This window comes from Dermacentor albipictus, chromosome 2, assembly GCF_038994185.2.
Source record: "Dermacentor albipictus isolate Rhodes 1998 colony chromosome 2, USDA_Dalb.pri_finalv2, whole genome shotgun sequence".
In the NCBI taxonomy this organism is placed as follows: domain Eukaryota; kingdom Metazoa; phylum Arthropoda; class Arachnida; order Ixodida; family Ixodidae; genus Dermacentor; species Dermacentor albipictus.
Genome location: NC_091822.1, coordinates 70,428,170 through 70,500,258, shown reverse-complemented (window position 1 = coordinate 70,500,258; position 72,089 = coordinate 70,428,170). Strand labels below are relative to the sequence as shown.

Sequence of the window (72,089 nt, the reverse complement as noted above, 5' to 3'; positions counted from 1 at the left end):
AAATATTCAAAAAGTCCTCCAATACTAAAATTAGGAAACGAAAAAATCAAAACGGTTCAACAAATTAAAGTATTGGGAGTAATAATAGACGAAAAGCTTTCCTTTATACCACATTTAGATTATATAAAAGAGAAAGTAAGTGACCTAATAATTTGTCTAAATAAGTTTATAGGAAATAACAGAGGAATTAAAAATAAAAAACTTCGTGAAATATATGTAAGAGGAACTGAAAGAATAATAACTTTTGCAGCAGCACTTTGGTACAAGGACACCAATATTCTCGTTAAACGATTAAAATCAATCCAAGAAAACCCTTATTATCAATAACAAAGGCATATAAAACTGTATCTAATAATGTATTAAACGTCCTAGCAAACTTGCCACCAGTACATTTAAAAATAGAAAAAGAAATAGAAATGCACAATATCATCAACAATGGAAAAGAATCTCTTTGGAACGACAAAGTTTTCTATCTTAACAAAATAGCATACAAGATTGATAAATGGGAAACACATGCCACAAATAAATATAAATTGTTTTAATAAGGATTTAACTAAACATGCACATTATGATATTTTTACAGATGGCTCCTGCAATGAAAACGGAGCTGGATCAGCTTTTGTAATCATAAAATTACAAGAAATTATAGAAACTAAGCAATACTCCTTGCCAAATTATAGTAATAATCTTGAAGCAGAAGCAATAGCTACAACAAAAGCATTAGAATATATTATTTCCCAGAATAACTCAGCCACTTACCAAATTTTAATGGATAGTTTACCAGTACTATAAGGCGTAAATAATCCAGAAAACCTTAACCCCTATATCCATAAAATAAAGCAATTACTGCAGGAAATAACAATGAAGAACAGCTTGATTTTAACACACGTAAAAGGACACAGTGGAAATATAGGCAACGAGATCGCGGACGAACTGGCAAAAAAGAAGCCATAAAACATGGAGATGAAATAAATCTCCCTATTTCAACTAAACAAAAATTTTTTTTAGAAGTGGCATCCATTATGGGATGGTAATAAATTAGTACATAAAAGTTATATCCACAATTGGTTTAAAAACATAAATCAGATTCCACGGCAATTTATAGCCAACCATCAAATACCTCAAATTTTGACAGAACATGGACGGTTTCCGCATTATCTGTTCAGGTTCAGAATAAGGCGACATAGAACTTGTCCCTGCAATATAGAAGCACTTGATTTAGATCGTTATCTTAATAATTGGAAAATAACAGAAAAATAGCGGTCACAATTGAAAAAATATGGCGCACATCCAACACAAAAACTATATGAAATTATAAATGATGCAAAAGCCATGGCTGCTCTCGAGGAAATGGTAGACACCATAAATAGCAAAATATGAAATTGCTATTTGACCTATTGGAAAAAACTGCTCCCAGGGACGATTCCGTCCCCCTGATGGCCAAGCGACTCGTAAAATGAGCCACACCTCGATAGAAAAAAAGGAAATAAAAAGAGCAGGAAACTACCATTCTCCAGACATCTCAAAAGTCTCATAGAAATAGGAACTTCCATTCCACGACAGTGTGGTGCCCATGGGCTACCCCACATCTCCGCCCAGCAGACACGGGAACTGTCATTTCCAGGCAGAATGGTGACAATTATGACCCAAACCGATGCAATAGGCGCATCATGGATCTTCTTCATGAGTCACCTACTTAATGCGGCTGAAACATACCCAGTGGCTTGACCCACACCATTGCCCCGATAAACTCGGGAACTAAACCCGGGAGAAAGAGACTGAGATGGAGCCCCTGCTCTCACGGCCTACAGAAACGAAACTACAGGATCCAGACCTGCCCTGAACAGGGGCTTACCAGCCTCAAATAAGACCCAGTACATTTTTGGGTGCATTCAAAGGTCATCGATGAGCCGTGGCATGATGAGGGCATGTTCGCCACTGGGAGCACGAAAAAAAAAATTTAAATAATGCTTTCTTCTCGAGAGGCTATGGTAAAAACAAGAAATTAGCAAATGTATTGTAATAATTGAATTAGTAAACTGAATATCGGGGAGAAAAAGAGGAAAAAAGAAAAGAACAAGAATGAAATCAAAGAAAAAAAAGAAGGAATGAACGAAGACAAAAAAATATAAATTAAAAAGAATAAAAAACAAAAAAGAGAAAACAAGAAAATAATTGAAAAAAGAGAAAGGAAGAACAAAAAGATATATATGTATGTATATATATATATATATATATATATATATATATATATATATATATATATATATATATATATAGATAGAGAGAGAGAGGGAGAAAATTCCCTACAGTGTTATTTCATTCCTCAGTATTTATTAGATACCAATAATCTCAAGTTTACTAATAGTCGCCAAATGTAAGAGCCTGACCAGGGTGCGGAAACCGAGAAAATCAAAGAAAAAAGAAAAGAAGAAACATCAAGTCCGCCAGCCTGCAAGACACTCTCACCAATACATTCCAATGTCCCAGATGCCAGGATACCTTTTTCAGCACTTTAGCCACATAGGGTGTCGCAACTTCCGTACACCGCCGTGATGACACCTACATTGAGCTACTGAGGCTAACGTCCCTTGAAAGGCCAAGCCGCTGCCTTCCAGCTACCCCATTCATTGCACCCAAGACTCCCTGTCACCATCGAAACTCCTTGAAAATTACCCGGCACATTGTTGCTACACTACTCAAGTCATACTTTCAAGTGATGTCTTTTTGTTACTCACGCACTGATCGGTTGACCAGCTCTTCTAAAGCCAAAAAAGCATGCTTTCAATGATACCCCTCAATGCTCCCTGACCTCTCACTCCCCCAACATACTCCTATGCCCGTATTTTTCTTTTGTTTTTCCCTCTTGGTCATTTTTTGTTCTTCCCGCCGTCCCACACTTGACTCCTCGTCTTAGAAACCATGCTTACAGACATCAGGTGACAGCGCTCATTTACTTTGCAGTCTCTCCCTTTACAGCCAGATGCCACCGACAACAACCGCACGTGCCATTACTCTACTAACCCGTTAAAGCTAGCATGCCAAGGATGACAAGGCCGCCTTTGATGAAGATAGGTCCTCCTATCAAAACATTGGCCCACCTTTCTGAGGCACCTTATCCCTGTTTATAACCTTTATACCACAATGTGCTGCTCCATCTGTCAGCCCGATTCTTGATTTTGAATTTAGGTGTTACATTGTAATACTCACAATACAAAAGAAAAAAGAACTATTGCCAGAGCTGAAAAATGCATATCTCACATGTCATGCCATGGCCTCAACCCACAAGCCTACATAACAACGTGCAACAATGTAAATAATTAAAGCATAAGTTTTTGCAATAAATATTAGGACACTGAAGCACATGCTATGTATAAAGGACACGGTCTTGCCTCACAAATAGCGCTTCAATCCGCAAAAGGTCCCTATACAGCTCCTTCGGGGGGCAATGTGTAATGGCTGCAATCACCTCTAATAGAAAAAGGAAAACTTTAGGAAGCGAGTGTTGCACAATGGTGGAATACTTCATATCATAAACTCTCCTCAATGCGACCGTCCAGTACCGGTCACAACTGTCTTGCACAATGGCCGCAAACTCTGGCTCCCTTTGGCACAACTCAGCCCAACCTCCGAGAGATGCGACACCATCGCTGGCACGGGTGAGATACATCACGTCCTGGTCAAGAAATGATTCCTCCAATATTACCCTCAGCCCTGAAGAAACCGCCACTCTCTCCGAGAAGAAACGTATGGCTGGCGAAATTGCAAAGCTAGTTGCAGGCACGCTTTTAAAGGCAAGTTCCCTCTCATGCATCTCCCGAAATGACTTCTGCAAACCCTCCCTTAGTGCCTTTGTGACCATGCAACGGTCACCTGGAATGCTGTCAGGATGACGAAACAAGACACCCACGTCCCTGATGTCATCAAGATCCTCAGGCTCGAAGATGTAGCAGCTCGAACGCAGCAAAAGGACCCTGGAGCGCATGTGTTTCTCCCAGCGTGCCCACACAAACAGGTTTGCTCCGGGATGGCGGCTGGCCAACTCTTCGGTGGCTTGCGACAGCCGTTTCTCCCTGCTGCCATTTAGCCCGAAAGTAAGCTTCAGTGACAGTAGCAGGAGAGCCGCAGCTCTGACTTCGCAGACGGGAGAGAAGAGGGGCACGGAGCGTGCTGTTCGTGGGGGAGGCGCATCCCAGCGAGTTACCATGTCGGGATGGGTGCGAAGAACTTGCTCGCAGACGTTCACGAACTCCAGAGGGAGGTTGAGGTCCGCCACAAGGCGCATGACGATCGGTAGGAGTGGCGGCTGTTTCAGCTCGTGCCGGACTCCGAGGAAGTGAGCCAAATGGGCCGCCTGCACTGCAAGCTCGTCAATCGTGGGCATCGCCAGTCTCACGAAAGTTCGCCACTGCTGGCCCCACAGCTTGGCGTCCTCGGGCAGGAACTTCACAACGTGCAGGTACGGCAGGTGCCCGTCCCGGGCCCACCTCAAGATATCAGTCAGCAAGATGGGATCTCCCGTAATCAAAACGCCTAAATAGAGAACGCACAAAAGCCGCTGGAGAGTTACCACGGTCACCTCAGTTTCCCGGCCGACTTTCTTGTCGTGCACGTTGACGCCACGGCTGGACACGTGGTCGAGATACTCCTTGGCGGCTGTCGACCTAAAGTCCTCCCACTCGTCATCGGAGACCTCTTCTCCTTCCGTAGCTGCGGCGGCCTCTTCTTCCAAGATGTCCTCGCACTCCGAGTCGTGGTTGTGCGCTCGAGAGGCCGCGCAGCGGTTCCTCAGCTGCTTACGACGGCGAGACGAGCGCGGCATGAGTCGCGTCCGCACACCCGAGCCGAACAGCGCTTTCTGCAGTTTCTTACGCTTGCGTTCGTTCGTTTCGGAAGTCGCGAGGAGCTCTTCGACAGTTCGTAAGTCGCTCCACCGGTTCGCGACGCCGAGGCGGGGCGTTCGCTCGTCGTCCTCGACGCGACTCACCGCTTCTAGCTTGACGAGGTAGTCCATCCACAGCCGACACACGACCCCGCGGATCTCGGGAGAAGCGCCCAGCGATACCAGCGCGTCGACTTGGCGCACGAGGATCATGTTGAACAGTTCGTTCGTCTGGTAGTGGCGCTTGCTCTCCTGCGGCTTGTTGCCCATCTCCTTGCGCGACTGCCGCGGAGAGGCGCGACCGACGTGCGGAGGTGGTGCGGCACCTTCATCGTCCACTTGTTCGACGCGCACCTCTTGGCTTTGGGTGTTGCACTCGGAGCAGTAGTAGAGGCCCGAGACTTCTTCGAAGTCCTCGCCGCCACAGGACGCGCACACAACCATCGCAGCACTACTGACAGGCAGTTAATCACGGTGACACAGGGTGAGACTCGCCGAGGCCCAAGTATGAATCGGCAAACAGCACGGCGAGGTCGCACGCCAATGCACAGCGCACAATCACATCACAACACAGTGACAAGCCGAGCGTTGATCCGTAACAGTGCGCAGTTACTAGTGTGACTAGACTTCAAGCTATTAAATAAATGCGCCACTTGCAATAACAACAAGACTTACTACAGCCAAGCTTCCCGCTGCAACACACGTGCAAACAACAAGCGCACAATGAAGCCATGAAGCGCACAAATATATGATAGGCTATGGATTGGCTCGACTTTCACAAAGCTTTAAGTCCCTTTTTTTAAACAAACGTTTACTGCGTCTATGTTTAAAAATTGGAACAAAATTGAAACCATACTGCAGCAATTTTGTCAGAAAATATTTTTGCAATGTTCTTGTTACGAACTGCCTTACACAAAAAACTTGGGGTAACATAGCAATTGTGACGCTAATGGGGGCATAGCACATGACTTCCGAGAAACTTTTGTTACTGTCGGACATGTGCCACTGGGACTTCACTTTAAGTACGGTCCCTAAATTTTAGAGAATTTACAAGCCAGTTTTGGACATTACCTACAAGTTGTGTGCGAAACGTACTGACCATGACGTTTTTCTATCTCTTTGGCGCTAGCAAGGCACAAAAACATGGCCTTCGAGATCAACTTCTGTCACTCGTTATTACGCAGAAACCTGGCGCTGTTGTATGCATGGGAATGCCCATAGAGCTTCTCGCTATATTAATCTTACTATATTAATGTAGTGAGAAATTCTATGGGAATGCCGATATTTAGAATTGGAGTGACGTCCCCTCGCGATTGGCGTCACCGCCAGGACGCCTGCCGCTCGCTCCCGCGTCGCGCCTGCGCTCAGCTGCGCGCCACCGCCACCGTAGGCGGAAACGTGATTGAGGGGCATGTATGGGTGTTCTGTGCTAGGCACTATATCTGTGCTTTACTCGTTCCCTTCGTGCATGCTTGGGGTATTGGCGGCTCGAGCCGTACTCACAGAGGAATATTTCGGATTATTTCTGCTGCCATGCCTGAACCGCAGTTTCTTCTTCAAAACCGCGTGAATCGAGGACTTGGATATCGCAAGCTATACAGCGCTGAAGGGGTCTACTGTTCCTGCGATGCATATATGCGCTGTGTCTGTCCATAAACGTTGCTTAAAAAGAATATCTGCAAGCTCAACACGCGAAGTTATGTATGATGCTCCTATAAACACTTAACATTCTCTTAGTACTTAGCTGTGAGAGACATCGCATTTTACATTGAAGGAAACCTTGATATTTGGTGTCAACATCACAAAATCGTCTTAGAAGGAAGCTTTCATCATGATTCTGATTACTCTGGTTAATTTTAGTCAAACGTGGCAACTGTATTAAGGCCTAAACGGAAGAGTTAGGCGTGCATTTTCTGTGAAAAGGTTTGGTACTACTTTCACCGTTTTCTGAAACAGGCACCCAGAAACGCATTGGCTGTTAACACGACGGCGCATCATGTATTGTATATGTATACTTAACCAATACCATAACAGCAATCACATGAAAGAAAATTTTGTGGTTAAGATCGAGAACCAATCAACTGCAAGCGATGAAATGTGTCATAGTGGCCCTCGCTAGCTTTTATCGACGACATGGCACAAGCAACCGACTGTCCTAATGGCGAGGCACGCATTGTTCGCGAAACCGAGCCGTTCTCTACAACTTCCAATTGAAACCACGAAATAGCTCTTTACAGCGCCAATTGTAATGCCTATAGCATACTCGAGGTACTACAGCGCAGCTTAGGCTCCCCTGAAATGGAAAATTCAAACGCATTCTGCCTCACCATGTCTCGATCCTGCGTTGTTTAATTATACAAACTGAAAACTATTCGTTTCGTCAGTACGTACAAGAAAACCTCGCATACCCACCTCATAAAGAAGACACCACAAGTCTCACACAAATTCAGTTTACTTTTGACCTCGACTGGGGAACAATGATATCTTCAATATATGTGCCACACTACTAATGAATGAGGCTTCGGCTCCTTGCTGGCTACAGCGAAAAGGTACAAAAGACATATTTCACTCAAATATTTGACCCGAGACATCTGTGTCAGTTCTCCAAAGAGGTTCATCATGTCTGTTTCTCAAGCAAGAAGCACCAGTAAATTGCTCAAGTGAGCTGAACATGTAGCATGGAAAGGGAATAAATATTTGTACATTCCTTTCCGTGTGCTGCAAAGGGCTGTAAGCCTCAATCAGCTTTGCTTCAAATTACCCCCACTTAAGCGTAACCGGTGCAGAACGGGCTTTTGAGAAGCAATTAAAAACGGAAGTGGTGCTCGTAGAAACTGCAGTGTTAAGTTCTCGTGTTACTGCCGAGCGTTTCTGTGAAGAAATAGAACAATTCGATATTATACCATGAACTACTCGTCGTCAGCAAACATGTTTTAGTGGGTTAAAGTCAAGATAAATGTTGTACAAGTCATACATAGCCCACGTTTGATTGTGACAAGCATGTTGCACCATGGTGGGTATGGAATTCTCACTGGATTCTTATGTGCTGTGCTTTTGTGTCTATGCTTTTATTATTGACGTGAGCTACCGCTGCAAAGTGTAGATCCGCGCATGAAAAACACGTAATTGGCTGGTCTGAGTTCCCTCGAGTGGCACTATAAAAATATGGGGTTTTACGTGCCAAACCCACTTTCTGATTATGAGGCACGCCGTAGTGGAGGACTCCGAAAATTTTGACCACCTGGGATTTTTTAGCGTGCACCTAAGTCTAAGTACACCGGTGTTTTCGCATTTTGCCTTCATCGAAATGCGGCCGCCGTGGCCGGGATTCGATGCCGCGACCTCGTGCTCAGCAGCCCAACACCATAGCCACTGAGCACCCACGGCGGGTGAGTGGCACTGTATCATTGCCTTTGAGAAATGTATTGTCGTCTAGGAAATAAGCTCCTTGATTACACTTTCGCGAACGAAGACTTCGTAAAAGATATATCTGAGAGGCCCGTCATACGTATACAAGCACAGAGAACGAGAGCGAACAAACGGAAACACTGCAGAAGACGCCCGGGCACCTCCCGAACTGCAGCAGACGACAGGCGTGAGTCCGTGCCCTGACGTCATGCGAGCGCCGCTTGCAGCGCCCTTCTAGATCATTCTCGAGGCTAATATGGCGACTTCAGATTTGCATCGTTTTCGGAGAGCCAGGACACCTTGAAGACACACCTGGCTATCACCATTCTGTTCTCACTATATTGGATATAGGGAGAAACTATGCCTACACCCTACCTAAACTAGCTACAAGCGTGTTGCTAGTTTAGGAAGTCGCCATTTCTTTTAAATGGTACATAAAACGTGTAGCTGCGCGTACCTACACGAAGCATGAAAACTACAATTTGTACACCACAGTTTCGATGAGAGAGGTAGCAGACGCCCAAGAAACAGGCTGGCCGTTAAAGCCGTTAAATCCGTTAAAGAAATCGGTAAAAAAAGGCCGCAAAACACGAGTGCAACGCGGCTGGTCGCGCGGCACTTCACGCGTGCTTTGCGGGTTTCTTTCAGTCTTGCAAAAGCTTTTGTTGTTGTTGTTGTTGTTCAATAGTGTTTCTTTAAACTGCGTGCAGGTTACACCTCATGTGAGAGGTTGCTATATGTGCCATGGTCAACAAATTCCCGCTTACGTTCACGTGAATATAGACTATAGTGCGCCACGAATGCATTGGGTATGTCCCGCTCCTCAATGAACCTCTTCCACGCCAATATTAACTTAGGTCGCTGTGTACGTTGCAACAGGACCTTGCAACGTTTAACAACCGAACCCTCTCGAGTAAATTTAAGACAGCCTAGCAGGACTCTTTGAGAAACTATCAGGCATTTTTGGGGGATATCATTGGCCTTAGTGAGGTTAGAAGAACTGGTGAGGCTTATACAGTGCTGACAAATGGCCACGTCATCTGCTATAGAGGACTACCAGATAAGAAGCAGTTGGGAGTAGGATTTCTAATCCATAAGGACATAGCGGGCAACATTCATGAATTCTACAGCAATAATGAAAGGGTAGCAGTAGTCGTAATAAAGCTGAATATGAGGTATACAATAAAGGTAGTACAAACCTACGCTCCAACCTCCAGTCACGATGTAGAAGAAATAGAACAGTTTTATGAAGACTTAGCGATGCAAAAAGTGCTAACTCAGTATACTGCAGTCATGGGCGACTTCAGTGCAAAAGTGGGGGAAAGCAGGCCTGTGAACAAGCAATTGGCAACTAGTGCTTGCATTCTAGGAACACTCGAGGAGATATGTACTGGTAGAATTCGCGGAAAGGAATAAGCTGGAAGTAAGGAACATCTTCTTCAGGAAGCGTTGAAACAAAAAGTGGACTTGGAAAAGCCCCAATAGTGAAACAAGAAATGAAATTGATTTCATACTTTCTGCCGATGCCAGCATAGTGCAGGATGTAGAAGTGTTAGTTAGGGTAAAGCGCAGTGATCATAGGTTAGTAAGGGCTAGGATTCACCTCAATTTAAAGAGAGAACGTGTAAAATTGGTCAAGAAGAAACAGGACAACCTATACGCAGTAAAAGTCAAATCATACCAATTCAGTTTCGTACTTGCAAACAAATATGCAGCCTTAGAACAGAGAGATGATGACGACATAAAGCTCATGAATAAAACCTAACTAGGTTGGCTCCAGAGGCAGCAATTGAAGTGGGAGGCAAGGCACCAAGGCAACCAGTAGGCAAGCTCTCCCAAATAACAAAGGACCTAATAAAGAAACGACAAAGAATGAAAGTGTCCAACTCAAGAGATAAGAGAGAATTCGCGGAACTGCCAAAACTGATCAACAAGGCGAAAATAAGTGATATTCGAAACTATAACGTGAGAGAGACTGAGGAAGCAGTAAAAATGGGCGCTGCCTGAAGATAGTGAGAAGAAAACTAGGCATCGGACAAACCAAGTTGTATGCACTGAAAGATAGGCAGGGTAATATGATCAGCAATCTCGCATATATAGTAAAAGCAGCGGAAGCATTCTATACTGACCTGTACAGTACCCAAAGAAGCCACGATACCTCTATTCAAAGAAGTAATGAAAGGGTTACAGAGGCTCCTTCTATAACTAGCGATGAAGTTAGAAGGGCCATGCAAGACATGAAATGGGGAAAATCGGCAGGAGAATATGGACCCGTCGATTTAATCGAAGATGGTGGAGACATAATGCTTGGAAAACTAGCGGCTCTTTATATGAGTCTCTATCGACTGCAAAGGTCTCAGAAAACTGGAAGAATGCAAACATTATGCTAATCCACAAAAAGGGAGACGTTAAAGAATTGGAACATTATAGGCCTATTAGCTTAGTCCCAGTATTACATAAAATATTTACCAAAATAATATCCAATAGAATAAGAGCAACAGTGGACTTTAGTCAACCAAGGGAACAGGCAGATTTCAGAAAGGGATACTCTACAATGAACCACATCCATGTCATCAATCAGGTAATTGAGAAATCTGCAGAGTACAATCAACTTCTCTATATGGCTTTCATAGATTACGAAAAGGCATTTGATTCAGTCGAGATACCAGCAGTCATAGAGGTATTACGTATCTTGGAAAGTATCTACAGAGATTCCACAGCCACCTTAATTATCCACAAGAAATGTAGGAAGATACCTATAAAGAAAAGGTTCAGACTAGGAGACACAGTCTCTCCAGTGCTGTTTACTGAGTGCTTGGAAGAAATATTCAAGCTATTAAACTGGGAAGGCTTAGGAGAAAGGATCAATGGCGAATATCTCAGCAACCTTCGATTTGCAGATGACATTGTCCTGTTCAGCAACACTGGGGACAAGTTACAACAAATGACTGAGGACCTTAATAGAGAGAATATAAGTGTTGGATTGAAGATTAATATGCAGAAGGCAAAGATAACAATCAATAGCCGGGCAAGCGAACAAGAGTTCAGGATCGCCAGTCAGGCTTTAGAGTCTGTGAAGGAGTCACAGACCGGGGTCAATTACTGAAAGGGGACCCTGATCAGGAGGAGCAAACTTACAGAAGAATAAAAATGGGTTGGAGCCCATTCGGGACACTGTCAGATCTTGACTGGAAGCTTACCATTAACCTCAAAAAGAAAGGTGTACAATCAATGCATCCTATAGCGGTGCTGGCATATGTGGCAGAAACTTGGAGTCTGACAAAGAAGTTCGTAAACAAGTTAAGGACCGCGCAAAGAGCGATGTAACAAGGAATGTTAGGCATAACGTTAAGAGACAGGAAGAGAGCGGGGTGCATCAGAGAACAAACAGTGATAGCCGATATTCTAATTGACATTAAGGGAAAGAAATGTAGTTGAGCAGGTCATGTAAAGCGTAGGTTATACGGTGCACCATTAGGGTTACAGAATGGGTGCCAAGAGAAGGGAAGCGCAGTCGAGGACGGCAGAAGACTAGGTGGGGTGATGAAATTAAGAAATTCGCAGGCGCTAGTTGGAATCAGTTGGCGCAGGACAATGGTAATTGGAGATCACAGGGAGAGGCCGTCGTCCTGCAGTGGACATAAAATAGGACGACGATGATTATGATGATGTATGACGAAAAATTCTTTAAAATTTCTTCGGTCCTGGACGGAAATAAAACCGTGTCATATATCTTCAGACAGTCTTGTCTGAACATATATTCGGACACGGACCACGTGCGGACTTTGCAGCGGTGCCGCCAGATGGCGTAGCGCGTCCAAAGACAAAGTGGGGGGGGGGGGGAGTATCCAGGCTGCGGACCGAAAGTCGGCACCAGCGTAAGAGTCTTTCGCATGGAAATGGCGAAATCCGTGCCAAATTTTACGTCGATCCAAGGCCACTGCATCATGTTCGACTACCGAGGAATCAGGAAGGTGGGCTCACGGAGTGGGATAGAGGGCCACCTCGAAAACGCATGCGGTGCACTACATTGAGAAAGGTGCGAAGTCTTCGGCCACGAGGCTGCCAACTGCACGTCGCTTTGTCGCCGCTATGCCGGGATCCACGTCACAGAGGAGTGTTTCCTGCCCAGCTCTTACGCCGCTACAGCCGCAGGCTTACTAACATCCCCGCCAGCATCGAAAACATTGACGCCAAGCAAGAACACGATGAGCTCCCAGAAGAACAACTTAACGATGACCGGAACGCCGAGGTACAGGTTCCGTGAAAAGAACGCCGCTACAATAACGAACACTCCGAACCCCTATCTTCCTCGGAGGCTTCAGACAGCTCGAAAGACGAACAGTGGCCACCACTCCCCTCTTCTGAGAAGAGCACTGCCGAAGCCAGCGCAACCGAGGCAAACTCAAGCGACACGATCTCTCCTCCAGAATACGGAATCAACCAGTCAGCAGACTTCACAGCGCACGAAGCCGACATCCCAGCCAACGAGCTCACCGACAGGCTGCGTCCTCCAGTAGGCCGAGACGCCGACACTTGACACCGTGCGACGTACGGGACTGGCCCAATGCCAGTGGATGCCGTATGCCCCAGAACAACGGACTTGTAAAGAACCCAGTAAATCAAGTTGCCGACCTTCTCCTTAAGGCAGAAGCAATGGACAGTGCTAAACAAGAGATAGAGAGCACGCGAAGCACGAACGGACTCGAGCAGTTCGCAGAAAGTAAATAGAAAGCTCCCCAAAAGTTCCGCGAATCGCAAGTTGGTGGCGCTCTTCGTTTGCATCATTGCAATGGACATTTCCTCTCTCTGAATGTTCAGCGGTTCCGGTCCTTCGACAAACTGAGAGAGGTGTTGCACTTCGCACGTGCGCGAGGCGTCCAAGTGCTCTTCTTGCAAGAGTGCACTTTCAAACTTTACGACCCGTTCTTCTGTCCAAGCCTTCTTCTCCCCGACAAACGCCGTGTCTTGTGGCGTGGGAGTAGTGTTCTTAAACCCTCAGTTCGAACTCATTATCAGTGCTTCCTAAGTAACATTGCTGTTTTCTGCTATATTGTTCGCTTTCTTAGGTTTTATATTGTGCAATTCTGCCTTTTGTACACATATCTTTCTTTTTTGCTCTACCCTGCCCCTCCAGTCCGGGCCACACGGCCTGCAGTATGATGCCCATAAATGTGGACTACAAGATAGTCTCGTTAATGCTCGCGAAAAGAATGAGCGATGCTCTTCCGGACATGGTCAGCCAGACGCAGATTTGTTGTGCACCAGGGCGATCAATTTTTTTTTTCATCTTTAGCATTGACAAGGGATCATTTTACCTTCGCTTCAAGGACAAAAATCGAAGGATGTTTCGTATCGCTGGACCAAGTGAAGGCTTTTGATTGTGTTGAGTATCATTACATTGTGTTGAGTATCATTACATTACATTGGAAGCATTCGGTATTGCTGTTGAGTTTGTAAAAGGATCGGTCTCTTGTACTCGGGTGTATCTGCGAAGTAAACGGTCGTCTATAATTTATTCCTTCCCTGTCAGACGCGGCCTCTAGCAAGGGTGTCCACAGAGTCCTCAAATGGGGAGGTATTCTGTAGGAGCCCACCTAGTGGACATGTCCATTTCATCTGCTGCTGAAGAGCTGGTTGGTTTTGGCACCTCGCAGTCTCGGATGCAGAACTCAGCCCAGCCAATCAGAACTTGAATAGCAACCGAAATGGACATGTCAACTAGGTGGACGCCATTACAGAATACCTCCCCTGTTCGTTCTTTGTCTCGATCCTTTGCTGCGCCGCACTTCACTCTGTCCATCGATACGTGGCTTTCCCCAGCAAGGCCAAGAAGAAATAAAGGTGTCTGCATATGCAGGCAACGTATCCCTTTACTTAAGAAACGAGGAAAGCTGCTACGCCTTCTTACGACTATTTAGTGAATACACTGAATTACCCGGAGCCCTATATTGAACAAGGACAAAAGCAAAGAAATGGCACTTGGGAACTTTAAATCCGCCCTTGATGGAGAAGTCGTATGGGTAGTGGGAGGCTGAGTCCTGGGAGTGGCGTTCCTCACATCTGGTGAAATAGCACAGGAGACATGCTGAGACCTGCGTGAGAAGGCAGAAAAAAAGGGGGTGTCACTGGCATCAAAGTTCTCGTTGACACTGGCTGAGCGCAGCTGCAAAATAAAATTCAGTATATGCGCTGCATTGTTCTACGCGACACGCATAGCGCGCCCGCCACGCAAGACCTCGCAGAGGCTATAGCCACGGTCTGCGGTTCCTATGGGAAGATAAAACGGAATTAGTGGTCCGACCGTTCTTTCGTCTTCCAACACACCTAGGTGGGCTTAGCATCCCGTGCATTAGAACAATAAGTCCAGTCCTCGCATCGCGAGGTTTCTACGACCTAGTGAACAATCCCGAATATCCAAGCATGCAGGAAGCTTATAGAACATTTCATAGGAAGCTCCAGAAGGCTCTTATATTGGGAAAAAAGGCACAGGCCCCACGGCGGAGCAGCCACCGCCATTTTATAAACATATATGCCGCAGCCTTCAGTCCATTAGATCAGTTTTGCCCGATGTAGATTTAGTTGGCACATCGGCAACGGAGGTGCGCGAATGTTTAGCAGTTGAACGCTTGACGCATGAAGAGCTGCAGATGTGCAGAAGCGTCAGCTTTTATACAATTAAGCTAACTATACGTCGGCCGTGCCCGCTGAGGTGCGCGACTTCGGGTTGAGGCGAGATTGGCGCGTTTTGCCCACGCGGAACTGCACTGTAGCGTGGGGTATAACATCCAACAACCGCTGCCTTCAGTGCGGACAGGAAGAAACGTTGCGACATGCTCTGTTCGATTGTACGGTTGCAAAAACCTTGCTGTGGCGCGTGTTCCACGTTCGCAAAAATTCAAGAGCAAAGCCATGAGTACTCTTCGAGGTTGTTTTGTAGTGTGCGGGAGCATTTGTATTGTGGCGTCAACGATGTGCTACCGCGCCACAGGGGCCGGTATGGAGAGGTATGTACCCGCTACTACGCTGCGTGCGCAAACGCCTAGCTGTATGTTTGTGTGGACTCTAAACGAAGACCAGTTCCTGCGGAAATGGTCGGTACACTTCACAGAGCTGTTGCCGTAATAACACCTTAATTTCTGACAGATCAGAACACCTGCCAGACTTGTATGTCACCTTAATGATTGGTTTTTCTTCATAACGAGCCCTGTTGATGGTATGTGCCATTGTCGTTGGTATTTGGATGTTTTCTTGCACTTGAAACCAACTGGACGTGTATTTTTGTGAATCATTTTGTCTTGATAACCTTCTCTTTAACCGGATTTTCCGCGACACGGGGCCTCAACGCTATCGCGTTGAAATCCGGCGCAGGCGTCCCCGTGAATGAAAATCCGCGTATATATTAAGGTATGTGCGTATGCCACGCCTTACTATATGACATGCGGTATATGCGGGTTTTATTGCCGCACCAGCCTATCACTACTGTTTCTCATACGTTGTCCTACATTCTTGACAAAGTTGTTCCTCGGAATTTTGAGAATGACATCCCACAAAGAAATGTCGCGAAACAAAACACCAACACCGCACACCTTTTATGTTAGACCTTCCCGGTCTTGAATATTAAAAGTGCGAAACAATAATACAAGCCTGAAAAAGTTGTTCTACCAGAGAGCTCTCCGTGCATAGCGTTCGCTGCCAGTGTTTCCCGTTAAACCTTGCGGTTACCTGAGCTGCAGTTGCCGGGAAGCCTGAGAAACAGCCAGGGACCTTTGAATGCTATCGCGTTCCACTCTCAAAGGCGAAGCTTCAGCGTCCACAATAGTGGGCACGAGCCGTGGTTTGATGGCACATCGTCATCATAAGCAGCGGCACGGGGTTCGGGCTCGGGCGCGGCGGCACTGGAAGAAGAAGGCCGACCGAGGATCATGCCGCACCGCGAGTCGACCAAGGGTGTCCGCCAGCCCTCGGCGGCCCGCAAGTCCGCCTCCAAGGCCAGCAAGCCAGAAGAAGAGGCAGCCGTTAGCACGGTGCAGGCGGTGGGGCACATCTCACTCCTGCTCTTGTGTCTGGCAGCCCTGGGCGTGTCCTGCTACGCCTTCTACCTCTACTACGTGCTGCCCGTGCTGTGGACGCCTTCGAACGCGGCACGCTACTACCAGGTACTTACCGTAGGGATGAAGTTGTCCGGTAGAATTCAACTCCGGCTTTCAATTCGAGCGGAGTAAGTTCTACTTAGGACCTGTGTCTCGTAAAAAAAAATGCAGATCCAACGCACTTCGTGCAATCTATGTGAAGCGAAGCTTTCGTGAATTAGTTAATCAAATGCCAAATATGTTCCCATTTGGTTCCTGCGTCTTTCGCGTAAAAGTAACTGGCACGCGCGCATGTGCTTTCGCGCACCCGTACGCAAGGTGACACACGCGTAGATCTTCTCAAAGAGCTATAGCTATCGGCACAACAGGAATCTACTGTAGCGACTGTATACCCTAATGGTTAGAGCATCAGGCTGCTGCTGTGCTGGGGGCCCAAGGTTCAAACCCACCATCGGGCGCGTAATTCACTTGTTTTACGGCGAACCTGTGAAAGGTTAGTTTCCCCGGGATCCTGTCCGTGTGTTGACACAAAACTATCAGGATTGGCTCAGGTGTCGTCGTCTTCCACAGCTGGCTCGTTGGCTACCGCGCGAACGCACTCGTGCCGCTGCTCCCGCGTTCGTCGGCGGAATTAATTAATTAATTATTATTTCATTAAGAAGCAATGACGTAGAGAATTTTACAGCGACTTACAGCGAAGCTGTTATGAGCTAGTTGCCCCAGGATCGTTTCCGTGTGTAGAACAAAACTCCCCACACCTGGGCCAATCCCGAAGATAGCGCAATACCGGGCCGACCCTCGGCACAGGTGAAGCAGGTGTTAAGCACTCCCCACTTACGGGCCGATCCCGAAGTTAGTGCGATGCCGGGCCGACCCGCAGCAAAGGTGAAGCAGGCGTTAAGCACTCCCCGTAGTGTGAGCCGATCCCAAATATAGTGCAATGCCGGGTGGACCCACGGCGGAGATGCAGTTCGCCATTAAGGGGCCCACATACACACATTCGCTGGTCATCCTTTTTCACAGAGTGGAAGGGCTCTGAGTTTTTTAAGTAAAGGATCTTCGGTAAGATGGCCGCAGCACCTAGCAGCCTTGGTCAGATAAGTGCGAGAAGGTTCGCAAGGAAAGCATTGTCGCTCGTATAGCTGAAGCTGCATGGTTGTTAGACGCCGTCGCATGCACTCCCAGAAAACTGCGGGTTATATTTCCGTTCTTAAGCTCGTTTTTGAAGCGCGCTAAAAAAGAAGGTGAACAATATTTTATACCCCTTACCCGTCTTGTATATACATAATCTACTCTTTGTGAATGTCAGGAAAAAGGTGAGTGATAGGCGAGGTGTCCTTTTTAAATGGGCTGCGGTTTACTTCCGCCCGACTAAAAAAAAACACACACATTGGAATTGCTGGGTGTTCTATACATCGCGTGCAGCAAAAATAAATAAAAATAAAGAGATGAAACGAGAATTACGAAAGTGAGGTGCGTGTATCCTGCTTGTGTTTTGTCTTCATGGCCGTGATTTTCTATCTGCCAATGTTTATGTAGATTGCCGTTCTGCTTCTAGCTATATGTCACCTTATTAAGCGGACAATGCCAGAATGCGAGACCGCGGCAGTCTGTATGCGGAGCTTCACTGACCGGGCGACATTATTATTGCTCTTGAGCGGAAGAGCATGAGTGAAGTACACAGAGATTTAATTAGAAACTTTACAAAAAATGTACTCGTGACAGACAGCACACCAGGCACGTACCCAGGGGGGGAGGGGCCCGGGGGGGCCCGGCCCCCCCCCCCCCCCCCCGAAATCAAGTGGCATACCCCCCCCCCACCCCACCCACGCCACCACTCCTCACACATTCCTAAAGCGCCGCCAGATCAATGTTGAGACCTGGCAGCTATTAATCGGTCAGCATTATGCTGCCTTTTTCACTCCTTTTAGATGGCGGTAGTTCTCGGCATCTCTTGTAATGTGAAGGACACTTTTCTCATAGATTCCGCACCCGTGCGATTAACTCGATATGCGTTCGGTTGTCACCATCTATTCAACCGTCACGCGCATAGCTGTTGCTTTTGTTAGTTCAACCTTCTTTGTTTAGGCTGATCCTGGGACCAGGAAAGGGATGCGGTTGTTACTGAGCTGGTCCGTACTCTCGTGGAACGAGTTGCGGCCGGAGAATACGCCAATTGCGTTTAACTTTTCCCTTTGCTTCATTATTTCCTTGAGTTACTGCTCGCCGCGAGGCTGTCAGATGCCCGCAACCATATACACGTGATATGGGTTAGATAAGGTGGGAATCAAAATAATGCGAAAGTGCGTCTATCATGATACCTTGCAATAACTCTTAAAACCATAAGTAAGATGACTGTCACCCGTCACCTCGTCTGTTTTTCCCTAATTGTATAACACTTTTCGTGCAAAATTGGCAACTGGAAACAAAAATCGCAAGGAGTTGAGAAATGAAGCGATCTACTAAGGGAGAGAGCCAAGGAAACAACCAAACTGCAAGGAAAAGCGAATAATAAAAAAAAGTTAACCGTTGTTTATGAGAATATTTATGGATCAACATCTTTTTATTTAAAAAGGAAGTAGAGAAAACGCTGCCGGAAGTGGAGAACAATTACTTGCTTTGAATGACGCTTCTAAAGTTAACGGCCGAACCGCCTCACGTAGCCACTTCTCTGCTGTGCTTATGTGGGTGTTTTTCTAACCTTTCGCGGTGAGCGCAGTACATCTAGAATCGCAGAGTCCTGCGCTCTACGCGGTTGTGTGGGACTGGCGGCCGCACAGCGTTACGCAATTCGCGGAGCTGTCAAAACTGATCAACAAGGCGAAAATAACTGATATTCGAAACTATAACATGAGAAAGACTGAAGAAGCCGTAAGAAATGAACGCAGCCTGAAATCAGTAAAAAAGAAACCTGGCTTGGGACAAACCATGATGTACACACTAAAGGATAATATCATCAGCAATCTCGAAGATATAGTAAAAGCAGCGGAAAAAATCTAAGCTGACCTGTACACAGTACTAAGAGGAGTCACGATACCTCACTTAGAAACAGTAGTGAACAGGATACAGAAGCTCTCCTATAACTAGCGATGAGGTCAGAAGGGCCCTTCAAGAAATGAAACGATGAAGAGCGGGAGGAGAAGGTGGAATAACAGTCGATTTAATCAATGATGGAGGAAACATAATGCTTGGAAAACTGGCGGCTCTTTATACGAAGTGTCTATCGACTGCAAGGGACCCAGAAGACTGGAAGAATGCAGACATTATACTAATCCAAAAAAAGGAGACGTTAAAGAACTGAAAAATTATAGGGCCATTAGCTTGCTCCCAGTGTTATATAAAATATTTACCAAAATAAACTCCAATAGAATAAGGGCTAGAGTTGTCAACCAAGGGAACAGGCTGGCTTCAGGAAGAGATACCTTATAATAGATCACATCCATATCATCACTCAGGTTATTGCGAAATCCGCAGAGTACAATAAGCCTCTCTACGTGGCTTATATAGATTACGAAAAGGCATTTGATTCAGTAGAGATACCAGCAGTCATAGAAGCACTACGTAGTCAAGGAGTCCAGAACGCTGACGTAAAAAGCTTGGAAAATATTGCTACATGCGTGTGGTATTTGTTTGTTTTAACGAGGCGCGTGGGCGCCATCACTCCAGAAAAGAGGTGGAAGAACGAACTGGGCTCGCGCTGTGAATCTAACCGGTCAGCGCGCTGCAACCGTTCTTGTAAATATAATCTGTAAATAGTTTCTCGTCTCACTGACTTTTCCTTCGCGTAAGAATATCTACAGAGATTCTACAGCTACCTTAATTCTACATAAGAAAAGCAGGGAGATACCTATAGAGAAAGGGGTCATACAGGGAGGCACAATTTCTCCAAAGCTGTTCACTGTGTGCTTAGAAGAATTCAAGCTATTAAACTGGAAAGGCTTAGGAGTAAAGATCGACGGCAAGTATCTCAGCAACTTTCGGTTTGCCGATGACATTGTTCTATTCAACAACGGTGCAGACAAGTTACAACAATGATTGGAGACCTTAACTGAGAGAGTGTCAGAGTGGGGTTGAATATTATTATGCAGAAGGTGAAGATAATGATAAATAGTCGGGCAAAGGAACAAGAGATCAGGATCGCCAATCGGCCACTAGAGACTGTGAAGGAGTTCGTTTACCTATGTCAATTAATCACAGGGAACCCTGATCATGCGAAGGAAATTCACAGAAGAATAAAAATAGGTTGGATCGCATACGGCAGACGTTGCCAGCTCCTGACTGGAAGCTTACCATTATTATTTAAAAGTAAGGTGTGCACTCAGTGCATTTTGCCAGTGCTGACATATGGGCCAGAGACTTGAGATAAAGTTAAGAACCGCGCAAAGAGCGATCGAACGAAGATTGCTAGGCATAACGTTAAGAGAGAGAAAGAGAGCGGTTTGGATCAGAGAGCGAACGGGTATAGACGATATTCTAATTGACATCAAGAGGACAAAATGTAGCAGGGCAGGTCATGTAATGCGCCGGTTAGATAACCGTTGGACCATTAGGGTTACAGAATGGGTACCAAGAGAAGGGAAGCGTAGTAGAAGACGGCAGAAAACTATAGATGGTGCGCTGAAATTAGGAAATTCGCGGGTGCTAATTGGAATCGGTTGGCGGCAGGACAGGCGTAATTGGAGGTTGCAGGGAGAGGCCTTCGTCCTGCAGTGGACATAAAACATGATGATGATGATGATGATGATGATGATGATGATGGAGGTGGTGGGCCCCCCCCCCCCCCCGAAAAAAAATCCTGGGTACGTGCCTGCAGCACACTTTTGCTATTTGAGGTGGATTACTGGAAGAGGCGGACATCATTTGCGTCACTAGTTAACTTTCTATGCTATATCATTAGGGTACATATAGCTATTTCTGAATTAAAGTCGACTATTCCTTAAGGCATGTCCAGCTTGCAACAAAACATTAAGTTAGCATCAGTATCCATAAGCCTCGTCAAAGTTGCAGCAGACTGCAACGTCGTCCCTCCTATAGTCTTTTTTTATATACAAAACATCTATTTTATGTAAAGAAGGGCAAATTTCAGTATAGAGCATCGAGGCATTTCGCAGAACACTTTTGAAATGAACATCAAGGAGCTGGTACGTGACAGCCTCCGAATTAACGCCCTTAGAATATGTTGCCTCGGGGCTACAATTCCCCAAGCATATTTCTTCGAGCATTTCCTGAGTATCTGCCGCAATTCGGTAGTGCAATTAGTTAAAGACAGTAAGTTAGGGCACGGCCAGCTCGAATGAGCGCGCTGTGGTCTGCCAAGCTTCGAGCTCCAAGGATAAGTGATGACGGCAGATTCTCAAGGAGAACGGCCGAATGACTGGAACGATGGGCCAACTTTCGACATGCTCAGGACGCCCCGTGGCTGCCGTCCGGCGAGAGCGTCCAGGGTGCCCGCCGCGTGTGCAACTTCTCCGTGGACCTGGGCGCGCCGGCGCACATCGTGGACGAGCGCTTCGTCTCGTTCAACCTGGACGCCGCGCTCTTCCGCCGGTCGTGGGACTGGCTCGAGCTCGACCTCGAGTGAGTGGTCCCTCTCGGCGCTCCGTCCTCGCCGTCGTGGGTGTTGTGAGCTGCGCGTGACTTTTTTTTTGTCTTTACGTGTGGGTAAGACACAGCCGATTGCTCCTAACGGGAAGCTTTATAGCTCCATGCTGTTTTTACTCTGGCTTCGCGAAACAAGTAAATCGTCTTTCGTGTGCGTGCTTGCAAGTCATCGCGTTCGCTGACGTTTAGTCATCCCCCATTTATTTAGGAAGGGCCCACCGGCACTTGAGCCGCATCAAATAATTGCGAGTTTTCGGAAACTATATAACAACTTAAGTGTCGCTGCTCTTTTATCGACGGCCAACGATATTCTCGGAGTGTCCATAGCAAATCAGACAACAGAACCATCTCAGGAGGGAAAGATATCTTTAAGTCCCGTTTGTTATTTCGACACGCCACGCACGATCTCGGAATTTTACTGACATGCTTTCGGCTTCGTGCTCTAATTAACCGCGGCACACGTCTCGTACACTAAGCTCTACAGGCGATCCAAGGCCACACATAAAGGAACGCCGACGAGCTAACCTTGTACTTCGTCTTTGAAAAGCAGCAGTTCGATTGATAGCTTATTAATCGCTTGATGTTTTAGGAAAACTCAATTCCAAGCCTTTATTCTATACGCACCGGAAGCTTAAAAAAATGGTTATGGGGATGTTTCGAGTATATAGAAAGACTGTATTTACAATATACACACAAGCGGAGTCAGTGTAGCTAAGATGGCTGACCAGCAACAACACGCAGCAGCCAGCGTCTCGCGATCTTCTTGTTCCTTCCTCTTCTTTTATCCTTCCGCAGCAATATTATGGGGTTTTATATGCGAAAACCATGACCTGATTATGAAGCACGCCGTAGTGGGGGACACCGGAAAATTGGACTACCTGGGGTTCTTTAACGTGCACTTAAATCAAAGTACACGGGAGTTTTCCCATTTCGCCCCCGTCGAAATGCGACCGCCGTGGCCGGGATTCGGTGCCGCGACCTCGTGCTTAGCAGCCCAACACCATAGCCACTAAGCAATCACGGAGGGTCGCACCGTGATTTGTTTGCTGTTCTGTAGAGACACGTTTGATGACTGAGATGAAATCGAGTTTCAGAATGCTGTTGGTCTGAGCGCTGAAAATTTCTTCTCTTTACTGGACGCTTATCTCAGTAGCACTTTTATCATCTTTATTATGCGACTTATTTCTTTCTGAAATGGACATAACCCTTGGCGACAGCCTTAAGCGGACACGTGTGTTAAAATTTGTTAGATACGTGGACGATTTTTTAAATTACAATAAACCAACAACATTCTTTAACTAGTCACGACGAAATTAACAATGCTTTGAATCTTTTTAAACGCTACGGCAATGCATATCATACTGACCGCAAATAAAGACGGCGACAGCGGAAGAGAACACAAAAACTACACGGGAGGTAACTTTCAAGTGTAACTTTCAGTGTTCTCTTCCGCTGTCCCCGTTTTTATTTGCGGTCAGTATGATATGCAGTAAACACCAACTAGGCCAAACTGAAGTTCTTCTGAAGCTACGGCAATGGCCTATCTCTGCCTAGAGTTTGCGCTTAGAAGCTCGTGTGCCCACCAGCTCGAGCCCCGTTTTTAGCATCGGGTTCACCAGCTTTTAAGGGCCGGATACGCTCTTTCGATTATGACTTGGGTGGCAGAAACCTTGCTGCAGAAGCTCAAATGCCGCATTAATCGCAAGGTGAGTGAGGGAGTTGAGCAGGATTGTCGAAGAAAGACGCAAGTGACACCTTATTTCCACAAGGTGAGCCACGACCGGAGGCTCACAGGTGGAGCTAACAGGTGCAGTTCCTGTTGTGCCTTCCGCCCCGAATAATATGGCTCGCTTGTGCCCTCGAATCATTGGATGTGCTGTGCAAACATACAAAGCCAAGCACGCAAAACATATATGTGCAGTGTTCCACTGATTCGGTATACCAGCTACCGCTAAGCGGCAGAAAAATCTACGTCGGGCAGACCGGGCATTGTGTGAACGGGCGAATGAAGAAACACGCCAACAATTAAAAAAAAAAGATACGAGAGCGCACCTTCCCGCGAATTCAAGGTCGTGCTGCCGTGAGCCACTTTTCCTGAGGTGAGCATCATGGGCAGAAGTAAAGATAAAACCATGCGGGAACTGCTAGAGGCATACCATATTCATGTCAGGGGTCAAGCTAGCTAGTGTTGGCAAAACATCAGTATCGTTACATGACGTGGAAATAAAATTACTACTAGGTTTGCCACATGCAAGATGACTTGTCCTTTGCGCTTTGCTGCCCTCTGGTAGCAGGTGTGGGCGATATATATATATATATATATATATATATATATATATATTGTCACGTGGTGGTGACGTTGAAGAACACAGTAGCAATACTATGAAAGACAAAACTAATTTTTATTGGGCGAACCTGTGCCCACAACAACAGGCTACACTTATAGCTCAACGATGGCGGCGAACACGTTCGGCGATCGTCGAAAATCTGCCCAGCGGGTCAAGCGCGTCGGCTTTTATACATCAGTCGTCGAATGTTCCAGAGTAATCGCTGGGACCCGCGCGTCTTCCACAAAGTTCGACATTATTCGCGTCGCGCACACATGCGATGCGATTACACAAGGTTCGGTCAAAGACAGCGGATAGAAGCATCGATAACATTCCAGAAACTTCCGATACATGCAGGCGCGTCCTGCGCTGTGCGATAACATTTGTTAGGCTGTAAAACGTGTCGCCCGATAAAGACAAACAAGTACACGTGTTATATATATATATATACGTATATGTATGTATATATATATATATATATATATATATATATATATATATATATATATATATATATATATATATATTGTGAGCATTATTCATACGCTTCATATTCTCACCTGTACATACTCATCATCACCGTTTTGGGGCCTGGTGGTGGGGCTCTGTCTCGGGAGAATAAAGAAGAGACTGGCTGCCTAAACCTCGTCTCACAAGTGGTGGAGTGTGCTGTCCGGTCCCTTCGCCCTCTCGCTCCCGGTCTCTCTCCAGCTTCACCTACGCTACATCCCTGGAGCTCCGCTCGGGTCGCCGCCTCTACCAACTGCACTCGACCATGTCGCAAGACCAGCAGACCAGTACCACGACATCCACCTTGCCGACTCCTGTGAGAACCCCTTCTTGGACAGTCACCACCCCTCAGAAGGATCCACCGGTATTTGCTGGGCTTCCAGGTGACGACGTTGAAGACTGGTTGGAGCTATACGAGCGCGTGAGTGACTTTAACCACTGGAACGAATCAGCAAAACTTGCTCACGTCGCCTTCTACCTAACCGGAGTTGCGAAAACATGGTTTTACAATCATGAGCTCGATTTGGTCAACTGGAGCATCTTTAAAAACCAGCTACGCCAGATTTTCGCAAACTCGTCTGTCCGCTCCGATATCGCTAAGAAGAAGCTTGCTGAGCGTGTACAGCACTCAGGCGAGTCCTACACTTCGTACATAGAGGACGTCCTCGCCCTCTGCCGCCGCGTGAACACCTCGATGGCAGAGAGTGACCGTGTACGCCACCTGCTCAAGGGTATTGGGACTGCGGCATTCAATGCTCTTGTAGTGCTGAATCCCACTACCGTCGCCGACATCATCAGTACGTGTCAGCGTCTCGATGACCTTCATATGCTCCGCTTACACCCTGACACATCTGATTTCAAGGCGTCCAACGACAGCGAGCTACGTGCTTTGATCCGCTCCATCATCTGTGAGGAACTGCACGCCCAAGCTTCGTCAAACCCTCCTGAGGTCCATCTGACGCCTTCTGGTGGCGGCCTACGCCATATCGTGAGGGAAGAGCTAGCTGCCGTGACCTGCCCGCAAATCACGAGCCCGCACCCTATCCATACGCCAACGTACGCTCAGGTTGCCTCTATAGCGCCACTCCCCCAGCAGCCACCACAACAGGCACCTGCACCGCACATGTCCCTGAATCCTATCACTGCAAGACCATCGCCTGTCCCGTCTTATAACGCATGGAGCCCACCTCGACCGGTTTGTTACTACTGCGGCATCCGTGGCCACATTTCCAGGTTTTGCCGACGCCGTCAGCAAGATGAAAGACATGGCTATGACGGCTTTGAAAGGGATCAGTTTTCTGGCCCTGTACCACGACGTCGGCGTTCTGACTACGTTTATTATCCACCACGTTCCCCATCTCCACAGGACTTCAACACTGCCAGTTCATCGCGTTTCACGCGTCGTCGCTCTCCATCACCGATGCGGCGCTCTTCTTCCCCTCTACGACCGGCTACTTCGTCATCCGATCACCGCCCGGAAAACTAAATGGTGCAGCTTCAGGAGGGAAAGCTGCATCTTTTGGACAACGTGAAACGCCTCCGGAGCGCCCGTCAAATGTACTTTTGGTGTTTGTTGAAGGTGTCCGAATCGAAGCCTTGGTTGACACAGGTGCATCGCTTTCCGTTATTAGTGCTGACTTGTGTTCTCGATTGCGAAAAGTGAAGACACCGTATAATGGCCCTCCCCTTCGTTGTGCTAATGCAGTTCTTGTTCAGCCCTCCAGTGTTTGCACTGCGCGCGTTTTCATTGATGGCATCCTCCACCACATTCAGTTCGTCGTGCTGTCTTCGTGCACTTACGCGATGATTTTGGGATGGGACTTCCTGTCCTCCGCCTCAGCTTTAATCTCTTGCCGTCAGCGAACTATTCATATGACAGACACTGAATCTTCGTCCTCTGTCAATGATCACAGCCTGCGTTTTGTCACGTCTACCGACTGTTTCATTCCCGCGGGCACTGAGCATATTCTGACGCTGACTTCCGACACTATTATTAATGGTGATGTGTTCCTTGCACCGAGTGGTTACTGCATTTCTGGTGGGCTTAGCCTTGCTCCTAGCCTAGTACGGTTTCAGGACGGTAGAGCCTCAGTCGCTGTTCATAACCCTACTTCTTCCCCAGTTGTGCTCTCCCAGGGCTCTACTGTGACATGCTTTACTGACACCGAACCTCTTTCGCTGGTACCGCTTCACACCGAATCACCACCTTTGTCTACCACAACTGATTATCACACTGCTGCCGCTGCTTTAACGGCCGCGATAAATCCCGATTTGACCACTACGCAGAAAGAAGACCTTCTGGCACTACTGCACAAACACAGAGCCTTATTTGACGTCCACTCCAAGCTTCTGGGGCGCACTTCCGTCGCAGTACATCGCATCGAAACCGAAGGCAGTTCGGTTGTACGCCGCCGCCCGTATCGCGTGTCTTCCGCAGAACGGAAAATCATTGCGGATAACGTTGATGACATGCTCAAAAGAGACATCATTCGGCCATCCTCCAGTTCTTGGTCGTCTCCTGTCGTGCTGGTTCGCAAGAAAGACGGCTCCGTACGATTCTGCGTCGATTATCGAGCCCTTAATAAGATCACGCGCAAAGACGTATATCCGATGCCAAGAATTGACGATGCCATTGACTCCCTCCAGGGTGCGGAATATTTCTCTAGTCTAGACCTCCGATCCGGATACTGGCAAATCCCCATGCACGAAGCGGACAAGGACAAGACAGTCTTTGCAACGCCAGACGGACTTTACGAGTTCAACGTCATGCCGTTCGGTTTATGTAATGCCCCTGCAACATTTGAACGCATGATCGACACAGTTTTACGTGGCCTTAAGTGGAAGACCTGTCTGTGCTATTTAGATGACATCGTTATTTTTTCTACAACTTTTAGTCAGCACCTTGAGCGCTTGGACGAAGTTTTCACTTGCATTTCCAACGCTGGCCTCCAACTCAACACAAAGAAATGCCATTTTGCCAGAAAGAACATCAAAGTATTGGGCCATCTTATCAGCAAAGATGGCATTCGACCAGATCCCGAAAAGGTTGCTGCCGTGCATCGCTTCCCTCGCCCTGAAAATCAAAAGCAATTAAGAAGTTTCTTAGGCCTGGCATCCTACTTCCGTCGCTTCATCAGTCATTTTGCAGCCATGGCGTCGCCGCTACACAAGTTGCTCACGTCGGGCACTGCTTTCCCTTGGACAGATGAATGCGAACTTTCTTTCCAAGCCCTCAAGCAGGCATTAACCAGCGACCCTGTCCTCTGTCACTTCGATGACAACGCACCAACTTGCTTGCACACCGACGCTAGTGGCCATGGGATCGGTGCTGTACTTTTACAGCGGGATACCACCTCACGAGAGAGAGTTGTTGCCTATGCCAGTCGCGCACTAACACCTGCCGAAATGAATTACTCGATCACAGAACAGGAATGTCTCGCAGTAGTTTGGGCGATCCAAAAATTTCGACCATATCTTTACGGACGCCATTTCACGGTCATAACCGACCACCACGCCTTATGCTGGTTGTCGTCAATCAAAAATTTGTCCGGACGACTTGGTCGCTGGGTGGTACGCTTACAAGAGTACGACTTTGACGTTGTCTACAAGTCTGGGAAAAAGCATCAAGATGCCGACGCTCTCTCTCGCTGCCCACTGCCATTATTAGCTTCGAGTACACCTCTCCATTGCTCGCCACTTGATGATGAGACTAAGTCGTCACTCCCGTTATTACCGTTATTACCTCTCACGGTTACTGACACGTTATCTTCCAATCGCCTCTCTCACCTCGCCTCGTGTCAACGTTCTGACCCCTACTGCGACAGCATCATCCAACGCCTGTGCGGAACTACATCTGCACCAAATGCCAGATTACGCCGACAACTGCGACTATTTAAGCTTGACAACGATGTGCTGTACCGCTACATATACAACTCCGACGGACACAGCTGGGTACCTATTCTTCCACGCTCGATGCGCACACAAGTCCTTGAAGCCTTGCACGACGACCCATCTGCTGGCCATTTGGGATTCCACAAAACATACCACCGCGTTAGGAGCCGTTTCTTTTGGCCAGGCATGTCTACCTTTGTGGCCAAGTACGACGCTTCTTGCGTTCAGTGTCAACGGCGGAAACGACCGACTTCGCCTCCTGCTGGGCTTTTACAGCCCATCCCATGTCCCGAGACACCGTTTGCCATCGTTGGGATAGACCTAGTCGGCCCTTTGCCCATAACGCAAGCGGGTCATCGATGGGTCGTGACAGCTGTTGACCAGCTCACACGTTACGCAGAGACCGCTCCTCTACGCTCTAGTTCAGCCTCCGACGTCGCCACCTTCTTTCTAGATGCCATTGTGCTGCGCCATGGTGCCCCTCGTGTACTGTTAAGCGACCGCGGCAAGACTTTCATGTCAACAATGCTCGCAGAAGTACTCGGAGCTTGTGGCACAGTTCATAAGACGACATCCGCATATCACCCACAAACAAATGGCTTAACCGAGCGATTTCATCGCACACTAATAGATATGATATCGATGTATATCGGGCCAAACCACGACAATTGGGACAAACTTTTACCTTTCGTGACTTTTGCTCACAACACCGCTATCCAACGAACTACGGGATACTCACCTTTCTACCTAGTTTTCGGCCGTTCACCGACATTCACCATCGACGCCGCTTTCTTCAATGCTCCAACTAACACCTCAGACAGTACACCCGAACAGTTCGTTTCGAGACTTGAGGAATGCCGTCAACGTGCTCGTTTCAACACAGAAGTCAGTCAGCTAGATCGCAAGCAACGTTACGACATCTCTCGTCGCGACGTCTCCTTTCGTCCCGGAGAGGAAGTGCTTCTTTGGACGCCTATTCGTGCACCCGGTTTGTGCGAGAAGTTTGAATCCCGCTTTCTTGGACCCTATATTATTAACGAACAAACATCCCCCGTGAACTATCGCGTTACTCCCGTAGACGTTTCTTCCGACCATCGTTGTCGTGGTTCGGAGATCGTTCACGTTTCGCGCCTAAAACGATTCGTTCGGCGTTCCCCTCCTGGCTAAGTCGCGGCCTGGCTGGCCGCTTGCGCATGCGGGGAAATTAGTGTGAGCATTATTCATACGCTTCATATTCTCACCTGTACATACTCATCATCACCGTTTTGGGGCCTGGTGGTGGGGCTCTGTCTCGGGAGAATAAAGAAGAGATTGGCTGCCTAAACCTCGTCTCACAATATATATATATATATATATATATATATATATATATATATATATATATATATATATATATATATATATATATATAAAACCAGGCTGATGATGATGATATATTGTGTATGTACGTGTGTCAGAGTATGTGTATACCTGACGATTAATGTGTCAGTCACATAATTTTATTACAAGGCGCTGTGCACTCCACTGCAGTAAAATGAACGCAGTAGGCTGTTGCTTCCTACATTTTCTTCTTATTTAATTATTTAGCTGGGGCCTGAATCGCCTTTTAAGATGCATTACAGCATTGCAAGCGTAATCTATCAAGTTAATTAGTAACAACAGTGTTTTATTCCTTTAAAGCGCGAAAGAAGGCGGCATTCGATATTATACATATAGGATCGTGGACAAGAAAGTTCCAGTCTTGAGCGGTAAGAATAAAAAGAAGGGTCACTTCTAACAGTAGTCTTATTGAAAGAATAATTAAGTATGTATTTATTACAGAATCATTCATGTCGCGTTTGCCGTTAAAACGCGAACATGAACAAGTTAGTCACTGAGTGCAACCATTGTGAACACTTAAAAAAATCAATAGTTATTCTGCATCATCATCACCAAATTGGTCGTCTGTATCGATACTAAGCGCGGTGAACTAAAACGAAGAACAGAAATCGCAGAAACTATGTCGCGTACGCAAATTTTTACAATAGGCTGAAGGGGACGGATGTTCTTCACGTTGATGCAGGGTGCACAACCTCCGTGGAGTAGCAGGGGCCAATCATGTCTTTGTGCACTGCGCCCCTCCCCGCCCCAACGATTGACGTGATTTCAAGAGCCGGACATGCATAACCGCAATGTTTTGCACATGATGTACTGCACATAACTACTGGACAAAACAGGAAAAGCAAGTCGCGTGCACAAATGCGCGTACATTTGCGCCGTGCGCAATAGGTACCGTTTAGAACGTGGTAGTCGCGGCGTATTTCCGGCTCTTGCAATGTCTTTCTACGCCCGAGGTACAGAAAAGCACGTCCTCCGACATAAACATTTCTTACTCGGAGAGAACCTGCGCTCTAGCAGTGACGTGTACACCCCATACGCAACGTCCGAAGTTACGCGTGCTGTTTTCACGTTGCAGGAACCCTCGCCTGCTGGCGCTGTGTCGGTCGCTGGCACCGAGCCTGCTCCGTGTGGGCGGCACCACGAGCAACCTGCTGCTGTTCACCGAGAAGAACCGCACCGCGCCGGACCCTGTGCGCGACTGGCAGAATAACCTGCTCTACCCGGAGTACAAGGGGCCCCTCGTCATGCACGGTATGCACGCGAAGGGCGCATGCGCCGCAGATGGGTGCGCTAGCAGTGGGGGAGCACTCAAAACGGCAAAAGCGTCTCGCTTCAGAACGCGAAACGGCAAAAGCGTCTCGCTTCAGAACGCGAAATGGCAAAAGCGTCTCGCTTCAGAACGCGAAACGGCAAAAGCGTCTCGCTTCAGAACGCGAAACGGTAAAAGCGTCTCGCTTCAGAACGCGAAAAGGCAAAAGCGTCTCGCTTCAGAACGCGAAACGGCAAAAGCGTCTCGCTTCAGAACGCGAAAAGGCAAAAGCGTCTCGCTTCACAACGCGAAACGGCAAAAGCGTCTCGCTTCAGAACGCGAAATGGCAAAAGCGTCTCGCTTCAGAACGCGAAACGGCAAAAGCGTCTCGCTTCAGAACGAGTGCCAAATCGGAAAAGTCTAACAAAATTCGCCGGGCCCGTACTTGAGCCTTGCGCGTATTAGATAGAGTCGCAGGATGGTGTCCCTGCGTGGCAAGATATCTTGGTGCCGTTGTCAGAAAGAAATGCTAAAATGTAACTAGGAGCAGCAGTGTGAAAATGTCAGCTAACTGCTGATTGACATAGATGAGAAAAAAAGGACAAGATGGTACACACGAGGAGAACACGGACGCAATGCTATATATCAGCTTTCATGCGCCGAGCGCAAGTGACAGAAGGGAAGAAACATTCAGCTGTCTAAATGCACAGGGTACAAAAAGAAAAAAAAGAATTCAATAATGTGGTGCAGTCGTCAAATGAGCACAACTGTCATTTGCTAACGTACAAAATTTGTCCGTCATAAAACGCAAGTGAATGCGAGCTCACTCACAACAAGTACCCTTTTTAGGAATGGCAAAATTCTCACTATTATTACAAACTGCGTGCCTTCTGTCCCTCAGACAGGTGTACAGAAAGCGACAGGACATAGGGAACATGGATGCAGCTCGTCGCAATCGACGTGTCCAGCCCCTGTCAAAGATCACTTCTGCAGTCGCATACGGACACATGTAGGTCGTTGTGTTGAATTTTTAGCACCTGACAGGCGCTTGGCTTTCCGTTAGTTTTCTTTAACTCGAGCTTCCCTTGTGGCCTACTTTTGTTTTCGTGGAAGACACGAAATGATAGCGTCAAGTTCCCCGCTGGCTGAATAATTACCGTTACGTTTCCAATAGGACAAGCAGGCAATCGCGTGAATTAGGTACGCGAGCCTTCCCGGTTCCCTACACACCAGATTTTGTTATCCCCAGGCGACGACTGGATTCGTCTGAACACGTTCGTGAATGCTGTCGGCTGGGAGCTTCTGTTCAGTCTTAACGGGCTGAACCGGCGCAGCGGGGCCTGGGATTCGTCAAACGCCGTGCGTCTGCTGCGGTTCAGCGACCTGCTCAAGCTCAAAGTGCACTGGCAGCTCGGAAGCGGTACGTGCGGCCAACGCCGGCTACGAAATCTCGTGTGCTCCCATCCTTGATCCCGTCGCATGTAGCTTCAGCGGCTGGCTACCTAGTTTTATGTTCTCAGATCAACGTGCAGATTCTTAGTCATTGGAATCAAGGGCCAATTCTGTTCTTTGTGTTTCCGTTCGATCTAACGGTCATGGAAAAGCGAGGAAACACGTACGCGTCTGATTTCATCTTGATGCCTTAGTTTGCTCAATCCCAGCGAATGGGCACGGCGCCAGAGCTGCGTCTCTTGTCGTTCGTATGTATCCTGTAACATTGACAACAGATCTTCATTTAGAGGTTGCTTTACAGAGTAAAAAAAAAACTCCTCCTGACGTGTATTCCGGTAACCACTTGCTAGTGCAGTAATGAAAGAGTGGCCGCAACCCGAGTTCCAGTTGGTCCAGCTTAGGACTTTAAGAAAGAAAGAAAGTACTTTTGTAGTGAAGGCGATGACCCAAAAGTGAAGCCAGGCAGCCGTCATTTCACTAAGAACAAAATATAAACATTGCACGTATAGTGGATAACCAGAACTACCTATATTCTCACTTGCTGCAAGTTGAAGACAGCCAATTTTCCCGGCTCAAGTGCATCGCTGTGTCAGAGCGCCTTGTCAAAGTCTACCGGAGACCACGAGATCAGTATTGTAACCAAAACCATGCCGCTCGGGCGCTGTGGACTGTCTCTATAGGTCTTGCATATACGCCGGAGACATGTGATGCCACGGGAGAGCCCACGTGACAATCTGAGTTAGGAAGGGACAGCCGCACTGGCTGTCCCTTCGAATGGCGTGGCTTTGGTTACAATATTCAGCCAGAAGGTGATATTTTAGCCAGAAACAACGACCCTTTATTTTCCCATTCGCATAGCATCTACATGAACAGAGCAAAAGCACCTATCTGTGAGCGGACTTCAGCTAGCGCAGCTAGGCGACGTAGGGTGCAAGCGTTGACTAGAGCTCTGGTGGTAAGATGGTAGCGCTGCCACGTCTGCCGCGGGGCTCATGCGCTGACGCCTGCACACGCAGAGCTGGAGGCCACCGGTCTGGTGCATGCGGACGAGCTGGCGCGCGACTACGGTGCTTTGCGGCACCTGCTCCTCTTTTGGCCGGCGAAGGGCCACCTTGTGGGTCCGGACATCGGGGACACCTCGCCAGAAGCCCTCGCATTCCTCGACAGGTGGGCGGGGCGCATGATGGCCGTGTGCTCAGGCGAATCGAGCACGTGCCTCTCTGTCATGATGACTTTGTCGGGGCACGCAGGGCGAACGTGCTGCGACAGCGCTGAACGCGTCGACGAGTGCGAAATCGAGTGGACGATAAATGAATTTTGTACATTTTAAGAATGAATGAACAAACACATCGGTCCAGACACGAGATTAAGGGATATTATGGTTAGGGCAAAGAAAAAGAAAAATTTATGTCCCATCTTTGTTCGCGCGCCGAATATGGTTTTGAGCATTTTCACCACCACGACACAACAGACGGTGCCAATTAGCTGCCACCTACCTCTTTTCACTGGTAATTCCTAAACGAACATAAACAAATAAATAAATAAATAAATAAATAAATAAATAAATAAATAGATAAATAGTGACGTCACAGTAAGGAGTGAGCTTTATGAGTCCGAGAGAGATGACGAATGACCTTAGGCACAGCCCACGTTGATGATTCGCCCACAAGCGCGTTGAAGACGAAGGGCACCCACATGGTGACAATAATATACAGATGGCGAAACATTCTCATTATTTCCTTTAATTATAATGTTGAGTGCAATAAATAAAGAATATATATGTCTGAGATCTCCGAAATACCAAAGAATCCCAAATCGCAGCTGCATCTGGCGCGCGTGGCCTCGGATAGAGCACTGGCGTGCTGCGTAGCGTCGATACCGCGGCCGCCACGGGGTGTCACGACGAGCGCTTTGGCCGATTTGGCCGCTGAGAAACGCGTGCTCCAATTAGTCTGTGTGGGTGACGCAGCTTTGGGTGCGTGGTGAGGCGAGGCAGCCCAAGCGCCCAGTCGAGAGAGCGACGCGCGCTCGTGAACCGCAGGTATCACCGTTAAAGATGAAATTGACCAAGATACCCAACCTTTGGATGGGGCTCTTCCCTCCTTGCTATACTCCCCTGTGTAGTTTCCAGCACGTTAGTGGAGGCGAAAGGAGAGAGGAAGCCGCACGTAATTGCGATAACTGTACTTCTAACACCACTTAAGCTTGATGAGTTGGATTTTTTTTTTCAGGGAGGGCGGGGGGAGGGGGAACTAAGATTCATGAGGCGACCACCTTCAATAGTTAGTCCATTCTATGATTAATTAAAAATAGTTTCAGGACTCTTTTAGCGACTTCAGCGTATGTTAAATTTAATTGAATACCCATCTAAGACAGCGCAACGAGCGATGCAACGAAAACGGATAATCAAAACTTAAGAGACAGGAAGATGGTGGTGTAGATTGGAGATCAACGAGGGTAGCCGATATTCTGTTTGAGATATCGAGAAAAAAATGGGCTGAGCTGGTCGTGTAATTCCTAGAACAAATAAGGGATGATCAATTTCAGCAACAGAATGAGTGTCTATAGGCGGTAAAGACAGACGAGACCGCTCGAAGATTAGGTGGTGCTATCAAATTAGTGAATTTGCAGGTACAGGAGAGCGAGTTGATGCAAGACAGGGGTCATTGGAGATCGTTTAGAGAAGAATTCGTCCTGCAGAGGCCTTTAGATAGGCTGATCACGACGATGTTCATGATTTGGCGTTATGAAATAAGCGCTGAAATAGAACGTGTACTAGCTTACGGCACCGGCGACAGGTCGTTGTAACCCGTTTGCATTCTGAGAGTCATGCTTGTCCTACTACTGCTGTGGTTTAGCCGCGACCGCCCACAAGCACGAACGGCAGGGTTGCTCGATCGCCAGCTGATATTATTTTAATTCTTCTTTCACAACAGTTTCATCGAGGACGCGTACAAGAGCATCGACGCCGTCACGTTCCACCAGTAAGTATCTCGCTATTATATTTATTTTATTATAATTGCTATTAATAATCTTATTATTATTATGGTTTGTTGCTGCTACTGGACTTAAGTGTAACGTCCGCCCGTGAGCACCAGCTGCACAGCTGCGCCATCGAAGCTTCAAGTGGCACCCACGGCTCGGGGAAGAAGCGAAATCCCGATGCTGCGCTGAACTGCTTGCAGAGTGAGAGAGAAAAGATATATAGGTATGAATTTCAACGAGACGCGCGTTCGTTATGCTACCCTACACAGGAGGGAAAAAAACTGGCTGTGGCTTAGCTAAGGTTAAGCCCAGGATGTGAAGCATACTAGCCTTTATTTTAACGCGACAGCGTTAAGGAGCTCGTGTCGCAGAAAAGCCGGTGTCGTCGGCGTCGGCCGGCTCAGGCGTGCGGCGCTTGCTCAGGCGCACACTTCGTTGTCGCGCCGAACGCTGCGTTGCTCGACGCTCACCGCGTCCGATGCGGGGCGCGTAGTCGCTGCGCCGTAGCAAAGCCACCTAGAAACAGTCTCTGTAGCACGCCGCAACCTTCGCTTCTCATTCCAACGAGCAGCTCTGTCTCCAAGAGGCATCTCACCTCATGAGTGTCTAGCAGAGGCAAGCGCAGCTGCTTATATACCGCCGCGACGCCGCGAGCGACGGCGCGAGTTGGAGCCCCGTTTCTCCTCTGTCGTGACGTCACGGTATCACGTGGTATTGAAGGCAACACCGCCGCGTCTGAGGAGCTGGGTTGAGCTCTAGTAATATGCTTCGCATAAAAAGGGATTAAAAGGCGAGAAGAAAGAAAGGAGAGACTGGACATTCGAGAACATTGAGAACATTGAGGGTGTCGCTTCGTCAGGAGGTGCACATACAGACTATACAGTCCATCACTGAGATGTATGGACTTGGGAAACTGCGGCGTGTTGCCTTCTCGGCTCGAGACAGCGGCTGTTGTGAAGCGGCTGCACTTCCTGGCGAACGTACGGCAGGCCTGTGGGGATACAAACAACCACTTCGCTGTGTTTGCCGCACGTAGGACCGTTGTTGAATTCATAGCAAGATAGTGTAACGGAACGACCTGTAGAAGTCAAAGGAAAAGGGGTGAAGAAGCGTGATGCGAGGATGTGCCGAGTGTTTTCACTCCAAGAGTAGCGCGCCACCGCGGAGAGAGTTATTGTGTTACTTTAACAAAATCAAAAAGATTCAATCCCCAGAATGTGAATATATCAGGACTGGGAAAGAAAAAAACGGAGGATGCCCCTCCCTTATTCGGTCAGTCTCAGAAGGCTGAGCCAAAGTTGCTACACTCATTTCAGTAGTACCTTGCGGCACTGTGGAAGCTGCAGGACTCGTTAGCCGATATGATAGGTCAAAACTTCTACAGATGTGTTAATCGGCGCAGCACTGTATGCTCGTCGTCTGCTTGGTGTCTTTTAGGCGTCGTCTCAACTCCATTTTCGGTACTTGCTCCCCGCAGTTGACACAGCTTGTTTATTACGCCTGAAAATTTAAAGAAACGATAAGGCTAGTAACTTCTACCACGAAGTGTGGCTATAGTAACGTTACTCACATTGCAGCAGTCGGGAACCACGCATCGTTACATGCTCAAGCTAAGGCCATTAAGCACTCAATATTGTGCTGCCGAAACTCGCTTGATAATGAAGCCTGATATTTCAATTTTCGCGTGCCCGTTACAGCTTGTGGCTGCCACAAACTGTAACATGATTCAATGTAGAATCAGATTCTAAAGCTTAATGCGTGCCTGGCAAATAACGCAATGTTCCAGTAAAAGTGCCTAAAGTTAGAGTCACTGGCACCTAAAGTTTTCAACGTCCTCCTCGTCAGAAATTGTGTTCTCCCCTGTGTATATTGACAATAACTGGTTATTGGTTGTCGACAATGTCGTCAATGATGTGGTCCATTTATCGCATCTTCTCTTCTTCCTCGATCCCATGTTTTACGTATTTCTTCCAGTTCTGTTGACTTGCTTGTGCAATGAAATCTGCAGCACGTTCCTTCAGCTCTTGTACTTTAATTACGCGGTTAGAAGAAGCCACAAAACGCTTCATGTCGCCGGGATTCGATTCCGCGACCTCATGCTCAGCAGTCCAACACCGTAGCCACTGAGCAACCACGGCGGGTGAAGGCTTCTTTTTAACAGCAAAGCTGTTTATGGCAAGGGTTCCGTGAATTTTTCTTCTGCGTGTGCAAAAACTGTGGGCCGATCCCGATAGTGCAATACCCGTGGAGATAGTGCAATACCTGGCCGACAAGCGGCAGAGGTGAAGCAGGCTTCACGCATTCCTCCAAATTGCAAAGAAAAAAAAGTAAGTTTAATACCTATAGTGTCCAAGTAGGACAAGTATCAGATATTAACCTGATAAGAACAGTTACTGCACGTTCACCCGCGTCGGCCATGTCTACGTTCGCACCGCCCTCTCCTTGTCGGCGTTCCAATGCGTTTGCGTATCTCATTTCCTTCCGCTCTCCTATGGTGGCGGTCCCGTCGAAACGTCACGCGTGTCTAGCTTCCTGCGGCTCCTCAGGGCGGCAACCCATTCGCCGACGCGAATGTATACAAAAAATCACGATAACTGAGCTCGTACCTTCGTTCAAGTTAGTGTGTTACCTGCGTGTCTTGTGCTAAACAGCTTCGCTGGTCATCCACATACACAGAGTGTAATGACTCATGATTTTTTACTGTCTGCATAATCGCTATCGCAATAAGTCCACCTGCGATGAACGTAACTGGGTAAGCCACATAAATAAAATAAGGGGATTTGCATGCCAAACAAAGATCTCATTATGAGGCCTTCCGTACTGGGGGGCCCCGAAAATTTGGACTACCTGTGGCTCTGTAACGTGCACCTATATCAAAGTATACAGATGTTCTCGCATTTCATCCCGATCTAAATGCGGCCGCAGTGGCCAGGATTCCATCCCCCGACCTCGTGCTTAGCAGCCCGACACCACAGCCACTAAGCAACCACGGCGGGTGGGAAGCAACATATATCGGCGTGTTAATTGCAGGAACCGTTGAGATGCGCGTTTACAGCTGCGTATTTTTGCAAGATGCACAACTATAAAAGGAAAGTTTATTTATACGAAAATACTTTTACAGAAAGAGGTTACCTAGAAACTTGCAACTATTTCATGCTCGTTTCAAAAATTTTTCTCTGCGACAGGCTGCATTCTAACAATGTATCTTAGTCCAGAAAAAATACCACGCTTCGCCAGTTACTTCTCGAGAACATTCGCATTGCAAAAGCAAAGCTGGGGTAGTAACGCAGTAAGAAGAATACTGTCACGTTGAATGGGGTACAAACGACGTAGTGCCATTTCCAACTACGACACCAAAGAAATCCCGCCATTCCATCTTGCATAGCCTTCATTGTTGCTTGACATTAAACTATTGTTTGCGTGGAACTATATTTTCGGAAAATGCTAAGAACGCAAAGGAATTGCAATTTCGTCTAAGCATTTCTTCCTATTCAAGTGATCTTTAGCCTAGTTATGATATAAGTTTTATGGAATTTTTAAAAATCACCTGTTGCCTATAACACAATTCTCGTCCTTGAGCTGGATTGCTCAGAGAGGCGGACATCACTTGCACGAAAAACAGAAACACATGCAACTTTCTAACAAAAATTCACCAATTAACTTCCTAATTAATGAATTTACACCACATATTGTAATTTACGAACTGTATAACCAGTGACAGTGTCAGGCGTACCCGCTAGAAGTTAATTTCCAGAATGTGACCAGTTTGGAGATGTGCGCCATCAAACTCGCCGCAAAAATGCCCTGTTGGTCCACTATTTTAAGGAGACGCCCTTTCATACATTCAAGTACAAAAGTAACTGCAACATCCATGTAATTCGTCCCGCACTTTGGAAATAACATCTCGAAATCGGCGTCATCAAGCACATTCAATTCAAGTGCATGCGTCTTGCAAACTCACCGGCTACAATTAAGTTGCAATATGTGCCGTAATGCAATTATTTACATAATAATTAGTTGTTTCTAATTAGTTGAATATATGTTTTGGTTTCTCGAGCTTGTAATATTCGCCTTTTCGAATAATCCATCTCAACGACAAAAATTACGCTTACTGCATGCCTCAAGCTATCTTCCAAAAATTCCAACTCACCGCGCAGGCGTGTGGCTTTGGCGTTGCGCTGTTAAGCCCGGGGGAGCAAGATGGAATTCCGACCATTGTCGCCACATTTCGATGGGGGGCGAAATGCAAAAACGTACGCGTGCCACGCATTGGGTACATGCTAAGGAACCCCAGGTGGTCAAAATTAATCGGGCGGCCCCCACTACGATGTGCCCCATAATCATATCGTGGTTTTTGGCACGTAAAGCCCTAGAATTCCCTAAAACTTAAAGACGATCGCCCTATACGTATATTGAAGTGAAGCGGAAGTGTAGCACGCAAAGTCGTGCCTCCTTCCGTATACTACGTCACTCTGGCTGAACCAGTTGCTCCACCAGTTGCTCCACTAGTTGCTCTACCAGTTGCTACACCAATTGCTCCGCCGAGCTCCTTGCATCGCTCAAGACGAAGTTTTGTTGTCGCATGTCAAAGTACTACTTGTTACGCCTTGCAAAGCGTCTTTTTACTTGCTCTCTGCATCGGCTCTGTTTGACCGGTGCGCAGTGAATGCCCAATTTTAGTAGTAGGCGGTGCATACTTTAGCTCAGGGGCACCTATCTAAATTACATAGGAAGGGAGAAATCGTTTTTTTCTTCTTGGAAACCACTGCATCAAATTTGAAGGGGTTTCCTAGACATAAGCAAGAAAGTGAAATTATAGTGACTGTAGGAAGCATAATTTTGATGTAGAACCTGGAGTGTTTCGCAAAAATTGCCCAACATCGGCAAGTTTCAAATAAATAGAACTGAGAGGTTTATAAATCCATAAGTCTGCACAAAAAGAAAGAACAGACATTGCGGTCCTGTAAACTACGTCGATTAGAGAATCTAAAGCGGATAAATTCCATATATGAATTTGCAGCTTGTATAAGTTCATTACACTGTTTGCGAGGGTGTTGCAACACACCTACTCAGGTATTGCTATATCGCAGTTTACAAAACTGCGATATAGTTTTTCATTGCTGAGTTGGTAATAGTAAACTTCTTAGTTCCCTTCTTTGCAATTTAGCAATTTCCATCAGCGTTTCTATTTTGTTAGGTTTGCCGGTTTCATTGAAACATTCGCTTGATAAAATTACATTTTAATTTTTCTATTTGACATGTAACAAACCTTATCAAATTTCGTGTAATAGGCGCCAAGAAAAGCGATTTCTCAGTCCTCTTGTATTTGGATAGGTGCCCCCGAGCTAAAGCTTCCTCTGCACTAAGGGTCACGACTTTCTGTAGTCAGAACCGTATGCATGCCAGCAGACAATGAACCCAATGTAAGAATGGGAATTAACTGCGGTTTCTTAACTTCTATTCACTCTATAGGGCACATAATGCAATTTACAAAGCAGAGCTGGTCAATTCGCAAGGTTAGAATGAGTTCTGAGCAAAATATGGAAACGAACTAAGTACCGGTTTGTTTTCGGTGAGAGTTCAGCTCGCCCCATTTTAGTTCCGGTTCAGTTCTTGTTCGGAGAAGAAAAATTATAACAGCATGGCGACACTCTGCACAATGCTATCCAGTTGTTCGCATATCGCATGCACCCACGCCACCACGCTTTTTACCCCCACGCCGCCACGACCTCCAGCCCATCGAATACTTAATCCCTGGCGCACACCGGACAATCGGCCCCTCTGCTGTTCGTGCGGTATTCCCGGGCACGTCGCACGCCTGTGCCGCCGCCGTCCACTTCAACCACGTGACGACCCACGCACAGCCGCGTACGACCATCCTTTGTCTTACGCTCCAGACCGCGATTTACCCCTTCCCCGCCCAAGCCTTCGCCCAGTTTCCGACCGCCGTTCTCCTTCTCCTCGTCGTCGCTCGCTCTCCCCGATGCGTCGACGTCCCTCTACCACTGACACGGAAAACTAAGTGGCGCAGTTCCAGAGGCAAGAACTGCGTCATCGTCACAACGCTCAAGCCCTCTTCTTTCGCCGCTTTATTAGAAATTTCGCTTCGATTATGGCACCTCTGACAGAGCTTCTTCGGGGAGACCCTAATCTTTCCGCATGGTCCCCGACTTGCGATGATGCCTTCGCAACGCTACGTCGCCTGCTCACAACACCACCGATACTGCGCCATTTCGATCCAACTGCTCCCACGGAAATCCATACGGATGCTAGCGGTGTTGGTCTTGGCGCTGTGCTCGCCCAGCGAAAGCCCGGCTGCCAAGAATATGTTGTTGCTTACGCAAGCCGTACTCTGACGAAAGCTGAAGCGAACTATTCCGTCACGGAAAAAGAATGCCTCGCGATCATCTGGGCCATCACAAAATTTCGCCCATACCTGTACGGCCGGTCCTTCGATGTCGTTACCGATCACCACGCACTTTGCTGGTTGTCGTCTCTCAAGGATCCCTGCGGCCGCCTAGCCCGGTGGGCACTGAGGCGCCAAGAGTACGATATCCGAGTTGTCTACCGCTCAGGCAAGAAGCACGCCGATGCCGATGCTCTTTCGCGCTCGCCTGTCCACGCCGACATTGTCAGTGTGTCCGTCCTAGACGACCCACTTCCATTCACTTCTGTCGACATGGCTTTGGAGCAGCGCAAGGACTCCTGGATTTCATCTTTGATAGATTGCATCTCAAATTCACCTACACGCCCACCATCCCGAGCGTTACGCCGACAAGCTTCTCACTTCGCCATCCGCGACGGAATGGTCTATCGCCGTAACTACAGTTCCGACGGCCGCAAATGGCTGCTTGTAATACCCCGGCAGCTCCGCACTGATGTATGCGCCGTTTTCCACGCCGACCCTCAGTGCGCACACGCTGGTCTCTTCAAGACCTACACCAGACTACGTCATAGGTTTTATTGGCGTGGCATGTACACATTTGTGCAAAAGTACATTCGCTCTTGCACAGCATGTCAAAGCCGGAAGCCTGATCCTTGCCGCCCTTCTGGACCAATGCAACCTTTGCCGTGCCCTTCGCGACCCTTTGACCGGGTTGGGATAGACCTCTATGGGCCTCTGCCATACACAGCTGCTGGCAATCGTTGGGTCATTGTAGCTGTAGACCATCTCACGAGGTATGCAGAAACGGCCGCTCTGCCAGCCGCGACGGCTCGTGACGTTGCCTCCTTCCTCCTTCAACGCTTCGTTCTACGTCACGGCGCTCCCCGCGAACTCCTGAGCGACCGTGGCCGCGTCTTTCTCGCCGATGTCATTCAAGAACTTCTCGCTGAATGCCGCATTATTCATCGCTGTACCACGGCATATCACCCGCAAACAAACGGATTGACAGAACGCATTAACCGAACTCTCGGCGACATGCTTTCGATGTATGTCGCCTCCAACCACACCAACTGGGACCTCATCCTTCCCTATGTCACGTACGCCTACAATACGGCACCCCACTCAACGACGGGCTTTTCTCCCTTCTTTCTTCTATATGGCCGCGAACCATCATTTCCCATTGACACTATTCTTCCTTACCGTCCCGACTTATCAGAGGGTACGCCTGTTTCCGAAGCCGCCCGGTATGCAGAAGATTGTCGGCAGCTAGCTCGCTCCCTTACAACGCAAGAACAAGCCCTACAGAAATTTCGTCATGACGACGGGCGCCCCCACCACCAGTTTTCGCTTGACGCTCTCGTTTGGTTGTGGGTGCCTCCTACCTCGACACCAGGTGTCTCCTCCAAGTTTGTATCTCGATACCATGGGCGCCTACCGAGTTCTACAGCAAACTTCTCCGGTGAACTACGTCATCGAACCTCTGACACCTCCTACGGACCTGCGTCGCCGAGGCCGCGAAACTGTGCACGTAGATCGGCTCAAGCCGTATCACGAGCCCTTCGTCCTCACGACGCCCTAGACCTCCTGTGCGGCTCCGTCTTCAGCGAGGGGGGAAGTTGTAAGGAAGAAGAAGTGCGCCGTGCAGAGCGCCGCAGCCGGGTCGCCAATGCTAGTGAAGTGGGGCTCGGGCTAGACGCTGTTCCTGGTGTGACTGGCTAAGCCTACGCTGTTGCGTCTTCTTGTCCGCGTTCATCGTGCCGTCCACAGCCGTGTCGTAGTTCTTTGCCATAGCACAAATATTGTCAGGAGGCAGAAATAGATGGCCTGGCATATGGAACACAGAAATTGACGTTTTTTTTTTACAGATAATACCAACCAATAAAGTTTAATGTTATACAGCTACAGCAGGCGTACACGTAAAGACAGCCATCTAAAGTGGCGTCGCTGTATACAATGCGTCCATCCCTGCCGACGCATCCATCCTCGCGCTCCCTCATCTTCCCATTTGCTTTTATCGGCGTCCGTACGGAGTAAGTGCAAAACCGTAGATAATTGTATTCTAAGAAGTATATATAGGGAGCCCAATTTCGGTATCTGTAAGCGCAATATCCAACAGTCCCAACCGAATTGTCGCAAGGTTCTCAGAAGGACACACCGCCAAACAAAGCGTGGCGGTGCGTTGACTTGGTTTTGTAGATTTTGCAGCCCGTCGCACTGCGCGCCTCTGCCGACCTTCTAGCCGCCTACGCGCTGGCCGCGGATTTGCGGTAGACCTCAGTATACAACACGACGACAGCGGCGGCGGAGGCGCGAACGTGCCTCGTGTGTTCGTATACCTGCTATCGCAATAAAACGCATAGTATGTCGCGACACCGCCTTACTTCTTTCCGAGAGCGGCTATAGAGGCGTTCGATCACGGCCGTACTCTACTTCAATGTGACGAGCCTTTTCTCTTTGTCCTTGGTTACATTGTATACGTATTCTTTTTGGCAGCTACCACCACCGGCACCCGGCGGGAACTGTGGCCGACATCCTCAATGGGACGACGCTGCGCGGCCTCTCGGATAGCATCCAGCAGCTGTGGTCAGTGCTGAGGCGTAACGGTCTGCGCAAGTCGCTGTGGATCACGGAGGCCGCGTCAGCCGCCGGCGACGGACTGCTCGCCATCTCGGACACGTACGCATCGTCGCTCGTGTAAGCCTTCTTGCCTTCCTATGTATGCTACCCTTGGTGAACATACAGCCCTGTATGTTACCTGACAAGTACAACCCTGTAGAATATAAGGAGTATATACTATAGTGCAGGCGCGCCAGCCAATTGCGCTCACTCTTTCAGCAACGACACGGTCGGTTGCAGCAAATTACTTTCAATATCAACATTTCTCGAAAACTATGTTTTTGGAGTGTACAGGCATAGATGCGCTGGTCAGAGCGGTTATTTATTGCAATAGCACATATATGGACACTCCAGGCGCATTTCTTGCCGCCGGTGTCGCTGTTGCCGGCATGTTCTGTGCAAAGCCCAATAGCGATAACACCGTCCCCGCTCGCCGTATGCTGTATTTGAGTGAAAGCGCGCAAAGGGAGCCCGACAATGGCGGCTCAATCTGACACGCAGTAGGGAGGAAAACTGACAGTAAATGCACCGTCTTCAGTCGCGCGAATGACTGTGGGGTGACGGGCGGCGGCAACTTTGTATTTCGCGGCCACGCGCCAAGGGAACCGATGATCGCGACTCAATTTCGCGCGCGCAACGGAGGAAAGTAGGGAGGCAGTTCGGGAGGGATGGGGGCGGCGGTCTACTCCGGTGGCAACTGCGTACATTGCTCGGCCGAGCGCGGACTCTCGTGCCCTGTCCTGAAAGCCATTTGCAGACGCCTCGTAACTTTGTGCGAGCTGTGTTCTTGCCTCTCAGTTTGCGTTGAAGCTATAGGCAGCATGAAGGGCACTTCGCTCGCTACTGCTGCCGTGCTTCCTAGAGCCAACGTTCTGACGGCGAGTGTCCGCGATTATCGACTGGGATGTGTTCATGTTTGCCTGTGCGCGCTGACACCATGCTTGTTAACATAGTAATCGAATGTTTCCAAGTTTATATGGCCGATAAATATATTATCCTTACTTCATATAGCTGCCTGATAATTTGCTATTGCAGTCGATGCTTCACCTTTCGGGTGAAACCGTGACTTTTTTTTTCGGTATGACATTTACTGAATTTCCAGCTTGTCAATGAGTACATCATATAGCCGACAATGTCAAGGGTTTATCGCCGTACATACCGTCGTGGGAAATATTTTTGAATAGATTCGACGAAGTATAGCGGTATTTGTGCGATTGCCATATAGGGTATCAGATTTGAAGGCGACAAGACGTTTGCGTAGGCAAACGGACCGTTTTTTGTGTAGAGTTATGTGAAATAGAACCAGGACAAGCAGCTAACAAACGCCGTTCTTTGTCAAAAGCTGTGTCGGCGATTGACACTTTGCAGACGACGCGCAAACTCGCCGTTAAATGACGACGTAAGTCGTTGATAGGCCTATACGAGGCATGAGCCGCTTAGGCTGGCATGAGCAAGACGTCATGAGGGCCGAGAATCTCTATATATGCCTCGACTATCGTAAGACAGCGAGGAAAACGTTCCCACCGATATTGCTTTTCTTTCGCCGGGGAGTTCACGTTGTCAAAAGTTGTAAAATTATTTCCAACTTGTTTTCTGAGTATTGTTTATTTATTTTATTATTTATTTCAACGTACTGTCAACCCCGTGGGGGTTATTACGGGAGTGGGTAAACAATTTTGATACATTGTACACGCGGCCACAAAAGATTACGGACCATCAAATCTGGGAGAAAGCTGAATATCTACGCAACCTCACAATGCTGCCAGATATTTGCATTTTGGGCCTCGAATAGAATATACCAACAACATTATCGTCGACAGTTTTACTGACTACTGCTACAGGCTGCTCGGGAATTGAATATTTTCCGAGATTTCATGGTCCGTAAACTTTTGTGGGCGGGTGTACATTTGCAGTCCTGGCTTTGTTAGTCCTGATCATTTGTTACTGTGTGAAGTGTTTCGGTGGTCTCATCTTCTTGTTCCTTTATGCCGAAAACGAAAAGGTTCGATCGCGGGCTTCTCTAAATCGACTTTTTTTCGTCATTATCGAAAGCTATTGCTCTAACTCAGTTACTTTTTTCACACAATTGGAGACTCGTTTTTCCAGGTGTCCTAATTTTTCTAGCTTCTTTTCAATACTATTAAGCTTCCGATTTGTTACGGTTTTCCCTTTCTTGATATCTTGAACGTCTGTCGCAAATAATTTGAATTGTTCCGCAATAGAAGGATCTGGTCCAGGATTTGGCTCTATGTCGCCTCCCATTAGCAACAATAAACGCAGTGAAACACTCAGAGTACACAACATATCCAGCACGGGCTGTGGGCACGGCAGCAAAAGGAGGAATACGTTGTTACAACGCAGGCATTTGCTGTAGCGTTTGCTCACCTGTATGAAGAAAACGAATGGGCTAGTAATTGTAGCTAGTAAATGACCACTAAAAATTCTGATGAAATTGCCGGCTTTGCTGCCACTGGGAAAAAAATATCCGATGGAGTTATCCCTTTTCGTGGAGTAATACGAGTAAAATCACGAGTAATACGAGTGTCACACGTTGGTGCTATTACTATAATACTACTGCGCGTATAGCGTTGACACTACAACGTGACAGTACAATGACAAGAAGTAAGTTATTATAATTATCGAATTACTTGCAACGAGTTGTATGCAACTCTTATTGTGGGGCGGCTTGGCGCCTCTGTGGAGCTGTTGGTATCGACACTGGGTCACAACCTATAAACTAAGCACAAGCACCGGCCACAACACCGCACTACAACTGCCCCTTGTGCCTCCGCACCCCAAAACATAAATCATGGCGGACATCCACATTGAAAGATGTTCGCATCCGCCATGACGCAACGGAAACGAGCGAAAGCAGTTGGCTGGCACACGTATAAAATTTTCATCGAATTTGGCAGCGCTGTTAGCACGGTGACGATGACAACCAATTTTTATTGGTCCATAAATTTCCGTCTCATGGTTGAGATTTTCTGTGACTTATTTGACTACATAAGTTGCCTGTTTAGCCCTTTGGTCATTCGAATGGCAGGGACATCTTGGTGATATGCCCCAGCGTGATTTTACTTTTCAATACAGGATGTCAGAAGACGCCTAAAGTTTTGCCATCTGATGCTTCTGTTCCCTAAAGATTGTTCCCAGTAAAGCTACGCCGCTTTTCTTTAGAATGTCAAACATGTAGAGCCTGCATTTTCGTACTATATATTGCAGGCGTACTGCATCTTGGCGCGGCGTTTGCTCGTTTCTGTCGTTCAAAAATGTTGCCAGCTGAATAAAAGTTCGCTGCTTCTAAATGTTTTTAAAGAGCCCACTTTACTTTTCTTTCTTTTTTTGCGCAGACAATCTCGTGCGCCTTGATTTCGCACATCGCTGTGGCATTTAGTGCCAGAAAATATTATCACAGATTCGCCATAAGGGCGAAGAAATGAATGCGTTAGCAACGTGTTAGAAAATTACACAAAGTGCAAGACTCCTACCTGTAGTGGCAGTATCAATTGAAGTGAATGTAAGCTAAGTAAAATAGAGCAGTTGTGCTAGGGGTTCTCTGTTTGAATCCTGCGATCCCACAATTTCATTTATGTTTATTAATTAGCCTAACGTCTTCCTTGACAAATTTACCCCCACTTTTCCGTATCAGGTATCTTTCAAAGCGCTTTCCTGGGCCGATCCCGGAGGTAGTACACAGCCGCGCCAATAAGATTACATCATTTTCAGGTTCGAGGTCGGTTATCGTTTCGCACTTTAAGTATTTACGTCTGAGAAGATTTAAGATGAAAGGCACGAGCTGACGGTGTTTCCTTTCACGACATTTGCTTGCGGGCTGCCATTCTCAAACTCCTGAGAAGCGATTCTGACAGGAATGCGAAATCTGGTGCGATCAACTTTGGTGATAGAATGGCGCGCCAATACATGCCGCATGCGTGACATATAGCGTACATATACCTAAATATATGCGTAACATCGCGGCGACGGCGAAATTTCGCCTGGAGCGTCCACGCGACTGCTATCGCGACGAAACTGAAACGCGACCCGCGTCGCAGCTGGCTGGACACGCTGGGCACGGCCGCCAGGCAGGGCGTGTCGGTGGTGTTCCGCCAGGACCTGGTGCAGGGCAACAACCGGCTGCTGGCCGACGACGAGTTCCGGCCGCTGCCCGACTACTGGATCAGCCTGGTCCACAAGCGGCTCGTCGGCAGCCGCGCGCTCCAGCTGCGCACACAGCCCAGGGACGACGCGGTGCGCCTGTACGCCCACTGCCTCAGGGACGGCGCCATCAAGGTATGCGCGAGCGGCACCGTGCTAATGGCGTTTTGCTTTCACTTGAAAAAAAAAAATACGGGGGGTTGCACAAAAAACCCCGTATTGCGGGCAAATTGACACAAACTTCGAGGAACACATGGTAAGTTTTTTCCTAAAATCCGAAACCGCTCCGAACTTGCATCTCGGCTTTAAAGTAATATGTAAGAACGTGCTTTAGCAAGCACTGCCTGACGGCTAAAAGTAAAAGCCTGATTAAGCATGTGAAACCAAAAGTTGCGTGTGAGACAATGAGAACGCGTGTACACTCCGTAAACACATTCATAATACCTAGAAGGATTGCTCACTGAAGTGACGGCCATATAATGAGTATTTAGAAGACCTCATGGAGACGGTTGAATTTCGCAGCCCGAGCCCCCTCTTACCGCGAAGGGAATGGCGTTTCTCAGTTGTGTAATGCTAATCCGTGTAGTTGTCTTGCACCTCGCTATCACTAATACTGCTTCGCCTTTCCGGCAAAACTGCATCCTGCTTTTTTTTTACGCCGAGTAAGATATAAGCGCTGCTGCGCATGCCTGATATTGAATCTGATTTCGAGTGAGTCCAGCGTGGCCTCATTTTGGTTACTGAGTGAATTATATATATTTATGACCTCTGCATCAAAGTGGCGTTGTTTACATCCCTAATAAATGTTGTAAATTATTAGATTTTTTCCCCCACTAGTCGTGAACATTGCCTACGGGAAAGGGAAGCAATACTGAGACATAAATCACTCACGTGCATTTCACATGCCGTTGATAAGACTGCCAAAGGGGTTACTGAAGTCTGCACGTTTTTTTTTTTTAGGGTCAAAAAAGCATGCAAAGGAATTTCAATCGAGGTGAACATACAGCAGCATATTCAATCTCTAGGCATAGGCTATCCATAGTAATAGAAGTAATTGTTGGTTGGCTACCTACATTCTTTATTTGCATTGCCTACTGGAAAGGGAAAGAATACTGAGACACACATCATTCACGTGCATTTCACACAGCCTTGATCTCTGTCGAAGGGGTCACCGCAGACTGTAGTGACTCCTTCGGCAGTCTTTTATCAAGGGCATGTGAAATCAACTGCATGTGACCTCTGCAGTGAATTTAGTCATGAAGACTGCAGCTTTTTTTTTTCAAGGTCAAGAAAAGCACACAAATCAATTTGAATCGAGGTGAACATACAGCGACATTTAAATTCTCTCTATAGGCACAGGCTATCCATACCATTAGAAATAATTGTTAGCTACCTGCGTCTATTGAAAACTATATTAAACTTTGCCCTTTGTATATATTGAACTATATTGTGTCTGCACATGGTGTTCACAGTGCAAATTAAAAAAGAAGAATGTTGAAACGAAAAAAACACGGATAAGGTAGCCGCCGCTGGTGCTTCTTTGCTTCTAGTGCGCTTGTTCTCCTATGTCAGCATTTGCAGAAATAAAGGGAAATTACGAATTAAAATTCGTCTGCATCCGCGCCAACAATTATGCAGTGTGATTTTAGGCACAATAAAATGTTATGTGAATAGCTAGCGGCAACTCAAAAGAAACCTCAAATGATGTGGGTAGCCCTGGTAATAACACTTCAGGAGGGAGAGTAGGCTTCGGCATTCTCGGAAGCCTCGCCGCCAAGTGCTGTAGCAGATGACGCTCGACCTTTCGTAAAGCTTCGGAGGAGGCTCGAGCCCCGGCACAACACCCACCCGGTAGTCGGCGCCTATGCGTACGGGTGCTAGAGTTCGTGGCAGCACCCGGGACCACTTCCGCTGCAGGGTCACCGGGGCGCGGTGATCGTGTTCGGCCTGAACCTGTCCAACGAGACGGCCGTGCTGACGCCCAAGGATCCCGAGCTGCAGGCGAGTCACGTGATGGCCTACGCGGTGGAACCCGACCCCGCCGGCAACCTGGTGGCGGAGGACGTGGTGCTCAACGGACGCCCACTGGTGCTCAGCGAGTCGCTGCGCTTCCCGGACATCGTGCCGGCCGTCCTCCACCCGCGGCAGCCCATGGCCATCGGCGCCTACTCGATGGCCTTCTTCGTGTTCGCCGACTACAAGGCGCCCGCCTGCACCGGGACCTTCTGACCACCCCATCGCGCCGTTCCGCAGGAGGCTCGCACAATGTGGTGAGGTTGCTTTTTGGTATAGCTCCAGCAGTTGTGGGTGCTCTTACCCCTCGACTTATATGTAGGTGCATCCGCCCGCAAGCCCCATCCCAAAAATAGCTACCTGAAACAGCCGCTGCACTCATTACAGATATACCAGCAGTAAGATTTTTCCAAATGAATTGGGATGTATATTTGGGCTATTTCGCGAAGGAGGGGGGGTGGGGTTGCATTTATTATTAGAAGACTGCTAAGGGGCTCAAAAACACCCGTATGTCTTCAAGAATTTCTCAGGTGTTTGTACAAGACTCTTAAGTGTTCACACTATACATACCGCCATTACCGCGGAACTAGGTTCTGTGTTCTGCGTTTTAAGGAGCACCTTTGTAAGAAACAAAGTAATCATAAAGGGCATCAGCGGACGACTCCGAAGTATAGTCATATTCTAAAGCTCTTTCAAAGTAAGCGAACTTACCTGTCCATCTTGCAAAAAAAAAAAACGCTGTACTACAGTGAATTTATAGGGTATACTATCTTAACTTCATGCACTGTTTGACGCCAACTTGAAGGAAAATGAAGGTCCACAGAAGCAGAAACTCAGTACTGAGTTTCGCGTAAGGCTTCCGTAGCAACCAAGTAATAATAGCGACATATCACATATCATAGCAAAGTCATAAAAGTTGCGTTAAAGCGCGAAACCGCGGACTATCGCTGTAACAATGGCGCCAAGGTTTTCCGATCAGTCTTAGAAATTTCGCAGGCCTGACCACGGTAGATGGCTTATTCTTGCATTAGAAGTTTACCTGTTTTTGTAAAGACCGCCTGTGAGCACGTAATCCGCTTTCCAGCACAGTAACGCAGAAGGAAACAACGCAGAAGGAAACTGGTGCACAAAGCGTGACATCTTTAAACAAAATGCTTACTGAATTAAAACCCAAAGCCACCGGACGTCTAACCACACTTCGGCTATCACGTAATCCCGCGATCTCTATGAAAAGTGCTGGTCCTTCTCATGAAACAAATTGTATATTTACGATCCTAGCAAGATTGTTTCTTCGCTTGGCAAATGTCCCCCCTTTTCTTTATTTTTATTCGTGGTAGTCCTAAGCTCGTAAACGTCGAAACGCCAAATTAAACGGGTTAACAGTATGCGGTGTATGCCAGAAATCATTGAAATAAAAAGTGAGGTGGCAAGACACAGAGCCATATTTTGGTGATATAACGTTCCTAGTTGCGAGAGCGCCACCTCTCTCTCACACCGGCTTCCCTGTCTTCTGACCCTTTCACGTGCTCACATGAAGTCTATACTAGCTGGCCGCAAAATTTCTGAGCACACCGAATGGAGCCTTTCAAAAACATGAACAGAAATGGGGGAATAGAAACTTCCTCTCATTAGTTGGATTCCTCAAAAACGCACACAACACCATTCCGTGTTACATGCGCTTCATTGCCAGCTGTTCGTTTTATAGACAAGTTGTGACGCTATGTCAAGCCAATTAGCGCCCAGTCGAGCGGTCATCAGGGATGAATGCGAGGGCGCATTGCCTCCCGGCCTCCTCTGAGCTCGTATGTTTCCTTCTGTGAAAGGAAGATGTTTTACACCTGACGGGAAGGCACGCCAAGCCGAAATTTCTTTATTCTAGCGGGTGATCATATGTTGAAGTTTTACAGAAGATTTAACACTCGCTGTTGGCAGGCAGCGCAATTCTAATTCACGAGCTAGGTTATTCAAATAGGCGGACATATTTGCACGAGATATCGAAGCAGATATTCAACTAACTCACTAATTAATTTCTGAAATATTCGCTTCACGGCACATGTTGAAATATACGAATTGCAGCGGGGGGGGGGGGTGAGTTTGTAATCATTAATAATTTTCAGGATGACACTATAGTTTCGACATATTTATTGCCAAATTTGATGACACATATATGGAAACCCATTGCATCCTCAAAATTCGTTCTAAGTGGATGTACGCCAACCGTCTAGAATTCATGAATTGCAATATGGTCGTGAAGTAATTAATTAGGAAGTTACATTGGGAATGGTTGGTACTTATTTGATTATGTGTTTCTATTTTGATGTAAGTAATGTCGGCCTGTTTGAACAATCCAGCTCAAGGACGAGAATGCCGCTGTCACAGGCGGGTTTTACAAGTGACGTAAAACTGAGAAATAATTACTCTGTTGTGCTTGAAAGACACTGAAATTGCTGTGACGAGCTTTACTGAGTGTACGTGGTGAAACAACACGCTCCCGGTGGTGTTCTTTTACAACAGGTTCGATATTGAAGCAAAGGAACAAAAAGCGAGATAGAGAATCATTCTTGGTGTAAATTGATGAATACTTAAGGTGCAAGGAAGACGCGATGACTAAGTGATGTCCTCGGCATTTCCTTGCGTCACAGTTCCATAGATTTTACAATCTCTCCAAGTAGTAATGAGACTGGCGACGATAAAAATTACACAAATGATTTTTAACAGAGAAAAAGTTATATTCTGAGGTTTCACGAGCCGAAATCAGAATATGACTATGAGACGCGCCGTAATGGGAGACTCCGGATTCATTTGGCTATCTGGGGTTCTCTAACCTGCCCCCTAATTCAAGTAAACTCGAATTTTGATGCGAAAGCATCAAACGACACCCTGAGCGATAAAGCAGGCGTCTGTATTCTGTGGCAGCCAAACGCCACGACACTGGCTGTGACGCTGCGGCACGAGCGCGCATCTACGAAGCAGAGTGGGCGAAAGGGGACACCTGCTTCCGCGCTAACATGTCAGGTGATGCGTGAGGGGAGAGGGAGTCGCCGCGACGCCACGTCATCCTCGCGCTCTCTCTCTCTCCGAATCCTGTGTTACCAAGTTCTCTAGAGGGTGTTGGTGTTACCCGCACATTCCTTCACCGCGCTCTCTCGCCTGCGTTCGAACTGCGCACCGGCAAATAAAAACGCGCCAAGTGACTCATCGCGCTCGCTTGCCCCGATGAGTTCGTAACTCGAAGGACTGCTTAGCGGCGTTCAATTGGACAATAATTTTTTTCGAATTCGCAACTCATAAGATGTGCTTAGGTGTCCTCAGATTTCTTTCCTTTTTAATTCGCCCCCATCAAAATTCAAGTTTGCCTTAGGGTCAATCATATGTCTTTTATGCTCAACAATTATTTCATTTTCCTAATTAGTTGTTTAGTTTTGTCTTGAGAGATTTTAAAACTCTATGCCATGGAAATCACTTAATTATCACATTTTCCGCATTCTAAAGGAATTTCTAACCAATTTTCGGAAATACACTGTATCAAACACTAACACTACAAATGCAAGCCATTCGTTGTGGCATCATCTGCCCGAATAAATACGAACGACATTTTAATGTCACTGAGAGATGTGACGCTATAGCCTGATGTATGAGAAAAGTCTGCGTCTCTTTCGCTTTCCTTTTCCGCGTCCTCTTGGCTAATGTCGCCGTCGTTCTTTTTTTTCTCTATTTCTTCAAGGTTCACCCGCACCTGCGCGACCACCGAAAGACGTTGCACCACGAGGCGTTGCCGAGCGCAGCCGAACAATAAAAACGAAATAAGCATGCGTCTGAAGGGAGGACTGATATGATTTTTTTTGTTCATTCATAAAAATGTGATTCAATAGCTGCCGACAAGAGCTTATGAGAAATCTATTGTACGGACTACACAATGATCTGCCAATTAAAAGTGCAATTTTCGCTGACGTCTTTCGCTTGAATTGCACAGCATTCATGAAAAACTATGCATCTGGGCTTCTACGAGATCTGTCGCAAAAGTGGATACAGCGAGTCAGCGAAGAAGGAGAGAGGGTGTGGTGGCCCCGCTTTCACGCTCTCTCCACTCAAAAGGACCCGGTTGTCTCTGGCACGAGCCCGAGTGCTTTGAGGTAAGGCAGACATTTATGCGTGAGTTTTGTAAAATTATAGATCGACGAACAGGCAAAACAAACGATCAATGATAAATTCCTCGTGAAATTGGACAAGAATGCGCCTAAAGTTCTTGAAAAGTTACGAGAGATCTATGGAAATAATACCCAGGTAGCACAAAAGAGATACGTAACGTTTTCGTAGCGTTCATCCAATACGATAAAAACGGGTTAAAGAAGACACGAATGAGAGATCTTCGGTTGGAAAACGTCGTATATCTCTGCTAATGGCCGGCTTAATTACTTTCTTGAGACGATCTAGAACAGGTCTGCAAGACGTATTCGAAAAGCTGGTCTAGAAATAGGATTGGGAAAGACACAAGTAATCCCTTTGCCAAAACTATTCGCAACCAATTTCTAAACGGTTTTAGGACGTTATCAAAAAGCTGGTCTAGAAGCGGTCTTGAAAGGTTTACGATCATCTGAAGCTAATTTTCGCTGGTGACGGGCGCGATCAGACATCGTTGTTCAAAACACGCGTTTAGTTTCGCCTCACGCGACTGGCCTATGCCGCGCAGACTTCGTCAGCCGCACCCGTTGGCACGGCCTAGGCCAATCGCGTGAGGTGAAACTGATCGGGCGTTTCGAACAACGATTTCCAATCGCGCCCCAGATGAGTAGAAGCGTCGGTGTTGCAGTGCCAAGCACTGTTCCCCGCGTGGCCGGCGCATCCTCTACTAAGTCGCACAAAAATTAGCCTGTTAGGAATAATAAATCCTTAATACCGCCTTTAGTAAGCTACGATGCTTACAACCACAATGGGAATGACATCCTGCAAATAACAAATGGCCGCATCTTGGCAGGTGGCCAGACCAAGCCCTTCATGCCAAGAGTGCATGAAATGAGAACATTGTGACAAAGCAAAAACACTTTATTAAAATGTAATGCTTATGCAAGGTTCGAACAAACTGTGTGAGAAATGCAAATAGAAGTAAAAGTACATCAACAATGACAAAAGTCGCAGAAAGGATTCGTAATGAACTCGAAAGTGAACATTCACTAGCACATAAACAAAATTCCAAGTACACATACAAAAATGAACAGAAGCACCTGGAGTGTACTAAAGTGTCTAATTTATCATAGTAAAGTGCACGTGCTATAAGATGGACTAGAGTTATGCAGAAGTGACATCAGAGCGAATGGAAGAAGTAGACTGAAAGATGCAAGAGTATGAATCGGATGGTAACTGCCTCCAAGCAATGTTACTAATGAGCTAGATGCTTGAAAAGAGCACAAAAAGAAATACCACCGCATACCATCATAAAACAATCCTGTGACAGAAATAAAAAAAAATGGGAACAATGCAAATTTGGAAATATTGCCTTTAGGATATATCAAAGAAGGTAATGGCGAGAAAAAATAACCATGCAACAAAAAGTCAAAAAGTGAAATTAGTACAGAATACTTAAACGGGGGTTTCAGTGTAACAAGTGAACACTACTGTAGTACAGCGAACGATGAGACAGTAATGCTGCATCATGCCACTCCAGAACGTCAGAAATGAATATGCAAGCCTCATATTAGAAATAAACTAACATAAACATGGAAATAAACTGGAATGCATTGGAAGATGCATTTGTGTAACAAAGGAAGCAATGGTCATAATAAATAGTAAGTGTTTTATCTAAAAAGCCCTTTACAAGAGGCAAAGTTGTACCTCTCTGGCAAAACAAAGTTGCACCGAATAATTTGCAAACCAGCAAATACATTAATTAGCACACTGACATGTCACACTTTGCGCACATCTCCAGTCTCCTAAAGTTAAAAAAAAACACTCTGAATGAGAAAAACGTTTAACACATGTAGCCCAAAACGAATTCTTTGCCAGTTCACTCACACTTTCACATCCAAAAACATTTGCCACAAAGTCCAGGCACAGTTCCACTGATGGTTACCAATTCACCCCCACTTTCACGTCCAAAAATATTTGGCACACAGTCCAGGCAGAGCTTCATAGATAAACAGCTTGAGAGCACCCTACTGATTATTGCGCAGTCCCGCTGCTGGAAATAGAACTGCCGCACATGCTGGTAGTGATTTCAATGTAGACACACTTGCTGCCCTGGACAGGTATGCTCAGATATCTGCACTGGTGCTCCATTTTGTCGAAGTAGACACATTGATGCACTACGCTGGTAATTGAAATGTTTTGAATGCACAAGTATTGGCTTCACCAGAGAGACTTGCCCACATACCACCACTGGCATATATATGCACTTGCTCTTCACTCAGTAGCATTGAACTTAAAGTGTTCCCTATGTTGAAGCAATGTGTAAAATCGGTGTCACACGACCACTCTCGATCGCGATCAAGCCCGATCCTCCGGATCGAAATTATCGATGCGACTGGCTCACTCTCGTAGCTTGCGCAGAGGAGCCGATCACGACCGAGAAATTCGATTTGTAACGGACTGGATAGCGGCTAAAAGAGCCCCGTGTGAAACCTGTATCAAATAATGCATATATATATATATATATATATATATATATATATATATATATATATATATATATATATATATATATATATATATATATATATATATATATATATATATATATATATATGTTGTCGGGCCCTTGGCCCTCTCTGCAGCGCGCACGGGGGAAGCCTTTGAATCGCGCGCCACAACGGCATTCGTCGCATGGAGCATGCGCATCGATCGCGGTAGCGTAAGAACTCGCGCGGGGACTGCCGGGACGGCGGCTGCCCGATAAGAAGGCAGCGGAGACGGCACTCGGGGCTTTTTGCGGGGCGCGGGCTTGGGCAGGCGCTGGTGGGGCGTGGCCCGTCTAGGTTTCTTTTACCGAGCGTGCTGCAGAGCAGGGGGAAAAGCGTCTTTGCATTGTGTCTGCATGAAAGAGTGTTGTTGTTCTTGTTGTTCGCTTTTGGGACTATCTGCGCGCCTGGTTCGGTGCTTGCTTGCTTTCTGCGCTTTATGCATTCTGTTATCGCCCGAAAGATTGTGTTGGTTGATGGTTGGTAGCGGCCGTTCTTTCGTCGCTCCCTTTCGCTTGTATATTTGGTTGCCTCGCTGTTTTGCTGCTTGCCTCTTTGCTTTTGCTGCTTTTTGCTGCTTTGCTTCTTTGCTGCCTGCTTCCTTGCCTTGTTGTTTTCTGCTATTGGCCGCGAGGCTGCGGTAATTTTGAGTGTTACATTCTACCGTAAATTAAAGCGGTTTTTGTTCCTTGCGCCTTTGGTCCTTTGTCGTGCTGGTCGCGGCTCGCGGACCCCCTGAGCGAAGGCTGAGGGGCCTTCAATATATATATATAAAAACTTCGAGAGCGCTTCGCGAACTCCATGCGCACACATTGCACCCGCACGAACTCGGCAGGCCGCCGTAAAGCGCGAAGGGCGCACAGCGTACATTCCAACACATGTCCCAAACTGCAAACAATCGTACTACCTAAAGCATACAAGTTATTTTATACCAAGGGGATACTCGACTCACGTATGCAGTATCCCCAAGCGAGTTATGCAGCGTACATGCTGTATCCATTTGCCAAATAGTAAAATTGATAACAAGCACAAAGCTACAAGGGACTCAATACATTACTACCATTTGAGGCGTCAAATAAAATCGAATTTGGCCGTTTCATATATTGGACAATATATGGACACATGTGGTACCCGGTCATACCATGAAATACCCATCACGTGGGTAAAGTGGGCGAAAACACAATCGAGAGCCTGAAGCGCAAACGATAAAAGCACGGTATGGTGCACGCAAAATTCTGTCAGTGCGCTGTAGCGCGAGGAAAGAAAATAGGGCGAGCACTTGACCTCACCTTTTGGAATACCGCACTAGTACTGAATCATTAAAAAAAAGCCTGTTTCAGCCAGTTCCTTTGTCTGCAACACTCTTGCTAAACGGGAGACTAAAATACCACGACGACGGCTCTATTGCGGAGATCGGCAAGGTGCGCACAGATAGAAATTTTGCCACCTTTCTTCGCATTCTGCAAAATGCTTTCTTGTTAGGATCACGCATAGCGGCCGATCCCGACGCTAGGGACACACAGGCACGATTTCGTCCCTCTAACTTTTGTCCTTATACTGCCCTTAACGCCTTAATTACAGCGTAAGTGAAAAGGCGCCTCACATAACATGACAATGAACTTGAAGAGCTGATTAGTGCCCTCCACTCCGCGCCCTCCAATTGAAAACACTACTGATTTCCAAATTAAACTACACAAACCGATCGCACAACCCAAACTAATCACAGAACGTCGTTTTCTTGACGCAAAACCCTGCAACACTTACATGACAAAGGGCAGCGGCAGCACATTCAGAACAGCCGCTACCATACCACAGCGCAATGCAAGTGCGATAACGCTATTATGCCCGGCTCAAACAGATCGCACAACCCAAACTAATCACAGAATGTCGTTTTCTTGACAGCAAAGCACTGCAACACTTACATGACAAAGGGCAGCGGCAGCACATTCAGAACAGTCGCAAACAGACCATAGTGCCATGCGAGTGCGATAACGCAACTATGCCCGGCTTCACGAATAACGTGGCCGCCTTGGTCACATAACAATTGAAAACACTACTTATTTCCAAATTAAAACCACACAAACATATCGCACAACCCAAACTCATCACAGAATATCGTTTTCTTGACAGCAAAACACTGCAACACTTACGTAGCAAAGGGCAGCGGCAGCACATTCAGAACAGCCGCAAACACACCACAGCACAATGCGGGTGCGGTGACGCGACGACGCCATGACGACGCAACTATGCCCGGCTCGCCCGGCTGCCCGGTATCACGAATCACGTGGCCACCTTGGTCAAATGATTTGGCGATGGTATCGCCACCTTGCGCAAGGTTGGATCGCGTTGATGGGTTGTTGAATATTGTAGAAGCCGTTAAAGAGGGTGACGCGCCATGGCGTGGCGGGGGTGCCTTGAGTCGTTTTCAAAACGTATTCACCCCTCGTTTTTAAGCTGCCTGGCTTCCAACGTTATCAAAACGTATTCACCCCTCGCTTTTAAGCTATCTTGTTTGGAACGTCTTTGATGCGTCGATTTTGGTCAAAAATCCGTTTCAGACGTTGAATCCCTTAATACGACGTTTTCAAGACTTTGTGTGCTACCTGGGTACTGTAAGGGAAGCAACTGCGTTTAATTGAATTTAGTGCATTTTTGGCGGGGAATTCTGGGAATTTCCAAGGTGTACGCGATATCGGAAGCCATACGCCCTCGTGCGAAGAACATCGATCGTGTGCGCTCTCTTGTGCTGACGGACCGCCGAATTATTGTTAAACTGATATCCGAAGCACTTGGTTTGGGAATGTCGTCCGTTCATCGTAATCTGACTAAAAATTAAGGTCTGCGCCAAGATGGCGCCGGAACTGCTGACTCCTGAGGAAAAGTTGCAACAGAAAGAAGGTTGCACTACCGGAAACCTTAGTGGACAACGATGAATCCTTGCAAAGGGCCGTCACCAGTGACAGAACTTTGATTTATGACTACGAGATTGAGCTGAAGTCTCAGAGCAAACACTGGGTAAAAAAATTTGGGAGGACGCTTAAGTTTCGAAGAGTGGAACGCGATAGCATTCGACCATCCCTGACTAGGCTTCTTACTGCAGGTTATGTAACCGCGATATTTTCCTGAAGACGCTGGCGGCAAACGCTATGCATGAAGGAGAGCTTCGCGATTCTTTTTTCGATGGTGTTGCAATGAACCGTGCGGACCGCGCCGCTCTGACTTTTAGACACACCTCATACGGCAGCCGTAATATCGCATTAAAAGGGGTTTGTGTTCGAGTTTCGGTGCAACAGAATTGCTTTCTCGTATGTTCAAATTGCATTCGGACGCTACCATGACTGCACGCTGTGTGTAAGCCGTACTTGACAAATTTTCTCACGCATTTCACTTTCAGAAATTTTGTTAATTCAGCAACGCCTATGAACCACGCGAAGGGCCTGCGTGGCTGGGGACGCGTGGTAGGGGATGATTTTCAAAGCCGTGGACGCCGGCGATGCACGCCGACGCCAACACAGGATTTTCGGCGGCATGGGGCCCTTCACGCCATCGCGTTAAAAAGAACATCAGTGAAAGCCAATCACGAGCACCAGTGATTGCGCTGGAAGATTCAGTGAGTGACTCAAAAAAGCCGATGCGTCTGATCCGCACACCAGATTTCGATGATTGATGAATGTTCTCGTCGTGATCGTTGTGCATTGATCACTTGCTTTTTTCTTGGCGCAACTTCGCCCAATAAATAGTTTCGTGACTCACACTTTTTGTTGCTGTGTTCTTCGCCGTCACTACAAAGGGACATCTGGGGAAACTGCTTCATCGTTTATGCTTTGGACACCACCACAAAGCCGTGAAGCAAGCGCCAACCGCGAAGACAACGCCAAGGTCGTCGCGCACCTCCGAGCATGTCGCACCCTATAACACTTGCCCCCGGAGCGTGGAATTCTGTTCGAGGAGAGCAGAAAGATCAAGTCAGGAGTCGCAACATCAAGCCCGATGTCGCATTCAACGATTATGCTTCAACAACCCAGGGAGCCACCCATGAACCGTGGAGCTTTATCAGATGACACGGAGACCTGGCTCGAGAGGTTCGAGGGAGTGCAAACCTACAAGTGGAAACGAGAGGACAAGCTGCGTCGCGTCTAATTTTCATTGGAAGAGGACTTGGTTCTAAAATCGAGTCGTCCTTAACAACACGGGACCTGTTCTGCAGCGAGTTCTTAAAGACCTTAACAAGCGTCATCAGAGGAGAATGGGCTGGACTTCTAGTGAACGCCCGAGTGCAGCTCCTCAACAAGACGCTTCCGTTCCGCAATCTTCAGTTCTATCGACCCGGAAATGTCTCAGGAGAAAAATGCATGTACATTTTCTCACGAGTGGTCTAAAGCAAAACCTTTTCGCCCGACCGATGTGCTACCCGGCCAAGACTGTAGCAGATTTTCTGCCAAGGAGCGACGATGATCGAGAACACGCTGCAAATGCGCACGAGACAATTCAATCGTCTCTCGATGCCAGAATCGGCAGGAGTTCAAGCCCGCTGCTCCAACTACTTGAGAGAGGCAACAATTGACAAGATTGTTCGTGAAGAACTAGGAAAGATGCTACCAGGTGGATTCAATTTCTGACGTCGTCCGCCGAGAGATCCAGCAGTCACTGTCGAGTTTCCGAACCGCCGCATCCTCAGCCAGAAGAAATGAGCTGCGCAGCTAGCCTCGTAATCGTATGAGGCACTCGCTCCCCTCACCCTCAAAAACAAAAGAAAGAAAAAGAAAGAAAGAAAGAACGGTGACCTACGCCGCTGCCGCTGCTCTACCTCCTTGCCAGTGCAGGGCCCCGCAACTGCGGCGGAAGTGGGCAAGTTGCTGGCATAACAGCTTTGCACTTACACCTAAGCAAATTAGAGCAAATTAGTCCAGCTGGGCGAGAAAACGGCTGCACAATGCACTGACAGGCCGCATGCACTTATTGCGGTTTCAGATCGCGCACATGCATGAAGGCCGTACCGTAGTTGTTAAACATGCCGCTAATTTTCAGGGACCATTAAAACTGTATTTTAGTGTGCTTCCTTTCCATGTGTAATATTACATTCACCGCTTGCCTTCTTGTTGTGCATATTGTTTTACTCGTAAATATTCCGTATACACCCTTTGCATTTTGAAGAGTCTCTAAAATGCATTGTATACATTGTTTGATGTAAAGTGTTTATTGTTGCGTGCTATAGCTTGGTAAGTACGTGTGTCTGTGCTATCTCCATTGTTTGCTTCCTCTACATAGTTATTTTATATATCCCAACTCAACTAGCCTCGAGCTAGCGATCTAAATGCATTTTGTTCACATATTTTAATATATGTAGTCCGTGCAAGAAGTAAACATCAATTCCATTTTCGAAGACAAAGTTCATTGCGCTAATCCTTTTTCCCTATATTTAGTTAAACAAACGGGACCAAAGTAGGAAGCGATGATCTAAAAACGACGTTGAATAAACCTGTTGATCGCAGCTGGCATATCTAGTGTTGTTTTTCCTTTTGCGCTTTTTTTCCTTCATGCAGTTTTTGTAACAAGCGTCACCATTACGTTAAGTTAATATATACAGGTAGAAAATAGTCACCGAAGGTGAAGATATCCTTTCACAGTCCAAAAGTAAAACACATGTATGACGTGCTTATTAAGCCATGGTTTGCTTGATGAAAAATAGATTGGGACGCCTTGTTAGTGTTTACGTCACAGTGCTGGATTTATCTAAAATTATGGCAGGGTAGGGAGTTTAAATAATGCTAGTTGAGTAAATGTCGCATTGAGCATACGTACATCCGGATATATACTTGCCTACGTAGGGCATGTTTATCGGCACATTAATTCGTGCCGAGCATAGAAAAGATTATTAAAGCCGCCTTTAATGCGTTTACATGCTCGCACTATTTCCTTCTCTCGAAAAAATTAAATGCAACACAAATGTGAAGCGTTAAAAGATTTCGTGCAATCTGGTCTCCCTAAATTCCCCCAATGTAGTTCAAACAAAATCAAATAGAATCGAATATATCATCCAATAAGGATGACATAAAGGTAATGAGTAGTTCGCTGCACATTCTATAAGGACGCCTACGGTTTCCCAGACACAGAATATTATACCGTTCACCATCTGGCGACAATAATTAGTTCGTGTCAATAAGATTAACCAAGCAGGACTGATTCACATGTGTGACGAAGAATAGGCATGCAGAATAAAAATGGATTTAAAGTTACCTGCCCATGTGGACAAGTATTTTCCTCGTTTGGGTTTCCGTGTAGCGGACAGCAAAATTTTGCGGCGTTGGGCCTCCGGAGGATGAATGATGAAAGGCTCGCTTGCTCGCATTTTGCACAAGATTCTGCGGGCCAGAAACAACGCAGCCAATAACATAAGTCCGGCGTGTACTTAAAGCAGAGCAACCGCCTTGGGGCATAGCATGTACTTAGGAAGTCAATCACGACATTGTCCTTTGCTTACTTTTGAATTAAAAAAGGCCCTTTCATAAGTATAAGACGGCTAACTAGCGCTATGCGGACGCTGCCAATGAGGTCACGGGATGTTCTCGCTCGAATTTCAAAGGGGCTTAGAAACTCTTGTTTTCTGCATCGTTAGTTCTTTCTGTCATTTTTGTATGCCTTCCGGCTACCACGTTTGTGCTCACCCATGACTTACCCATTCGCAATTCCAGAAGTGTGGCTAAACATAGCATTTCTATTTAATGTTCATTTAAATGGCAACTGTGGCGGATTTTTCTAAGCCGGTGGATCTGGACGAAACTCCAGCTGCGTCTTGTCTTTCATTGGCAAAGATTGTCATACATGCTCTTGACTCGCGGGGGCGTATGTACAATTCTTTTGTAGCCCACACTGTGCCTGCTGACGTCATCACTTCGCGTGCAGACGACGGTGACCGAGGATGGGGGTGTCTGGTACGTGGGGCCTGTGAGCGCCCACCTATTCTTCATAATCTAATAATAAATCAGGGCATAAAATCTGCACATATCACGTCGACTCCAGGTATCCCTAAAGCACACAGTGCACTTAATGGAACGGTCATATTATTGAAACGCTTCATTGATGTTATAAAACTTATTTATATTTGGAATTTATGAATTCGCTGACGGTTTCATAAAAAAAAACGCGGTTGGCGTTTGAAGAAACTGTGCCGATGCTCTTCGCGTTCTCGAAAGGTATAGGCTCCGACGATTCACACGAAGCAGCTCTCCAAGCTACCCGGTTCAGCATGGTTGCGTTTCAATACATACTATTTTGAATCTTATTAATTATTTCCATTTAGGCTTCTAAGCAAATCCTCTCACTCAACGTGCGATACGAGAATCAGTCAATCTGAAGCACCACTTATCCTGGCATGGTTAAAACAACCACAACAAAATAAAAATAAATTGGTGCAGTTGCCCTTGAAAACAATTAAAAGAAACTGGTGCGGAATTCTGACTAGTTAACTAGAATGCGCATGCGTGTGGCGGTTTTTCTTTTTTTGTGAAGAGATATGTTTGGGGCACATTGCGCGCGCCAGTCGGCATACCTTGACACTAAATTCTATCCGGGTAGCGTGAATCATGCCTGCAGTAGTATCAGCACGAACAAAAGGGGGAAGCTTTCACACAGCATAGTGACATGTAATGAGGAGGGAAGATAACCGATGGTCATTAAGGGTTACGGACTGGATTCCAAGGGAAAGGAAGCGTAGCAGGGGACGGCAGAAAGTTAGGTGGGCGGATGAGATTAAGAAATTTGCAGGGAGGGCATGGCCACAATTAGTACATGACCGGGGTTGTTGGAGAAATATGGGAGAGGCCTTTGCCCTGCAGTGGGCGTAACCAGGCTGATGATGATGATGATGATGATGATGATGATGATGATCTTCGGTATTGTTTGTGTGCTTTTTCGCGACAGCGGCATTCTCGTGTACGAGCGCGCAATGTGTTGACGACCACGTGGAACTACCCCTACGTCGGCAGTTGAGTAAGGGCGCAGGGTATAATTTGCTAGAAGAAGATAAGTAATTGAGTCATCGGTAAACTACGGACATTTGCCCAAATATTATATAAAACACAGCAATGTGCTGCCCTTGCTGTCATATAGACTTCGGCATATCAGCTGTTGTCGCAGTAATTACTGTAAACAGGTGCTCCGATTTGCATTGCCCTGACTTCCAAAAGAGCTTATCTGCAACAACGATATAGACTTTTCCTTTACTTCCTTAAAGAGCATAGGCGACAAACTTGTAAAAAAAAACAATCAGTTAAGGACTCCTACTGACTTCTTCTTCTACCCACAATATTTCCAAGACGTTGTCTCTGCTGAACTGAAGGTCGCGGGCTCGAACCCGGCCGCGGCGGCCGCATTTCGATGGAGGCGGAATGCGAAGTGTCCTCGTGTACCGTGCATTTGGTGCATGCCAAAGAACCACGGGTGGTCAAAATTAATCCTCGGCCATCACTACGGCGCGCTTCTTAACGAGATCACCATTGTGGCAAGTTTTAAAACCCCATAATTTAATTAATTGAATAATTGTGCTTTGTATGTATAGCTTACTTAGTATTAAAGCTCGTGATTCTGCATGTTTACGAGCCTTTCATTTTTTTTCTCATTCGCGCCAGCCTTCAAAAATGTGCTAGTGTAGCGGTTCCCTCCCTCTTTCTTACCTGTTTTATGCGTTTCGCGTGTACAGCTGCTGACCGAGGCTGCCACTCGTGGGAGTGGACGCAACTTCAAACTGCTTAGTTCAGAAGCTTTTGTGCTATGGCTCCTTCCTTTCTAACAACGGAAATTAAAATTTGCGTCATCTTATATCCGCGGCTGCTGTTTACTATAGCACGTATTTATAAACAGTTTTCTGTTACAGACAAAACGAACACTGCAGCTGCCAGACTCCACACGAAAACATACACTCACATTTAGCGCACAATTCTCACGCAAGGACAAAAAATGGAGTAGTGGCAGTAGTCCCAGTAGTAGTAGTAGTAGTAGTAGTAGTAGTAGTAGTAGTAGTAGTAGTAGTAGTAGTAGTAGTAGTAGTAGTAGTAGTAGTAGTAGTAAAGAACTCAAGAGTCATACCACTCTGAGAAGGTGTATGACCACCGACGCTGTTTAGCGCACGACACAGAGGTGACAGAATTTTGAACACAGGTTCGAACACATTTATTGTCCTCTCCACTGGTCATCGTGACGATAGGCACGCACACACATTCTTGTATCACCACTGTTATTAAATGCGCAAGTATTTCTATGCCTTACCAACGAGACACTTGTCAGTCACGTAAGACAATGAACGGCACATACCTCCTTAAGAAATGGCTCATACCTCGTGAGCATTAAAATGAAGTAAAATACTATCTACCTGATCGTCTACTTATATTAAAAATGGTGCCTGTTGATAAAAAATTTAATGAAAATGCATATCCAAGTAATGAGACATACAAGCTTTTGCATAGAATCAAGCGATTTTTCATCAAACTCGGGAGCTGAGTTGTTGCACCCGCGGATTTGCTGACGCACACGAAAAATCCACAGAACCTTAGCCATAAACAGCTTCGCTGTCAAACTTTGTTTATTCTTTACTTAGTCACTTCCAGAGATCGGATTCATTTGTCAGAGCCTCATTCGCTGCTGCAATCTGGCTGGCCCGGTCAGTCAGCTTTCTGTGGTCATCCAGGACTGTGCTGGAAAGAGCGGCCTCCCACTGGTAGTGGAAAGAGTTGAGTGCGAAAAGGTGGGCGGGTGGTTCGGGTCGTTTTCAAGTGGAACGGTAAAGGTTCGGGTGCCCCCCGCAGAAGGCACCTCGGTCTGGATAATGGGTAACAGGAAGGAAGGTGAACGGATAGAATCGAGAATAGAAGGTGCTACTCAGCCCGTTTCCTATGAATTGTGCGGTAGATAAGGCCTTATCTCTTCGAATGACTGTTCCATCAACAGCCCACGCAGCTACCCTGTTACAACAGCGTTCCCTCTGTACTCAAAGGCGGCTGCAGAGGCTAGTCGCAATTTCCCCAGCGCACGAGTAGCAGGCCAGAGCAAGTAATAGTTCAGGCCGACCTATCTGCTTTTCCGTAAATCTCTCTCTCTCTCTCAGAAAAAGAAGTGCAGCAGTGCCATTGGGAGTATAGAAAGAAAAGCAGAGTGAAAGAGAGAGAGAAAAGAGTGAAAACAGAGAGAGTAGCCAGAGGATGTCACCGGTTGACTACCCTGTAATGGGGTCGGCGAAAAAGGGCGTGGAAAATTAAAGAAAACAAAGAAAAGAAGTAAAGAAAGCATACGGATCAACAGTGTAGGACTGTGAGCGCGCTATCACGCTCCATCAAGACGATGCATAGAAACAAACATTGAAGCGAAAAATTGCCATCCACCCGAATGTAGCGCGAAGACACAAAGGAAACCCATGCGGATTCCTCAGAAAAAAAGCTTCACAGTTGAAGAAAAATTCGTCCTGGTCCGAGAAGAGAAATTTTTTTTCAACTGCGAAGCTTTCTTTCTGAGAAACCCGTTTGGGTTTCCTTTGTAGCTTCGTGATACATTTCTTTTTTCGCTTTCGTGGCACTTCCTTCACTTCGCGGGATTCTGCATAACTAATTTTCCATGGTAAAAAACAATGTCATTGCCATAGGAACGTACAAAGTCACAGAGTGCGCAATGTCGCGCATTGATAACGTAGTGCAAAACCCGGTCTCTTTTAAGCAAGTAACCCGCCGTGGTTGGTCAGTGGCTATGGTGTTAGGCTGCTGAGCACGAGGTCGCGGGATCAAATCCCGGCCACGGCGGCCGCATTTCGATGGGGGCGAAATGCGAAAACACCCGTGTACTTAGATTTAGGTGCACGTTAAAGAACCCCAGGTGGTCGAAATTTCCGGAGTCCCCCAATACGGCGTCCCTCATAATCAGAAAGTGGTTTTGGCACGTAAAACCCCATAATTATATTTAAGCAAGTAAACCAGCATCGTCTTCAAAGCGTCTCGCGCTGAACGTTCCTGAAGGCTGGTCAGCAACAATTTCGGTTTTGGTGAGTGAGTCATTGTCCATCTGGTCTGCGTGGACGAGCGCTAAGCTCTCTGTTGGATGCAACGAGGTCGCCCAGAAAGAAGGTGCGCTATCGTTCTGCCGCGACCAGAAACGTCAAAAAGTTGGCCGCTGGTTACTTTAGCTTCCATTATGTTACTGTCGCTCCCTTATGTTAGACGCGGCCGACCCTACCAAAGACAACACACACACCAGAACATCATCAGTCCAGCACACGAATCCCCACTAAACTGAGATGCCACTACAGTTGACGGCATACGAGACAAAGATTCGCGATCGAATACTATGTTGAAGAGTATAGGTCAGAATGCGGCATTCCATGTCACGTAGCATATGACCTCAGCTGCTGCAGCGCGACAGCCGATGAACGAAGCGATTAATTCCCGTCAGCTTTCGATCGGTACAACGCGTGCCGCTGGGGCCGTTTTAACGCAAACAACTCTCTTCGCCCCTGCACTCAATGCGAACCTACGGGAGCCATATGCTCGCGAGCTGTGGTTATCGGCACTATGTGCGATGGCGTGCTTTCATGTGACGTCATGGTCACAAGATGTACAGTATTTGTCAAAAGTCAACAGCCCGCTCCGTACTGCATTCGACAACCTAAAACAGATGTACTACTCCATAGTGTACGATATGGGCACTCGCGCAAGGCTATCGCGGTCACTGCTTTAAAGAACCGAAAAAAAAGAATTGTTCTGTTACTGTAATTGAGGCGATACCGCTGGATTCCCACGGACAAGAAAGACGACAGGACGTGTGCTGTGTCCTTAGCGCCCGTCCTGTCCTTTTTATTGTCCGAGTGAATCCAGCGATATGATCTCAGGTAGCGACACGAACCAATTAGCCCAAAAATCGGCATTCCTGGCCAATTTCTGTTTTTTTCTTTCTGTGATGGAACACAAGTGGAAACTTGAGTGGAACATGTGCGGCCGTACCGACCAGACGACTCACGATTAGACATTTAGGCTTACCGTTGCACATGCCCCAGGGCAAGATTAACACATTATGGTCAGTGATGTCGCCCGTCCTTGTTAGACTGGACAATCGTCCACCGCCAAAACTAAATGTGCTAAACGACTATATTCTCAAAGGAACACCTCGAAGCCGATCGCCGCATTAACCAGCGGACTAATTTAGCGCGCTGGATACGACGGAGACAACACCACTGCTGTTCAGTCGTGTTTGTTTCTCTCTCTCTCTCCTATTAGCTTCTGGTTTTCCTGTCACTGCGACGGAAACGAGGGGCAGGGAGTAGGAGGGTGGGGTACGCTGGGGGTATGGGACAGCCATACACCTCTGGGCTCTGGCAGTTTTCGCGAGGTCAGCACTGGGGCAGTTGAACTGTGCAAGTTCACTAATGCTTGCGCGGTTTCGTGTCTACCTTGCCATTATTTTTTTTTCATTCATTACTCCTTGAATCGCTCTACCCGCCTGATCGCACACATAAAGTGCTAATCTACTTGTGTATTAAGTAAATGCACACTCTTAATTATTGCATCGTCACCTCGCCGTATTGCATTGTGCCAGTATACGGGCTTGTTCTCGAAAACGCTCTCATTTTGTGTACTGCATCGATGCCACTACAGAGCTGATGAGCAGATTGTGGAGCCACATCAACACGTCAAACAAAAGGTCGACTGCACGCGAGAAGTGTTTCACCGAAAAAAGTCGGTGAAAGGTCGTAAAGACAAAGATGTTCGCAAAAGTAAAGGACAACAACGACGATAATACAACAGCGAAATTGAAACTGAAAACACTGAAACCAACTTATGTTGGTTGCCCAGTGTGGCGAAGCGCGAGAAGCAAAACCACTTTTATAATTCTGACGTGAACAGTACATACACTGAATCCCTTCCTGAATAACAAAGGCAAGAATGTTGATTTATATGCGAGTAGTATATACGATATATACGATGGAACGAAGAATGCTAGGCATAACTTTAAGAGACAGAAAGAGAGGGGTTTCGATCACAAAGCAAACGGGTAAAGACGACATTCGAATTCACATGAAAGAAAAAAAATGGCGCTCGGCAGGTCATGCAATGCATAGAGTAGATAACCGTTGGACAATTAGGGTGACAGAATGGGTACCAAGAGAACGGAAACGCAGTAGAGGACGGCAGAGGACTAGGTGTTGCGACAAAATTAGGAAATTTGTGGGTGCTAGTTGGAATCGGTTGGCACCGGACAGGGGTAATTGGAGATCGCAGGGAGAGGCCTTCGTCCTGCAGTGGACATAAAATAGCCTGATGATGATGATGAGTGATTAAAGATAGAAAGCAGCGTTCCGGTTTCACAGCGTTTTGCTTTTTACTGCTTGAAATAATGTGCGCAGAAGCAAAAACAGAAAAGAGGGGGCTTTGCCAAGTTGTATGTGACAGCCTTTCTTCTGCAAGTCCTGTGCTTATGTGTAACGAGTAGGAGATAGACGACTTGAAGCTTTGAAAATTCAGCAGTGATTGCGAGAAAGGTTGCAAAGGGTTCCTAGTTACAGAAACACGGTTTGTGTCGTTACGTTTATTGACGAAGTGAATAAGAGAAACCATTTAGCTACTCGTCACGCCTTCCCTGGTAGCCCTGCTCTAGAACAAAATAAAATTACGCTAGAATTACTACTACTTGAAGACAGGGATTAGAATAGGTACCGCACTTAGAAGAACAGAGACGCGTGTTAAAGCCCGTGCCTACGAGAAGTATTCAAGTAAATTCAAAGATATTACATGCCAGAAATTTTTACCAACTTTAGCGAGAATTTCTGAAGCAGTGATACAAAACATAAACCGACAAAAATAAGAAAACGGTAGTTAATGTTGTTTATTAGAAAAAAAATGTTCACCACTTATACGTATAGGTTATGACAACCTTTCTGAATATATATAATTTCATGCTATATGTCGATTCTTCAGGGGCTTATAGTGGCTCATTGTGTATCTTGCGTTGTATATATATTATGTCTGTTGCAACGTGAGCATTTTATGTAAGGTTTTGTTACGCAAGTAGTCTGGCTTGTGGACAAAAGCTGTGTTCTTTGGTTGGCCAGAATAATTGACACCGTATGCTTTTCTGGAAATATGATTGGTTTTTTGTTATGATTGCACCTGCTACGTTTATTGTATTTTAAGGCCCTTCGTGCGATGACGCTTGAAATGCTTAGAGGTGTGTAGAACACAATGGCCAAGCTTAACGTATCAGGATGAAGCAACTGGCACAGATTAGCGCTCCACTTATTTTTACTCAATAGCACAAAAAGCCTTTCAAGACAGCGGGGCATGATCATGTCGCTCACTAGACGGCATTGTCACTCAAAAATTTACCCTGTCGTAAGGTAAAGCTCACATGCGCAGTATCACATATATGATAAAATCTGGTGTGAGCAATTCGATGACAAAAAAGAATACCTGTGTTCATATGGTATTGTATTAGAT

General features: G+C 46.9%; 2 protein-coding genes and 1 non-coding gene across 3 annotated transcripts; 1 reads left to right on the top strand and 2 right to left on the bottom strand.

Moving 5' to 3' along the window:
- Nucleotides 1–3,166: 3,166 nt before the first annotated feature.
- TAF1B (TATA box-binding protein-associated factor RNA polymerase I subunit B) lies at nucleotides 3,167–5,635 on the bottom strand. Its single transcript, XM_065439942.2, has one exon. The coding sequence runs from the start codon at nucleotides 5,324–5,326 to the stop codon at nucleotides 3,368–3,370; it is 1,959 nt and encodes a 652-aa protein (XP_065296014.1). The 5' UTR covers nucleotides 5,327–5,635; the 3' UTR covers nucleotides 3,167–3,367.
- Nucleotides 5,636–16,140: 10,505 nt separating this feature from the next.
- On the top strand, nucleotides 16,141–54,900 carry LOC135908231 (heparanase-like). Its single transcript, XM_065439985.1, has 10 exons — nucleotides 16,141–16,449; nucleotides 21,791–21,960; nucleotides 31,168–31,343; nucleotides 32,591–32,761; nucleotides 33,810–33,960; nucleotides 35,730–35,777; nucleotides 44,657–44,857; nucleotides 48,835–49,072; nucleotides 50,855–51,207; nucleotides 54,675–54,900. Exons 1-9 carry the CDS (start codon nucleotides 16,216–16,218, stop codon nucleotides 51,164–51,166), a joined length of 1,701 nt encoding a protein of 566 aa, XP_065296057.1. The 5' UTR covers nucleotides 16,141–16,215; the 3' UTR covers nucleotides 51,167–51,207; nucleotides 54,675–54,900.
- On the bottom strand, nucleotides 38,007–38,196 carry LOC135908268 (U2 spliceosomal RNA). The gene has a single exon (XR_010566267.1). It is a non-coding gene; the product is annotated as a U2 spliceosomal RNA (small nuclear RNA).
- Nucleotides 54,901–72,089: the final 17,189 nt, after the last annotated feature.

What these genes read in the sequence shown, in the direction of transcription:
- TAF1B (XM_065439942.2), bottom strand. Translation starts at nt 5,326, where the DNA reads ATGGTTGTGTGCGCGTCCTGTGGCGGCGAGGACTTCGAAGAAGTCTCG.
- LOC135908231 (XM_065439985.1), top strand. Translation starts at nt 16,216, where the DNA reads ATGCCGCACCGCGAGTCGACCAAGGGTGTCCGCCAGCCCTCGGCGGCC. An exon ending in ACGCGGCACGCTACTACCAG is followed by an intron (nt 16,450 to 21,790) that starts GTACTTACCGTA and finishes CGACATGCTCAG; the next exon opens with GACGCCCCGTGGCTGCCGTC. An exon ending in ACGTACGCATCGTCGCTCGT is followed by an intron (nt 44,858 to 48,834) that starts GTAAGCCTTCTT and finishes CCCGCGTCGCAG; the next exon opens with CTGGCTGGACACGCTGGGCA.